This window comes from Malus domestica, chromosome 09, assembly GCF_042453785.1.
Source record: "Malus domestica chromosome 09, GDT2T_hap1".
In the NCBI taxonomy this organism is placed as follows: domain Eukaryota; kingdom Viridiplantae; phylum Streptophyta; class Magnoliopsida; order Rosales; family Rosaceae; genus Malus; species Malus domestica.
The window spans coordinates 6,699,141-6,768,661 of NC_091669.1; the positions used below are offsets into that span (position 1 = coordinate 6,699,141).

At 37.0% G+C, this 69,521-nt stretch overlaps 8 protein-coding genes and 1 long non-coding RNA gene across 16 annotated transcripts in view; 4 read left to right on the top strand and 5 right to left on the bottom strand.

The window, feature by feature from the left end:
* The first annotated feature begins 2,300 nt into the window (after nt 1–2,300).
* LOC103411255 (protein THYLAKOID FORMATION1, chloroplastic-like) lies at nt 2,301–5,157 on the top strand. The gene is made up of 5 exons (XM_008349901.4): nt 2,301–2,673; nt 3,199–3,466; nt 3,926–4,142; nt 4,316–4,431; nt 4,756–5,157. Exons 1-5 carry the CDS (start codon nt 2,475–2,477, stop codon nt 4,841–4,843), a joined length of 888 nt encoding a protein of 295 aa, XP_008348123.1. The 5' UTR covers nt 2,301–2,474; the 3' UTR covers nt 4,844–5,157.
* An 81-nt stretch (nt 5,158–5,238) lies between these two features.
* Nucleotides 5,239–10,419, bottom strand: LOC103411254 (diacylglycerol kinase 1-like). Of its 6 annotated transcripts, none has more exons than XM_008349899.4 (13): nt 10,047–10,419; nt 9,524–9,732; nt 9,281–9,403; nt 9,059–9,187; nt 8,334–8,419; nt 7,905–8,028; nt 7,567–7,615; nt 7,278–7,360; nt 6,950–7,017; nt 6,764–6,838; nt 6,071–6,155; nt 5,823–5,936; nt 5,239–5,728 (listed from the first exon to the last, which is right to left on the bottom strand). In XM_008349899.4, exons 1-13 carry the CDS (start codon nt 10,084–10,086, stop codon nt 5,405–5,407), a joined length of 1,509 nt encoding a protein of 502 aa, XP_008348121.3. In that variant the 5' UTR covers nt 10,087–10,419; the 3' UTR covers nt 5,239–5,404. The 6 variants fall into 6 exon arrangements, with proteins under 6 accessions (XP_008348121.3, XP_070660973.1, XP_070660975.1 ...); XM_070804872.1 differs by having other exon boundaries at nt 5,823–5,945; XM_070804874.1 differs by having other exon boundaries at nt 10,078–10,396.
* Nucleotides 10,420–14,860: 4,441 nt separating this feature from the next.
* Nucleotides 14,861–16,279, top strand: LOC103442893 (coumaroyl-CoA:anthocyanidin 3-O-glucoside-6''-O-coumaroyltransferase 1-like). The gene has a single exon (XM_008381680.4). It carries the CDS (start codon nt 14,861–14,863, stop codon nt 16,277–16,279), a length of 1,419 nt encoding a protein of 472 aa, XP_008379902.3.
* A 5,535-nt stretch (nt 16,280–21,814) lies between these two features.
* On the top strand, nt 21,815–23,394 carry LOC103442556 (transcription factor MYB41-like). The gene is made up of 3 exons (XM_029107952.2): nt 21,815–22,060; nt 22,191–22,320; nt 22,429–23,394. The coding sequence occupies exons 1-3, from the start codon at nt 21,928–21,930 to the stop codon at nt 23,267–23,269; spliced, it is 1,104 nt and encodes a 367-aa protein (XP_028963785.1). The 5' UTR covers nt 21,815–21,927; the 3' UTR covers nt 23,270–23,394.
* A 3,620-nt stretch (nt 23,395–27,014) lies between these two features.
* LOC103440837 (uncharacterized) lies at nt 27,015–28,135 on the bottom strand. Its single transcript, XM_070805270.1, has 4 exons — nt 28,040–28,135; nt 27,827–27,926; nt 27,662–27,741; nt 27,015–27,566 (listed from the first exon to the last, which is right to left on the bottom strand). The coding sequence occupies exons 3-4, from the start codon at nt 27,713–27,715 to the stop codon at nt 27,120–27,122; spliced, it is 501 nt and encodes a 166-aa protein (XP_070661371.1). The 5' UTR covers nt 27,716–27,741; nt 27,827–27,926; nt 28,040–28,135; the 3' UTR covers nt 27,015–27,119.
* Nucleotides 28,136–28,851: 716 nt separating this feature from the next.
* Nucleotides 28,852–29,507, bottom strand: LOC139188136 (uncharacterized). Its single transcript, XR_011571340.1, has 2 exons — nt 29,371–29,507; nt 28,852–29,131 (listed from the first exon to the last, which is right to left on the bottom strand). It is a non-coding gene; the product is annotated as an uncharacterized lncRNA (long non-coding RNA).
* Nucleotides 29,508–40,149: 10,642 nt separating this feature from the next.
* Nucleotides 40,150–42,311, top strand: LOC103442558 (uncharacterized GPI-anchored protein At4g28100-like). 2 transcript variants are annotated; one of them, XR_011571086.1, is made up of 3 exons: nt 40,150–41,462; nt 41,527–42,029; nt 42,192–42,311. XR_011571086.1 is itself a non-coding variant. In XM_008381358.4 (2 exons), exons 1-2 carry the CDS (start codon nt 40,806–40,808, stop codon nt 41,860–41,862), a joined length of 993 nt encoding a protein of 330 aa, XP_008379580.1. In that variant the 5' UTR covers nt 40,150–40,805; the 3' UTR covers nt 41,863–42,070. The 2 variants fall into 2 exon arrangements, 1 of the variants encoding a protein (XP_008379580.1); XM_008381358.4 differs by lacking the exon at nt 42,192–42,311 and having other exon boundaries at nt 41,527–42,070.
* Nucleotides 42,312–47,954: 5,643 nt separating this feature from the next.
* On the bottom strand, nt 47,955–52,269 carry LOC103421554 (equilibrative nucleotide transporter 3-like). 2 transcript variants are annotated; one of them, XM_017328492.3, is made up of 10 exons: nt 51,712–52,269; nt 50,996–51,057; nt 50,771–50,875; nt 50,441–50,596; nt 50,191–50,334; nt 49,974–50,079; nt 49,696–49,871; nt 49,445–49,608; nt 48,610–48,868; nt 47,955–48,526 (listed from the first exon to the last, which is right to left on the bottom strand). In XM_017328492.3, exons 2-10 carry the CDS (start codon nt 51,029–51,031, stop codon nt 48,419–48,421), a joined length of 1,254 nt encoding a protein of 417 aa, XP_017183981.2. In that variant the 5' UTR covers nt 51,032–51,057; nt 51,712–52,269; the 3' UTR covers nt 47,955–48,418. The 2 variants fall into 2 exon arrangements, with proteins under 2 accessions (XP_017183981.2, XP_008357821.2); XM_008359599.4 differs by having other exon boundaries at nt 49,445–49,605; nt 51,712–52,265.
* A 15,763-nt stretch (nt 52,270–68,032) lies between these two features.
* Nucleotides 68,033–69,521, bottom strand: part of LOC103442560 (cytochrome b6-f complex iron-sulfur subunit, chloroplastic-like) — a 5,065-nt gene continuing 3,576 nt past the window's right edge. The window contains exons 3-5 of the mRNA XM_008381361.4: nt 69,272–69,389; nt 68,859–69,041; nt 68,033–68,366 (exon numbers count right to left, since the gene is read on the bottom strand). Coding sequence (XP_008379583.1) covers nt 68,265–68,366; nt 68,859–69,041; nt 69,272–69,389 — 403 coding nt within the window. The 3' untranslated portion in view covers nt 68,033–68,264. The remainder of the gene's footprint in view (nt 68,367–68,858; nt 69,042–69,271; nt 69,390–69,521) is intronic.

A 69,521-nucleotide genomic window follows, 5' to 3' on the forward strand; every position in this document is an offset into this window, starting at 1 on the left:
CAAACTCTAGGAAGAAAGACTGATCCATATCTATCCTTCCCATTCGTGACTTTTCAAACAAAATAAAAATCTATCTAGGCTTATCACATCATATCAAAAGCCTAGCCCACCTAGGTTTCTTATCTCATCATCAAAACTCCATCAATGGCCTTTAACTCATCCGACAACATCCATCACCATGTAAAAAGGCCTAGCCTACCTAGGCTTCTTATCTCATCATTATCCAAGACCATCAAATCCTAGGCTATGCCACGTGATAAGAGTCCTAGGCTGAGCTGCTCTAATTCACACGGTACACTGCTAACAAATCCAAATTAAATTGGACTGTTTTGCTTGCTTCTAAGTTGGGGCTATGATTTGTATCCCATCTATTTTGTACAAGAAAATCAAGGTAATTTCTTAAAAGATAATTATTATGATTAAAAACCATAATATTATCTCTTAACAATAACAAAATTATCTTAACTTTCTTATCTGACAGTCAAGAACCATGCTCACTCAACGGCCTCGATTACTCGGGCCGATGGTGTAAAGTCGAGTCCAAACACATTTGAATATTAGGAGACTCAAAATTTGGATACCAACTCTTTTTTATCCAAAAGATAAAAAATAAAAAATAAAAACTTAAGGTTTAAAGATGTGATGATTATTATAGGAGAAGCTTTATACTTAGAACGTATTTTGGAGGGCTAAAAGCCCTTTTAGATAATCAATAACACTTTTAACGGCATATGAAAAAAAAAAATTTAATGTCTCTCTAAATTCTAAAAACATTTTCCTTAAAAAGCATTTTCAAGTGTTTTTCAACAAGCACTCAAATTTAAAATAATAATAATAATACACTTTTGGTAAAAGAGCTTTTGAGCTGAATGTTTTAGCAAAAAAAAATGTTTTCAAACATGCTTAGGTAGTGTTGTGATTTACGATTCAAAACTAGAGTGTTGGATACTAACCTGAAAGCAGTGATCGACCGGACGATCAATTGAAAGAAGCAGCATCGAAGGTTTCAGACAGTTGCGACGTTCAGCAGTGGCAACCGATCGGTCGTATGGGCAGAAAGTTCAAGGTTTCGTTGCTTGTGTTTCCTGGTTCATTTTGAAGTCCTATTTGGGCTGAGTTTTTCACTTTTTGGTTGGATTCTTTTATTTGGTGAAGAGAATTTATTAATACCTATTTGGTTGGGTTTTGTATTTACTTCCAATTAAGATTTGGATTCTTATTGTAACCTAAGTTCTATACTCCATAAATAGGACCTTAAGATTACTAGTGTGTGCCTCTCCATGAGTGTAGAGAGTTTTATCTAATTGGTTTTTGGTGGAGTTCATTGTTTTGAGTCATGAATGTGTGGAAAATTCATGGCTCATTTATTTGCCAATTTGGTAAGAGTCAATTTGTGAGTTTGAGAGTCAGAGAACAATTTGGAAGAGACTTCTCTATTTGTTTTGGGTTCTCTACTTGTGTGGTTTAAAGTTTGTAGTTTGTGAGATTTGGATTGTGAGAGTTAAACACTCTTTTGTAATATTTATTTGAGATTGTTTGTTTCTTTGCTTTCGCCTTCAACGTTGATATTTGATACTTTGTTTCAATTTACTTTTGCTTGCGCATAAAGTACAACAGGCAGGAACTAATCAAGCTACTTATTTTAAGGAAAATTAATGAAAATGACTTGAAAACTTTGAGTTTTAACGATAAGGACAAAATAAAGGGTAAAATAAATAGTACCAGAATTGACTTTTAAGTGTAAAAATATGGTTTTTCGTTAAAGTGAACAATACCGGAAGCTTTTTGTTAAAATTCTCCTTATTTTATTATCAATCTCCCACCAACTAAGTTTTAATTAGCATTGGAAGATATCTCAAAGTCAAATCTTTCTTCCCCAAACGATAAAAAAGGAGGAGATGCTACCACATTGTCCACTAAATACTAAGAATGGTTCTAATCCCTATAGTTAGAACAAAATTTCACTTCGGTTCTAGTAGTTTCAATTCTCGCAATTTCAATTTCTATAGTTTATTAATTTTTGTTGTTTAGGGACAATACTGTAATTGTGGTTTTGTTGGTTACTACTATGACATGTAAAGGTAAATTAGTTTTTTCTTTTAAACGTCGTAGTACAACACACACCTCTTAAAGAGTAAGCATAAACCTAAAATCGCACCAATTAAAAAAGTGAAACTTGGCTTAAATAAACTACAAGAATCAAACCATAGTTCGACCCATAAAATCCAACCCGGCCCATTACTATTTCTGTCCTTAGATACTTACGCCAAACACCACTTGGCACAAACTTACTGGCTCTCAAATCCTTTCAAACACTTGGATAAGCCCTTGTTTTCGTGGACCTCTTATCTCTCTCACACTTGATTTATAAATTACAATCCGAAAACCCACGAAATTTTCTCTCCCTCTCCACTATGCTCATAATTTTCCCGGAAAATTTCCAGCTTTAGATTCTCTCTCTCTCTCTTCCTCCAATGGCGGCCGTTGCTTCTCTGTCTTTCTCGGCGCTCAGTCAATGCTCTGATAGAAAATCGGTCGTCTCGTCCGCTCGGAATTTGGGCTCCAACGCCGAAGGCATTCGATTCCGTACGAGCATTTCCAGCCATTACGGTGGAATTCGAGCTTCGAGTTCGAGCTCTCGCATGGTGGTTCATTGCATGGCAGGGTCGTCAGGTGGGTTTTTCTTGGTAGCTTGTTTTGTGTCATTTAATCGTTTAAATTTGCTACATTTTCTCAGGAACTTGACTGGAGCTTCATTTAATATGTTTTGTGCCAAAGCTTCTTTTTTTTATTATTTAAATATTGTGCATTTAACAATGTCTAAAGTATAATTAAGTTTGATCTAATTAGATGTAATGCACTTACTTCATTTCTGAAGTTTGGTTTTTTTTTTTTGTTTTTTTGGCAAACGACAAAATAATTACACTAAATCATCTAAACAATGAGCAGGTGTTTATGAGCAGGTGTTCGAATTTGGGTGCCGAGAGTGGAGCATGGCTAAACCCATGTCTGCAAATTATGATCTTTTTTGTTAAAAGTAGGAATTTTGACTTACAGATATGGAAAGGGAGGATTTTTATTAATAATTTTGTGTAATCATGTGAAATAAGAATAATGGGCCCTTGTTGTATCAGAGTGTATGTTAGTCTAAGTTTTGTGCTTAACATTTATGGTCATTATTGCTTGCTTGATTTGCAGATGCTCCGACTGTGGCGGATACAAAGTTGAATTTTTTGAAGGCGTATAAGCGACCAATCCCTAGCGTTTACAACAGTGTGCTACAGGAGCTGATTGTCCAGCAACATTTGATGAAGTACAAGAGGACATACCGGTATGATCCTGTGTTTGCTCTTGGTTTTGTCACTGTATACGATCAACTCATGGATGGATACCCCAGCGATGAGGATCGGGAGGCAATCTTCCAAGCGTACATTAAAGCTTTAAATGAGGACCCAGAGCAATACAGGTTTGTCGCTTGTGTTTTATCTTCTTTAGGGATTCATTTTCTCTGTTTTGTGCCTTGCATAACATTTCGAAATGCAGCAATATGGTATGTAAATTGTGATGATCACATATTATGAGGTTTAAAAAAATATGAAAGTTGAGTAAAATTTAAGTGGCTAATTGAGATTGTGATATTGCAATTCATTCCTTTATGTGATAACTAAGGAAAATCCCGTTAAGAAGAGATTTTCTTTTCCGGTCATCGGAATCATGCAAACTTCATAGTTCTACACCAGAATTTCCTAGTTTATGGTAGAAGGTTGATTAATAAAATAATGTGCGACTCTGGAAAATTACTGGTCATTAGATGCTTTAGAAAAAAGAAAAACGAATCCTAATTTGCATATGATCAATCTCTTTCTTATATGTTTTAGAAAGGTCTCGATCTTTACTAGATAAGTTTCCATGCTAAGCACTACAGAACTGATGCACAAAAGTTGGAAGAGTGGGCTCGGGCACAAACTTCTAGTTCATTAGTAGAGTTTCCATCCAGAGAAGGAGAAGTCGAGGTAGCACTGAAGGACATTGCAGAAAGGGCAGCAGGCAAAGAAAGTTTTAGCTACAGTCGTTTCTTTGCTATTGGGCTTTTTCGTCTTCTTGAGGTGGCAAAAGCAACTGAACCAACAGTATTAGAAAAGGTTAGACTTTCCAGGCCTATGAACATTATGAATAATGATGGATATTCGGCCAAGTGATTAGGTTACTGCATTTTGAACTTTTTTGGGTTACTGACTGTTGGATTAAATTATTGAATGGCCTTCCATGATGGTAGCAATGTTGGATCATTTACACTTTGGTTTCTATCCAACAGTTATGTGCAGCCTTAAACATTGACAAAAGAAGTGTGGACCGGGACCTTGATGTGTACCGCAATCTGCTTTCCAAGCTGGTTCAGGCCAAAGAACTGCTAAGGGAATATGTGGCCAGGTAACAAATCCCTCAGGATCATGGGAGTTATTGAATTCATAGCATTACATGTGATAGCTAAGATAGACATGATGATAATCCTCAAATCAACTGATGTGAGTTCAGATGACATTCACAAGTTGAAGCTTTAACATCAAACCGGTTGATCCCCTATACGTTAAACTAAAATTCATGGCCTTAGTTCGCTTTTCTATAGCATGGGTATAATTTATGGATTTTGGGTTTCTTGTTTTATAACCGGAAGTACTGTATGGTTCAAGGATGGAGAAGCTTTTGTGCTTACTGCTTTACATCATATTTGAATGCGTTGAATTTGGCTTTCAGGGAGAAGAAGAAAAGAGAAGAAAGGGTGGAAACACAGAAGGCCAGTGAAACAGTTACGAAATGTTTGGGGGATTATGTTTGCCAGTAATCGGAGTGGTCCTTCAAAGCTGATCACTCTCTGCGAAGCTGAAGATCCCCAAATCTTTTAAGGTTTTTGAGGTAGAGTTGGGAGTTTTTACGCTTAGGCACATACCTTTCATCAGCTTGTACGCTTGCAGTTTTAGTATATTGCTTGCAGTGGTGATCCAGCAACAGCCTATGTGCCGACATGTCTTAAATATTTGTTTCTCTTCAGTTGTCTTTTGTTTTACCAAAACAAAAGTGTATTATAGCTTGTAACTACAATTCTCGATTTGGAATATTTGGGTCGAGTTCCCCTTAGTAAAGCTAATTTTCATTGTTTCTCTCTGTCTTTCTGAGGATGATAACTTCCTCTCAAATACGGCGTCAGTGCAGTAACCAATTCTCGATTTACTTCAACGCTTCTGAGTTTAAAGAATTATTTGCATTCGTCCACAAATCAATCATGTACAGGTTGATAACAATGGGGTTACTAAGTAAGAACCCTAGAAAGCAATTTGTCACAATTCCTGCTAGAAATGTTACTAAGCTAAGATGTTAACTGAGAAAGGAACAACTTAATAAGAAGTTAACTGAGATGCGAAATATCAATCTCTTCGGGGAGCTTAAATGTGTCTGCTGCACCAAACTTCCTATACAATGCTGATTCATGAGTTTCTTCATCATCCCAATCCTCTTCCTCATTTCCCTGGCTGCTAGGTGACTCGGGATTATAAACGCTTTTAGACCTGCAGCCATGTCGAGCAAGAATGTTCACCTGGCGAAGGTGAGAGATTTCAACCACGACAGTTTCATCGTCAACTGGGAGGGGTTGCTTCCAGGGTTCCCCATCGATCCTCATGTACGTATGATCAATTGCACCCTTTTGAAACTCAAAGCGAATACGGTGGGCCTATCATCGATAAGAAATAATAGACAGTATAAATACCAAATGCAGGATAGTACAAGTTATTTATGAACATAAATTCAACTTCTTGATCAAATACCTGGGCAAGACGAGTCCCGTGTCCCTTGGCAAGCAAAACAAGCCCATGCCATGCATCTCGAAAGCCAACAACTTCAATGAGACCATCGTCTACATATGCTGGAGTAAAACCTCCCTGTAAAGTCATAATCCACCAACATATGTTGTTAGATTTGAGAAAAACCAATACAAAGATCATTTCAACTATTTCTGTGAAAAAACAAAATAAAGAAAAATAATAGGAGAAAAGCGGGAGTGTTGTGAACCTACATTACGCCTCTTCCTAATCGGGACTCCCCAAGGATTAAAACCACCAGAAAAGCTAGGCAAATTGAGGATCACGATTGACTTGATACTGTTCAATGAAACAGAGAGGTTAGCAAAGCAAAAGCATAATTGGATATTATTTGCGAAAGAAATCAAACGGAAACAACATCAAGTACTGAAGAGAAGAAAAAATATACTAAATCAATATTATCCTCGTGCAATGTTTACCTTTTGAAACTAAACAAGGAAAAAATCAACTAGATCAGAAAAAGAAAACTCTAAATAAGTTTAGTTATCTCTGCAGAACCACCGGAGTTGAACTAGTGTGTACGGAAAAGAAGATTGCAACAAAGTTAAGATTTCTGAAATCTGGATTCCATGTTGGCAGAAAATCAGAGCAGATTGGCAACCTAAATAGTTGCATATCAGAACACCACAGACTCATGGGAATTATGTCTAACATTGTGACACAAGTGAAATCTGCACATGATGGGGAGGCTCGATATGGATAGTGTTTTCTAGCACAAAAATGATTACTGGGGGAAACCGTCACTAGATAGTCAACTCGTCATTTTAGGGCAGCTCACGGCCTATGAAAACCCAAGAAAACAGGAGGAAACATAGGACAAACAATGCAAAGAAATTTGCATTGAGCAAGCAAAGCTCATTTCCGTTATAATATTGACAAAAATGTACCTTGGAGGAATTTGTAGATCTTCCCATTGGCCATGGTTTTTCATGACCTTCACCTTTGCAAATTGCGCTATGTCCCTATTTCAAGAGAGATAGACAATAAACTTCACATTCACTAAACAAGGTTTTAGATACTTCAAATTCAAATAAACTTAAACCTTGTGGGACAGGGAATCTGTAGATGCTCACCGTGAAGTAGATTGAGAACAAGGAGAAGAAAACCAGCCTTGTGAATGGGTAATCTTTGCATAAGTAGTCTGTATTTAGGATCAAAGAAAAGACAGAGGAATAAGTAGAGTTTCACTCCATACATCAGAATTTAACAGCACTATCCAAGCAGTATTTTATTTTTTACAGAGTTCCACGCAAGAAATTTTTACTGTATATGACGCATAGACAAATGTATGTATTATAATTTTTAATAAATTATTATAAGTTTGTTACAAGATCAAATCATTTTCATTAGTTTACTACATTATGCTCATGAACAAAAATGGGTTTTGAAGAAACTAAATACCTGATTAGTTAACTGATTTTTGAACTTTTCGGGGTGCTGCTTTCGCTCAGTATGAAATGCATATGATACTTGAGCATCCATTCCTAAACACAAGCACAAACACGTAGAGTTCATTACACAAAACACGGTTGAGTGAAAGAAGATATCGATCAACAATTAATCGGCTTATTTTGAATGCACAACGGTAGGACTTAAACTCACAAAAGGAGATATTTTCTAGAAAGATTAAGATAGCTTTGCAAATTAATGCTCAAAATACTTTACAGGACTCCAAGGGAAGAACTCTTACCCATACTGAAGTAGTTCCAAAATCCCCCACGAAAGGTATGGCGGCCTTCCTGCAAAACACCAAAAGTTCTTGCTTATAAAACAGCACCAAAAGTTCGTATCTAACAAGAAAGAGAAGATCTTTGAGCTTAACAAAAGTAATGCAAGCATTTAAAAGTAACAATCTGACATGACACTTAATTTGCAAAGAAAAAAATTAGCCACAGCAAATTGGCTCAGCTCCTGAAAAAATAGCTTGACTTAGCAAAATAGCTGATTTTATCTTTCTGCTACTCCCTGAGACTGGTTCTTTTGTCCAATGAGCCCAATAACTCGACTATATTGAGAATATGTAATTACCATGTTCAGCTCATTTGAATCAGAGACACGGCCAAATGCATGCAACGAATGAGGTAGGTCAAGAGGCGCAATGGGATCACACGGACCTTCTTTTGGCTTCCTCATCCTCATGAGAATGTGCCAGCTATATCAGAATAAACAGGGAAAAATAAAATTAGAACTTCCAATTATAGAAAAAAAATGAGAGGCAACTGGTTAAAACTACAAAGAAAATGCACTAATGACCTAAACGAGAAAAAGAGTGAATAAATTAGTCATAATACTTCATCACTCCATCTGGAAAAAGGGAAATCTAAGATATACGAACAACAAAGAGATGATTTCAAATGATATCTGATTGTCTGAGACATCTAGAAACAGGGCTGTGTATACACAGAACTTGAATTACAAAGTTTAAGATGTAAAAAGAAATAATAATGACTGTCTAACCTGTCTATTTTCATTTCCTTGGCTCTCTTTACTTGGTCCAAAAACTGCTTCACAGATTGAGGATCTGTCCCAGGATTCTTCTTCCCCTGTGAATTAGCAAACATCATGTCATGCATGCACGATATCTAGCAGTCAATGGCTGCCCTACTTAGGGGTGGGTTGGGAGTGAGGTGCTTAAAAAAAAAGCACCCATGAAAAAAAGGTTTTAGGTGTTTGGTAAACTAAAAAAAAAGGGCTTATTTTGGAAGCTGCTGTGAGAATAAGCTGAAATCAAAGGAAAAAGCTGAAGCTGCTCTTTGCAGCTTTGGAAAACTGGCTTTTTTTCAAAGCACACGGAGCTACAGTGCTCCTAATGAAAAGACCCACTATCAGACTGTTTTTTTTTCCAAAAGCACTTTTACAAAAAAGTTTACCAAACACTCTGCTGATTTTTTTCACAGCCGCTTATTCTTACAGCAGCTTTTTTTTAAAGCACAGCAATACCAAACCAGCCCTTACTTAAACCATAATAATCACAAACTACTTAAAACAATTAATCTTGAATCAACTTTACATGGCAGAACTAGTTAGAATTTCTGGTGCATATAGTGGCTTGAATTAAGAAATGGAGAAGTTTTCTCCTGAATATGCATATCAATGAAAAAATAACTACCGATATATGCACACATCCAATATGATACATGCAATCCAAGACCATATATCCATCGACATAGGAAATTCCTTACCCATCCAAATGCAAAAGGAAGATTGTTTCCTGTTCCTAGTGGTACTGTTGCTATTGGTGGCGAATGAGATAACTTGAGATCAGAAACAACTCCAAGAAGCCAACCAGCTGTTCCATCGCCACCTGCAACCTAGAGGGGCAATTCATGTCAGAAACATGAAAAGGTAACATCACACAAGGTCATGAAAAATAGAAAAATCAAACCATTTATGTTGACACTCACAATGATTCTCAATTTCTCTTGAATTTTTGTAGCGAATTTATCCCCATTGCGCTTGAGTTTTTCAAGATTGGCATAGATTCGGCAAAGAACCTTATCCGGAGCCTCTTGCCCCAAATCATAAACCTAAAAATTAGCTAGTTCAAGGTCAGGTTCATAAAAAACTTCGAACTAAAATCCAAATGCTATATTCCACCAAATATTCAAAAAAAGAAATCTGACAACATTCAACCCTATAGAAACTACCTGACTTTCATTTAGAAGGGAACGGTATGATACAAGAAGATCCCCACCAAGCTGGCCACCACTTTTGGAGTTGATAAACACTAAAACCGGACATTGCGGTACATCAGCAACATTTTCACTCTTTGATTCAGGCACTAGTACATACTTGGGAATTCTGAAATCCTTCAAGAATTCCTCCCCATAGTTAGAATTTGCCATTTTGGGTCTAACTGCATTACAAGATCATAATCAGTAACCGTGAAAAGAGCCGTTGTCTGCAACCAATTTTAATTCGGGTCCTTCCAAAATACAAAATTTCACAAAACTAATCCAATACCATACAATTTCCGTAGTGATTAGTCCAAGAAAAAATGAATATTTTTGCATTGGTGGTGATAAACAAGTTGAAAGATTCAGTCTTTGCAAGATAAACATACATCAAATGGCACAAAAATTTACTCACAGAAAACCCATTTGGAAATACAATTAGAAAAGTGCTGGAAATTTAATTTACAAGAAAAGCAAGAAAGGATGGAAAATTTACATAGTGAGTTGAGGAGATGTGAGCCTCTAACCATGAACATGAACCAAATGGGATTGAAGAAAAAGGGTATCTGAAATACCCGAAACCGGAACTGCGGGCGGAAAATTCGATGGCTTTCACAAAGCTTTTCGGATCCAAAAGGAAGAACCCAAAAGCGCAGAGGGAAACGCGGAATGTTTGACTAGTTCGTGAACTCAGAAGACTTTTATATCGTCGGGGAAACGTGAAGCGTGATCGAAGCCATTAAAACATGATCGAAACTATTGCGGGGAGGGCGGAAAGTTCCATGGATTGGAATTTACTGCTCGCACCTTCACCACACGGCGATTTGAACGAGTGGGGATGAAGACAGCGAAACCTTTAATGTTGTCCTTATGTGTTATACCGGATCATTCGTTGTCATTATTCATTTGTACGTGTCAGATCCCCTCGGCACTTTGGTGGGGTCAGATGGACTGTCATTCCCTTTCCTCTTTTTAAATTATTAATTTTTTAACATATATACTTTACTATTTATATAACAATACGTGATGTACCATTTCGTATAATGATCACACTAACAAATCTCTCTGTTAGAGAGATGGCTGCAGAATTATGGACGCTAATAATTGGTGGCTGCTGTGGGACCCGTCAATTGTGGGTTAGGTATTCGTTGTAGAGTTGATATTCTGCTAGACATCTCCTATACTATGCAAAGCAAAATACTTCCATGTTAAGATTCCCATACTTTTTGGTCAATTTGTGGACACGTTTATAGAGTCCTACAACGAACGGAATTACATTTGCAGGACTCGTTGTATACGAACGATTTGAAACGTTGAATTCTTTTTGCGGAAAATCGTTTAATTTTTAAGTTATATTTCAAACTTCACAATTTAAAAGGTTAAATAAATACGAATACATTCGTGAGCATAATGTTACTGACAAAAAAAAAGTATTGCTTTCAATGTCACATGTTTTAACTTTTAAAGTTATTTTGACTCATATTTGACGTCTTCTGCTTTATCTCTTGAATTAAGTGACAATACCCAAGAACATTTTAGGAGGAGATTGATTAAAGATTTTCAAAATTGAAGATAAATGAATCATTATTGTCCTTGAGAGAAATTTGTGGCGGAAAAGAAATCAAGGCTCAAGAGGCAATTAAAGGAAAGACATCATGGATGGATGCTCTCAATTACTATAAATGAAACCCTCAAGCTCATTGTTAGAGGTCCTTACCAACTTGTTGCTGTCATCTTATTTTTTATTCAAAATGTAGTCTTACTTAGCCTTTTATTTCAAATCGATTTTCGATTCCCGTAAATTATTTTCTTGCACCTAGCATAATCTTATTTTCTCGCACTTAACGTAAAAAAATATTTCCTCGCATTCAGAGTAATTATTATTTTATCGCAATTTACTTTCTTACTATTTATTTTGTCGCAATTTACTTTCTTTCATTTTATTTTATCTCAATAGTAGCAACTCAATCAATTCGACAAGTTTGTTTAGGAGGGGTGTAGTCAATTTGGATTTCAGATGATTTTAATGGACTTTTTGTAGGTGGCAAATTTTAAAGGATTTTAATAGATTTTACAATTCCATATGGATTTTGACATATTTTATATGGATTCTTATTACATATTTGTATGGATTTGTATGGACTCTTTCTTGGATTTCTTAGGATTTTGTTAAAGTTGAGAATCACACTAAAAGCATTTTTAATGAAATCCAACGGCTGAGATTAACATCTCTAATTCTATGCAATTGAAACCCTAATTTTTTTAGGAAAACTAATGAAAATGGCTTGAAAACTTTGAATTTTAATGATAATGACAAAATAAGGGGTAAAGTGAATACTACCAGGTTTGACTTTTTAGTGTAAAAATGTGATTTTTCGTTAAAGTGAACAGTACATTGGATTTTTCTTTAAAACTCTCAATTTTTTTTCTTTTCCGTCATTGCTCCTCCTCTCAAAGTTGAGATGCATTGTCAACATCTTGGTTAAGCACCATTGCAAGAATAGGTATCTTGATTTTACTTTTGGGGTTCTGAAGGAAATGAAATGGTCCAAAATTGCTTACCCTAATTTGATTAGGTACTCAACTCTCTTGGGTGGTCTCCATGAAAGTGGAAGACTCACAGAAGCAATGGAGTTGTTCGAATGTATGACCTCAAAGGACCAAATTTTGCCCGATGTCCTAGCTTACAACATTTTGGTTAATGGGTTTTGCCATGGTGGCAAAGTCGACATAGCTGATACCGTGACTTCCAACGTGATACTTGGAGGTTGTGCAGAGAGGGGAGAGTTGAGGATGCTCTGGAGATGCTGGAGAATGCAACTGATAGAGGATTTTGAATTTAGGGATTTGAGGTTTTTTTTTTTCTTTAAGGGAAAAACTCAGAAAACCTACAATTCGTAGTATTTGTTTACGAATTTGAACTTGTTAAAAAAATATCCATGATGGATGAGTACGAAGAAGATGAAGTATGAGATGAGAAAGGGTTTTCTTCTGTGTGAAAAGAAATCAGAGGGGGGAGGATAGGATTCTTGATGGCATATGATATTTATACCACTCACCCTTAAATCCATCAAAATCCACCATTTATTGAAATCCTAGCAAATCTTTAAGATTCTCACTACATCTAAACTTGGGTGGACTTTGTAAAAATTTTAATTGACTACCCATAAATTTGGATGTATTCTTTAAAAACCTCTCAAATCTTAATTTGACTACACCATGATTTCTAAATCTTAGTTGAATACATCCTAATTTTAAAATCTATTAACATCCCACCAAATCCTAATTTAACTACACCCATTGTTGCGATTTGCCCCCTCATACATTCTATCTCACCATACCAATTACCAAATTCGCTTCCACCCATCCATTCACTCATCATGTCCGCAGGGACAACACCTATCTCAACGTCCATCTAACACATATCAAAAGTCCTTGCATCCAAGGCATGGAGAATTTACAACCGAGGCAGGTTCCTTTGTCACATCCCGACCCGGGTCCACCACATCCTGGGTCCCAACTACGCCCTCACGGTTTTGTTTCTGGAAACTCACGAGCAACTTCCCAGTGGGTCACCCATCATGGGAGTGCTCTCGTGCGCTACTCGCTTAACTTCGGAGTTTCGATGGAACCCGAAGCCAGTGAGCTCCCAAAAAGCCTTGTGCTAGGTAGAGATGGGAATATACACATAAGGCTTACAGGATTCACTCCCCCTAGGCGATGTAGGATGTTACAATTGTCACATACCGGTCCGGGCCCCACCACATCTCGAGCTTGACTCCACCGTAGCACGATATTGTCCGCTTTGGGCCCTGACTATGCCCTCACTGTTTTGTTTCTGGGAACTCACACGAGAACTTCACATACCGGTCCGGGCCCCACCACATCCCGGGCTTGACTCCACCGTAGCACGATATTGTCCGCTTTGGGCCCTGACTATGCCCTGACTGTTTTGTTTCTGGGAACTCACACGAAAACTTCACAGTGGGTCACCCATCCTAAGAATGCTCTCGCGCAAACTCGCTTAACTTCGAAGTTTCGATGGAACCCGAAGCCAGTGAACTCCCAAAAGGCCTCGTGCTAAGTAGAGATGAGAATTATACATATAAGGCTTTGAGGATCCACTCCCTTGGGCGAAGTGGTATGTTACAATCCACCCCCTTTAAGGGTCCGACGTCCGACGTCCTTGTCGGCACACTTCCGCCCAGGAATTGGCTCTGATACCAAATTGTCACATCCCGGTCCGGGCCCCACCACATCCTGGGCTTAACTCCACCGTAGCAAGATATTGTCCGCTTTAGGCCTCGATCATGCCCTCACGGTTTTGTTTCTGGGAACTCACACGAGAACTTCCTAGTGGGTCACCCATCCTGAGAATGCTCTCGCGCAAACTCGCTTAACTTCGGAGTTCCGATGGAACCTGAAGCCAGTGAGCTCCCAAAAGGCCTCGTGCTAGGTAGAGATAAGAATATATATATAAGGCTTAGAGGATCCACTCCCCTGGACGATGTAGGATGTTACATCCTTGTTCAGTCCGCAATCGCATTTGAAAGAAGTTAGGTCAAAGTGCTACTAAAATCACCAACTTCTTTTTATTCGTTTGGGCTTAGGCCATGAGTTGGCACGCCCACAACACGAACTTAAAGGACTAAGAGATTCCGAAATCCTTGACTGTGCGACCGCAACACATTTTGAGATCAACTGAAGCTTTCCTCAAGTTTACTTGGTCTCGAGATCTTTTTGACAGAAACCTTTATTCCTTGTTTTACATGTTTTAGGAAATCTTTGGGATTTAATTATTTCCCATTTTATTTTCCTTTTGAACTTATGGATTGCTAAGACATATAAATAACTTATAGGGTTGTATTTTTACAATCTTTCAAATCATGCCTTATAAACTTTGAGGTTTCTCATGCTTCATGGATTCCGAATTTCATATTCTCTTTATTCTTTCTTTGTCATGCTGCATCAGAGTTGATCCCACTTATAGAGTGAAATCAGGCACGATTAGAAGGCAATAACAACCTTAACCCCATTTAATATCTGCAATCCAAGCCCTCCACCCTCGGAACTTTTGAACACACTCTTTACGCAAATGAATTTGAAAGACATTAAACATACATGACCTTAAATACAGTTATATATTGGTACCAACCTATCCACTTCCATAATTTGAGTGTCATTTGATTCCCATGACACAAATATAAAATCAAGAATTTATGCAATTGGCGAGTTGAAACTAGCTAGTGTCTACAAAAACTTCAACTCTTTGTTACTTAGATTTGCAGCATAATTAACTAAGCTAGTCAAATGGCTTCCACACTTAAGGTCCTAGAGCAATGTCAGGTCTCTCCACCAAAAGATTCAGTTCCCACAACCTCTCTTCCCCTCACATTTTTGGACATACCTTGGCTTGTCTTGCTACAACCTGTCCAACGCCTCTACTTCTATGAATTCCCTCACCCATCTCACCATTTCACACAAACCCTCCTTCCATCAATCAAACACACTCTCTCCCTCACTCTCCAGAACTTCTTCCCGCTCTCTGGAAACCTCACTTGTCCCCCTCCTCCCTCCATGCCTTACATCCACTACGTCGCAAACATGTCTTCTGTCAAATTCACCATTACTGAGTCCGCTGCCAACTTCATCCATCTTATAGGCAACCACCCAAGACATGTCCAAGAGTTTGATCACCTTGTTCCCCATTTGCCGGATTTTAATAATTTGGACTCCAATTCAAGTGACACAACCACATTTCTACTTCCTATTCTTGCATTACAAGCAACAATTTTCCCAAACTCTGGCTTATGCATTTCCATAGCATATCGCCACGTTGTGGATGGACGAACTGCTAATCATTTCATGAAATGTTGGGCTTCTGTTTACAAGTCTGGAGGAGACTTATCTTGTATACATGAATCACCTCCTATCTATGACAGAGATTTGATCAAAACCCCAAAAGATTATGAGCCCATTTTATTCAATCAATACATCGGGTTGAGATCGACATGGAAAAATCTTGACATGGCCAAGTCTTCTTCCATTTTCATAGACAACTTTCGCACAACATTTGTACTAGGAAGAGAAAATATTCAAAGCCTGAAACAACTTATCATGACCCAATGCAAGAATTGTAATGAGCCAACCCCAAAGCACTTGTCGAAATTTGTGGTCACATGTGGTTTTGTGTGGGTATGCTTGATGAAGGCCCTACATGCTAGTGAAACTGGGGTGACTTCAATGAAGGATGATGACCTCTTACGGTTAGGGTTTGCAGCCGATATACGAAGCCTCTTTCAGAATCCAGTGCCCATCACCTATTTCGGAAACTGCTTGTCAGCATGTTATGTGGCAGATAAAAAGAGAGAGATCATGGCGGAGTGTGGGATTGCTAAGGCGGTGAAGGCCTTGGAGGCTGCAATTTTTGAGCTGAAAAATCGAGATCTTGAAGGGTTAAAGAGGATGGTTCCATTTCGAGGGGAGTTGGTTGTAGCAGAAAGTAGTGTAGCAATTGCTGGATCGCCAAAGTTGGGAGTTTATGGGACTGATTTTGGATGGGGAAGAGCAAAGAAAGTGGAGGTCGTTCACTTTGTTGATTCAACCGTTTTTTCTCTTGCTGAGAGTAGAGATGAGGAGGATGGCATTGAGGTTGGTTTAGCTCTACCGAGGACTACAATGGATGCATTTACTTCTTTGTTTGAACAAGGTCTGAAAAATTTCTGCTAAAATATGGATGTTTTAAGTTCATTTACATTTTAGAAATACTTTAGTGTGTGATAGGCACAAAAAATAAAAATAAAAGTAATCAGGTCATGCAATATTTTATGGGGGCATTTGAGCATGATCCTTTTGGATCGTCTCCTTGAGTGGAGTGAGGTTCTTGGGTTTTGCTTTCTTAGGATTTTATATATGGTGGCTTTGGCTGTTATGGTGCTGTCGTCAGTGCTTCTCACGGTGGTTGGTGCGACGATTTTCATAGCGGCGACTGTTAGGTCTAGGGTTTTTATTCCTCTTTTGTTGGGCTTCATGTTTAGGCTAATTGCCTTATGTTTCTAATCTGGTTTGTTATTTGATAGGCCTATTTGTTGGGTTTGTTACTTGATAGGCCTATCTGTGGGCTCTATGGCTATTTTAGCACCTCTGGGTTCCTATATTGTGGACCTTACTATACTTGTATTGAGGCTTGCCTCTAATATGCCTCGTGTGCATGTTCTTAATAAAATATTTTGGAAAATTGATCAAAATGATTATAATTTAATTTTTCAATTTATCATTATCGACGATATAACGATAAGCATTAATTATATGTAATGATTTATTATTGATATGATAAAAATGAATAATTTAATTAACTTGTAAAATAATCATTTTGACCAATTTTCGAAAAATTTCCGGTAAAAAGTGCTTCAAATTCTATATACATGATAAAATACTAAATCTTTGCTCTCTAATATTTGAGTTTAGGATAACCAATTATTAAGACAGAGCCTCTTGGATGAAAACAAAAAGAGGTTGGACCGTCACCCACCCCAGCTTAAGTTCAGCATGCCAGTATGGAAAATAAAAAACCAAAAAATAACATCAACAGAAATATATAAAGTACGAACATATTGAAGCAAATAAAAAAATAGAAGGAATGATGTGAAGGACAATAATAAGAGATTAAAAAACAATCTCATGTATCTCATACTTTTTCTTTATTAATCAAATCAATAATTTGCAAACCCCCGTATCTCACACATGTTATTGTATTGATGCTCACATTTTCCCAGCATGCGCACCACTAACCCCATGGATTAATATAATCAATATGTACGATGTCACTGTCCATATCATCACCATATATTTGAAGGAACAGCACAGTGGCCAACAAAAAACAAAATTAGAAAGGTTGATGAACACCAGAACAACCCCTAACGTCGATCATTTACGTGTAATTTTGCCATGCATTGCATACAATTTTTGTACCATAATTCTAATCCACGTGTTTACAAGTGACAACAGCTGAGGCCTCATGAGGGGAGTCAACGCTCATGCAGATTCTCTGTATTAATCTCTGTATATACAATCCTCAAATTTGTAGTATACAACTGGAGATTTCATACTGTCATACACATCAACTACGTATAAACAACGTGCATGGATGTATAGAAAATTAAGGGATCATCAATATGTGATTCTATTACTATTACGTCCACAAAACTTGGATCACATTTCTCATTTAAAAACCCTAAACCGATCGTGCCCTCATAAGATACACGATAAGGAGAACCATTTGATATATATTCAAAGTTTGTTGGGAGTTTTGGAGGCCACGCATCAACAAAAGATAGCTACCAACGATCATACGATATAATTAATTAACTACCAAAATTTATATTGTATAATACCAACCCTAGATTTGTGACAAGTAATTACCTAAACTGGTATAGTGTGTACGTCTAGCATAAGGCATGCATCAAGCTCATGATGGTAAACCCTTGAATAAGCAATTATAGTGACGAAGGACGACTCGGAAACTTTCCACGACCACAGAAATGGATTTTTGATACATAGGCATGCATGATCTAGCATGTGATTTCATCACTTTTGGGCACGTGTCCGCAGCCATAAACGTGTTATTTAAATTCAATCGACCTCTAATCCGAAGAAAAATTTAATTAAGTGAGATGATTAACATGCATGTCTAATAGCCACCAAAAATTAAATTAAGTCATGACTAACATGTGGGTCTAATAGACACCAAACAGGGGACAAAGTAAAATTATGGTTTGCTTAAAAATTAATTTATTTTGAGACATGCACTATAGTATTGTAACGTATGATTTGAACTAAACTAGCTTCTTCTTTTTTGAAATTCAAAAGCTGATATCATATATTTGAAAATAAATGGTCCTTATATAGTTACATACGAATATTTTAAAGGGTAGAAAAACAGCAGGGCGAAGTTCATATTCTTCTAGATTTCTCTTTTTGGAAGCAAAGAAGAAAGATTTTGAAAATTGCAAAGAAAAGCAAGACGAGCAAGAAAGCCACAGCAGCATTTTGACCTCTCACGGCAAAATCTTAGTAGATTAGTATTATATAAAATAATATTTGACCAATTCGGGTAATGTTAGATAGAGGTAGATGGACTGTAGCACCTGATTTTCAATGACTCAGAATTTTTATTTTGCAGATGGATAGAGAGTACTTTGCCCAACAAAGTTACTGCGCGCTGATGAAAGAATGTGTACTTCTTTCTTGCGCCCAGAGGACATTTGTCAGTTTTGAGATGGCTTGATATGGGTTGACTCTGTTGTTGGAAAGTAGGAAGTACACCTGTCTCTGTTTGCTACGTGGCTTGATTTTAATGGTGTGTCGTAGAATGTATTCCAGCTTGGAAAGTTACCAACGAATTCGGATTCTTGCCGAATCCTCTTTGTGAGGATTTTATGGATTTGTGAATTGTATCCATTCATCATACATTATGCGATTAGAAATTATTTTAAATATTTTTATTTAAAATTAAAAACAAATAATACTTGACAAAAAACTGACCGCATGATATACGATGAACGGACACGATTCATTGATTCACAAGATCCTCACCAAAAAGATATGGAGAGTATCCTGTTGGGTTACCAACAAGGTGAAACACGTGAGAACAAGATTGTACAAGCATTCTTGTAATGAATCGTCAATTTTTTTAATTTATATGGATAATTAAATAGTTTTTAAATTGAATGAAATTTTTAAAGCTGATTATTAGATAATAATGAAGAGTGATTTTGATTATAATTTACACGGTAAAACAATGTCACGTAGAGAATGAGGATTTTCTTCTTTACTATGAACGAAGAAACTATTATCCTATTATTTACTATCAATCTTTAATTTTTTTAGCTTCGGGCCTCTAGTGTTTCCATTCCTAGAGGACACTTATATATCAATCTAATTAATTCATTTAACAATCAACTACGAATTAGTTTGTTGGTACTCATACCACATTAAATGAGGTCTTAAATTTGAGTTATTGTATCACCGTTTGATAAATATACTAAAACAAAATAAATTTTCATAGAAGTATTATGTCGGATATTTCTTAGGATAAAAATGGCATGCATATAGACTCTATAGACCTTATTAAATACAGATGAAGGGATACAAATGTATGTTTGTTTCCTCCCATAGTGATGGTAGTATGGACACAAATCTCTTATATATAAAGCCAGAGCTCCAATTTGGGGTCAGGGCTTCGACAAAAATCATTAGGATCAGAATGCCCCTCAGCAAAAAAAAAAATGAAAAGCAGCAAAGAAAAATGCATAAAATAATGCAAAGGTAATTTTGTAAATTTATTTTTAATAATTTCATTCTTTCCTTTCGTTAGTGAAACACACAAAAAGGTTAGGTTCCAATCAATCCATCCCAAAAAATGACAACTTTACTAAATTTGTCAACATAAAACTGAAATATTGTCAATTGCTTGTAGGACCAAGCAGAGAAGTTATTTTCAATTATTCATAGTAGATTTCAACCAATCAAGAAATTAATTGCACTTTTAGAAATAAAGGACAATATTTTAAAAGATGGTCAAAATATTAAATATTATCATGAAAAGAAAAACGCGGCATCGATATCAAACTTCCACTTCTATCCTTTCATATACATACTGTACCATTAATATATTTAACATAACAACTATCGAAAGATTAGTGTATTTTAATTGGAGAAATTAGATTTTCATTCTCTATTTTGCTACTCCATTGATTAAAATCATATTTATTTTTAATTTTTGATCAAGGTCTTTGGATATTAATAACATCATTAATTATTACAATAATAAAATATTTTTTTATTTCTAAATATATTCATTTAATGTTAAAATGTTACAATTAGTATATTTATATTTATGACTAAATTTTTTATCATATATTTTTAGTTTTAGTTTGTACCCATTTTTAATTTGTAATTTTTTTAACTTGTACCAATTTTCTTTTCAGTTTTAATTTGTACCCATATTTTTTAAAGTTCATTTGTATTTGTACCCATATATTTTTTTTACTTGTACTTTTTATTTTGCTAAATATATACCCATGCTAATTATATGTACCCATTCATGTAAAACTTTTTAATCTTGAAATGTACTCATTCTTAAATATACCAATTTGTTATATGTAAAATGTACCTTTTTTATATATAAAATCTATTCAATTTTTTTCTAATCCATTTTTAAACTTATATGGGTACATTCTTTTTTATTTGATTTTAAAATGTATCTATGTCAAGTTTAATCGAAGAAATTTACTAATGTTATTAAGCCTAATATCTTTTTTTTTTGTTGTGATTTTTGAAGAATGTACCCATGTTTTGATACAATAAATTTTTTGGTTAATTTTGATGAATGAACCCATGTATACACACACACACACATACACACAATAGTATATTTATATTTTTAATATTTTTAATCCCACAAATTATGTTTTTTTTAAATTTAAAATCTCATTTATATAAACAACTAAAATTTCTAATTTATAATTTAAAAAATATAGTAATGTACAAAGAAATAAATTAAAAACCAACAAGGTTTCAATCAAAGAATATTCATAACTAAGGACCGCATCCAAAGTCTCACATTTTAATTAAACATATAATTGTGGAGCTAGCAGGCAGCATTGACAACGGTGATGATAGCCCTACGCAAATAAAGTTAAAAGCTTCGGCTTCCTAGCATTGAGTCATCGATGAGCAAGTAACCTTAGAATTAAACAGAAAGTTGATAGGAAAATGATCAAACAGTTAATGAATACACGAAATTGCAAAACCAGAAGATCAAGCTTTTCTTCTTGTTGATAGCAGATCTAACAACCTTACCGTCCAATCCTTTTCATTAGCACTACTTTAACAAACTACAAAATTACGGTTTAATCATGGAGAAAAGCAAAAAGGTCAACCCTTAAAGGCTAAAACCCAAAAGCATAGTTTGTATTATTATCACTGTTGTTACTTCTCCGGTGGCACAACTGTATCCAAGTATGATGCTATTAATTTTACATGTGCTCATTCTTTTTTTTCTTTTAATTTTTTTTAACTTAGGCTTATGACATAACTAAATATTATACACATTGTATTCATATTCCATGTATTGCAGATAAATGGACGTGTCCTGAGGCCGGCGCCAAATCCCTTTGACTTCAAAAATGCTTCTCAAACTTCTTCCCTTCCACTATATAAATGCCTCATCTCTTCCCTTTTGATCAGCGACTTGAGCTACAATCTAATTCCAAAGTCACAAAGTACCTTTTTCTCTCCTAGTAAATACCTTTACAAACTCATCTCTCCACCTCCACATCAAGTTAGATAACAGCACCAGCTGCGCCACTAACAATATGGGTAGAGCACCTTGCTGTGATAAAAATGGACTCAAGAAAGGTCCATGGACAACCGAAGAAGATGCCATGCTCGTCAATTATATTCAGAAGCATGGACCTGGAAATTGGCGAAACCTTCCAAAGAATGCAGGTATATATACACATAGTGCTCATCAAACAGTTTTTTTTTTTTTTTTTGTTCCTTTTGTTAATCAACGACTGTAATCTGTGAGATTTGAACTATCAGTTTAATTGATGATTTGTTGTGATAAATTGTATAGGACTGCAGAGATGCGGGAAGAGTTGCCGCCTTAGATGGACTAACTACCTGAGACCAGATATAAAGAGAGGAAGGTTCTCCTTTGAGGAAGAAGAGACTATAATCCAACTACACAGCATTCTTGGAAACAAGTAAGCTTATGTTTAATTGGAATTTAATTTACCATACAAATTGATACATAAACAAGTTATTGAAGTAATTTACATCTGCTGATCAATTTTCTTTTTTCAAAATGTTAGATGGTCAGGTATTGCAGCTCGCTTGCCAGGAAGGACGGACAATGAAATCAAGAACTACTGGAACACTCACATCCGAAAAAGGCTCCTCCGAATGGGAATCGATCCAGTGACTCATGCTCCACGCATCGATCTTCTTGATCTGTCCTCAATTCTCAGCTCATATGTGTGCAACAATCCAGTTGCTGCACTTCTCAATTTATCGAACTTGTTGAATAGTACACAGCAGCAGCAACCACTTGTTAATCCAGAACTGTTGAGGCTAGCAACAAGTCTGCTATCGATCAAACAAGAAAACCCGGAATTGTGTCCCCAAAATTATTCTCCCCTTCAAAACCAGATTTGCAGTTCTCAGGAACAAAATAATCAAGTTCTCCCACCTTTACAATCCAATGATCAGTTCCAAAATCTCATCCAAGGAGGAGACTTTTCTGCTGACATGGCAAAACATCTGATGCAACAGATAAATGTGGAAGGCTATTCGCCAAACATGAACAACTTGAGCTGCTCCCTTTCCCAAGAAAATATAGTCCCTTCGAATTTAAGCAACGATCATCATCAAACAGCTGTTTCCCAACCAAACTATGTGCCTTGCAGTACTACTTCTAGTAGCCCCAATCCTGATTTTCCGGAAAATTCATATTTCCAATCATTAAACTACAACAAGAACCATGATTTCAGCTTCGATTCTGTTATGTCAACGCCTTATTCAAGCCCGACTCTTTTGAATTCATCAGGCACATACATAAACAGCAGCACAGAGGATGAGAAGGAAAGCTACTGCAGCAGCTGGTTAAAGTTTGAAATCCCAGAGAGTACTTTGGACATTAGTGATATCATGTAGAATCTCTTGGTCTCGTATGCTCAATAATCTTGTACTTTGTGCTTGTAGTTTTTTATGCTCTTGTAGTTGATGTTGATACTGAGATTCTTTTTCATTGTTTTAATTTACAGTTTTCCATTTTTGTACGTACTAAAATAGCACTATCCTATACATCTTAGATATCGATCAAAAGGTAGGGCTTGCATGCGTGTTAATTACTAATTAGGGTTCTTCCATGCACGACGATGAATATTCATGTACATCAAAAGCATATATATAATGTTATCATTTTCTGTGCCAAACCCTTTTTTCAAATTAATCTTATATATAAATATTTGTACTATTTTGATAGTTCATCTATTATATATATTGAGTAATCTTATCTTGTTGGTATGTGTAGGCAGTAGGACCATCAATTACAAAGTTAAATGTATTACAGAGAAGCAAATTACACAGCACTTTTGATTTTTTTTTCTTTGTGCTAAAGTATTTGAGAATTTTCTGTATTGTATTCTTCTTCGTATGAGGCCAATTTATATGTGTTAATTATAAGAGAGTATGAAACTATATGATTGTAGCCAAGGTTCTAAACGACGCTAGGCCCTAGTCGGACAGCGGGCAGGAGCCTAGCATCTAGGCTTCTAGGCAAACTAGGCAGATTTAAGTAAATTTATTATACATCATATAAATAAGTTCCTATATATCCATAATTAAAAAAATACATAATTGTATTGAGATACAATAATTGTTAAGTACACTACTACAAAGGGCCTTATAGTGTCAGTAGGTGGCATCAATTTAATATAATATAGTGGCGAATAAGACAATTGTAACACTAACTGAACATGACGTCGGATTTACTGTCGCTTATAAGCGTTATAAAATGTCTGCGTCGCTTTTAAACCGACGTAAACATTTAATGTCGCTTATAACCGACATATATTTTTATAATTTTTAAATACTAGCGTCGCTTTAAACAAAACAATGTCGCTTTTAAGCGACATAAAGTATGGGTGTCGCTTTTAAGCGACATTGTTTTGTTTAAAGCGACGCTAGTATTTAAAAATTATAAAAATATATGTCGGTTATAAGCGACATTACTGTCGCTTATAAGCGTTATAAAATGTCTGCGTCGCTTTTAAACCGACATAAACATTTAATGTCGCTTATAACCGACATATATTTTTATAATTTTTAAATATTAGCGTCGCTTTAAACAAAACAATGTCGCTTTTAAGCGACATAAAGTATGGGTGTCGCTTTTAAGCGACACAAAGTATTGTTTATAAATATTTTAAAGCTTGTGTCAGTTCTGAGCGACATAGATTTTAGTTTTTTTAAATTTTTTGAAACCTGGTGTCGGTTGTAAGCAACGGATTGATGGTCTTTATATACTCTCCCCCGTATTTTCTTCTTCCTGATCTCTTGCATTTTTCTTATTTGTTCTTCCTCTCTTACAAACCCTCCTCATGTTCTCTCTCCTGGACCTTTCTTATTTGTTCTTCCAACTTCATTTGTTCCTTCTTCACAACAGTAAGTTTTTCTTACTTCTAATATTTTTATTTTCTCCTCTTATGTTTAATTTTTATTTACAATTCATTTTTGTAGGGAATTTATTTGAGCTGCTTGAGTACATATAGAATTGATCGACGACGGAATTCTTCCATAATTCAGGTTTCTATCACTAAATTCTTTCATTTTTAAATCGTATAATACACAAGTTTATTTATTTAAAAATTATAATTTAAGTACTTAGATAAATTTCTACTATTTTTGTTAAATTAATTTATATTTAGTCGAATTATTTAATTTTATCACTTGAATTGTTATGAGAAAATGGAAATAAATAATATTTATTAGCATTTATGTTAAATTAACAATATTAAATATAACATAAACTTATAATATTTAGTAATATAAGAATATATTATGTTAAATTAATTTGTTTTGCACTGTAATTGTTATTTTAATTTGTTTTTGTTGTTATTTTGATAACTTTTGTTGTTAATTGAAATAGAAAAGAACGAAGTTACCCGAAAAAATGTAAAAGCCTTGAGTGGTGAATGATTATTGGGATGAGTCGCCGACTAAGTCGCTCTCTTTAAAACGTTTCGCGGCTCTGCCCAAAGTGTGCAAGCAATTCACAAACACTACATCGTCCCCAGGATAAAACAGCCTAGAACCTTCTTCTTATAAGGTTCTTTCTTGCACAGTGAAAGAACCTTCGAACTCACACCCTCTCAATATGTTGCTTGCCAAACTATATATCAGAAAAAATATATATATTTTTTTTTCCACATTTTCAATGATTCCAGGGACTGCTATATATACTAGAGAGAAAGACGTTGAGAATTTGAGAGATTAATGAGGGCTCGCACGGTCAAATTCTTTACGTTAAAAAATTCAAAATCAAAGGACCTGGTGAGTTATTAGACAGACAAAAACATAGAAAGCTAAAGTGAAACATGACTGGATAGATGAAACGGAAAGATCAAAACTTAAAGTAACCACCTTGAAAAGAGCAAAACGGTTTGAATATATATAAAGTACATCTGATATTTTTTCTATGTATATGGGGTGTTTTACATGTTATTAACATATATATTAGTCAAAACGTTTGAATATTTATTAGCATAAATATTAGTAAAAAACGTAAAGCAAATTCAGAATGGAAAAGACAAAACGGATTGAATATGTTTAATAACCTGATCTTCTTCTTTATATAGAAAAGGAACCCCACGTTTCATATTTAAGAGGAGATAACTCCTTATCTAATTGATAAGACCAAAATAAATTGGCTGTTATGTATATAATGTTGGTAATAAAATAAAACATAAATATATTTAAATATTTAAATAAAAACATAATTGCTCCAACAACTTTGATAACTTTTAGTTGGTATTTATTAGAATGGATTAGATGAGCATAATTTTGATTACTTTTTATTGTTATTTTAATTTTTTTTTACTATAATAGGTGTTGAAAGTTAAAAGATTGCAATCGTGATAGAGTTCGAGGGTTGAAAGATAGAAATTGAAAATTCTAATAGTTATGCATACATGATAGGGATTGAAAGATTGTAGGCATCTTAGTGTGAACGTAATATTTTGCCCTCGTAAAGTGGTAAAGCATGGACAAGAGTTGGTTGACGATACCTCGAAATTTTGAAGCTTATACAGCTGGAATTAATTTGTTTTTGAATCAAGCAGTTGCAAATGCTGTTGGTCCTGATAAGTTTAGATGTCCTTACAAAAGATGTTGTAATCGATTTACTTTTGTTAGGAACACTATTCACTAGTAAAAAAACACTTTGTGCGATGTACTTATATTCGTCGCGTAAAGTCAAAAATCGTTGCGTAAGGGTTTGCGCGACGTACACTTCGTCGCGCCAAGGCCGTGACACTAGGGTTTGCGCGACGAAAAATAACGTGCGTCGCGCAAAGTGGCTTTGCGCGACGCACAACCTACGTCACGCAAAGTTACTTGCGCGACGCACAACCTATGTCGTGTAAAATACTTTGCACGACGTACAACGTGACTTCACGTGACTCATGTTGTACGTCGTGCAAAGTATGTTTGCGTGACGCACGTTGTACGTCGTCCAAGTACTTTTGCGCGACGCGTGGCCTGCATCGTGCAAAGATACTTTGCGCGACGCACATCCTACAGCGTACGTCACGCAAACCCTTTTTTTTTAATTAGTGAAAAATAATTTTTTTAAATTTGTTTTGATAAATATTGTAATTAAATTATAAAGAATAATTAATTAACCAAGCAAAAGTATTTAATTATAAAATATTTGAAAATGTACATACAAGATGTCCGAACAAAAAAGAAAAAACTACAAGTGAACTAGGTTTAATATATCAAGCTACTCGGTATTGGCAGGGCAATGTGGCTCTGAGGTTGAAGGTGGAGCATGATGAGGTACTGGTAACGAGATTTGGAGGCCGGACGTCTGTATGTCTTGTACAAGTTCTTGCACCCTCCCGACATAGGTATTCAGCTCCTTGGCCTGGGCCCTCAGCTGAACCTTCATCTGGGCGTCCTCAGTCCTCAGCTGCATCACTTCCACCTTCAATGCATCGACCTCTGTTGTGTTCGATCTAGAAGAAGAAGTACCTGTCTCACGAATCCGCGCTTTCCCCATACCCCGAACAACATTGCCACCACTACGACCATAGTTCTGATTCAGGACATCAGTCATGATCTGAAAACCTGCATCCTCAGGTACCATGACGTCCTCGATCGGGGTTTTCGGGGGAAGCTGCGATGCTGCTTCATGGAGAACAGCAGTGCTCTTTTCCTCCATAGTAACCTGTAATAATAAAGAAAAAACATATAATGTTTAATAACAAAATATAAATAATATTTGAACGATTCATACATATAAGAATAATAACATATACTTACATGAAGCTGCTTAGTGGTCTTATTACCAGGTCGAACGTAAACATCCTTGAACATGTCGATCTCTGGGAACTTAGAACCCTCCGAAAGAAAAAAAACATTAAGAAAATTTAATTAATCAATAATAAAAATTAAATTGTATAAAATTTCAAAGTTAATATACTTTTACCTCACGTCGTGCCTCAAGCCTATACGAAAAGGGCTGCGAACCAGAATGGTGGAGAAGTGTCTTTGACTCCCGAGCTTTCTGGCTAGCAGTAGATTTCTTCTGTTAAACACACAATATACATGTTAGTGCGACTATTTGAAATAAATTAATAAAAATGCTTAAAAAAATAACATTTACAATAAAAAATTATTATTAAAATATTATATACATACCACAAATTTTGGGTCCGTAAAATGTTTGCAGAGCCACTCCCAATCCTTTGGTCGGTCCTTCAACTCGTCTGGAACATGTAGGCGAGCAATCTCCGGATCATCTCATTGCTTAAAATGCTTGTGAAAATTGTTCTTCCATTGTTTGTACCGGGTTGCTAAGGTCTCCTCTAAGTAGACCATGACCTCAGGGGATATGTCCTCAAGATCATAAACGCACTACGAATATGAAAAAGAATAAAATAATAGTAACAAATGTAATAATATTAAGATAATATATTTTGGTTTTTAATATTTGTAAACGAAATTTAAAAAAAATGATAAAAGGCTATAAATTAATATACTAACCGACAACTTGTCTCGCACCAATATCTTCGTCTCCTCAGGAATTTTTGCCCAAGACTCCCGCTGAAAAGGACAATTATCTCGAATAACAACACCACAGCTACTAGCAACGCCGCTATGCTGCTGTGAGGTAGCCATTCCACAATGTTATGGGTCATACACAATCTTGATCTTGGAGTTGTTCTGACGTACGCCCTGTAACTCCTTCAGCATTCAACTAGGCCCCCTGGTGTTTTTTTTAGCTAGCCAAAAATACTCAAATGGTGAAAACCCTAAGCTTAAATTTGTACAAAAAATTCGACACAACCTCCCTTAGTAGTATAGCATTTCCCAAAACCTTAAAACAGTAAAATAATAGTAATTCACAACCCGCAACACATTTTCACAATCCAGCAAATTTTCATCATCATAAAAGTAATAGTTTTAAAATGAAAAAAAAATACAACGTAGTGAGAATTAGAAAAAAAAACTACCTGGTGGCTGGGAGGCCTCACTCTCAACTCTGGATGCCAAGGAAGTCTGATCAAAAGGCTCTGGGTCGCGGCAGCGTCGGTGAGGCCGCCGTGCACTGAGCGACTCAACGGACACTGATGACGTCAATGAGACGGGCACTTGGGACGCCGTAGAAGTAGCCTCAACATTGGGTGTAGGCTCCCTAATCAATGGAGCACTCATGGCTGGAGCAGTAGATGCTGATAATGTAGGAGGCGCATTGGTCACACTCCGACGACGAGTAATCAACTTCGACATCTATAAGTAGGAATGAAATGAATCTTCTCGTTCCGCATTATAATTGGAGAGTGTTAAGTAGGAAAGGTAAACCCTTTCAATGCAATACTTGAAAAAGAAATAACATGAAAATAAAAATAATAATAAAATAAAACTGAAAGAGAAAACAACATTTAGAATTTAGTGCCTGGGGAAAGTAAACAGCTATAGTTCTTCAACATTTATGGTTAGATGGAATGCTTTGATTGCACACATTTTACCTGTAGTAGGCCGGCTAGATATATGAAAGACTTATCCTGTAAATAAAATATGATGTTTTAGTAAACCACGCCTAGCGATATTTCGTATCATTTTTCAAATTGAAAGCACAAAGATGGAGTCAAAACATTAAACAAACTACAGCGATCGAAAAGGAAGTTCAACCATACACCAAGGGAAAAAAGGAACTCTTTGCGTATATATATTATCGGTCTTTATCTTAAATTACTTGCAGTGGGAATCACAATAAAGATACATATTAGTTATATTTGGTCTTCAAATACGCATACAAAACGACCTCTATCCGCATGCAAACTTAAAGCCTCGGATTTTCCTAAATTGTTTCACAAACTTTTGCAACACTCGTACTACTAAAGATCACAGGACATATTGTCTGTTTTCAACTAGTGTATCCTTTCTCGGTCATATTGTCTGCTTAAGGAAAATCAAATAGATACGAGTTGCCTGCCTATTATTGGTGTGATTTCAACTGTTTGACATAATTTACATACAAAAATATGGGACCGAGGAGCATGACTGAAAATCAATTGGTCAGCTATAAGAGAAAACGATTATAAATACCCCAAACTATAGAACATAGACCACACAAACTTTAGAACATAGTTGTAACATCTCAACCTTATAACTTCCTCTCTGGACAGACAGGGTGCTTTGACTCATACTCAGAGCAAAAAATAGTTCGGAACAAAACACGACACAAGTGTAGACATAGAAACAAAGAGATGAACTCCAAACAGGAAACAAGGACAAGAATATATCACAGCTTCACTCGTTGCAACGTACGGGAACCACATCTATCCCTATTAAAGGTGGCCCAACGTGGCTCAATACTTAATGCCATCAAATTAAATACATGGAATACAAAGGTGTTAAAGAAACAAAATTTATCTTGTAAACTATACCTAAATATGTAGGACTATAAGCTATTAATTAACATAGATGTGGTAATCAAGTTAATAAGCTAGAGAGAATACCACTAAACAAAAGAACAGAAAAACACAAAACCACCTTTCTCCAATAAGTAGTTTTAATAGACATAATCAAGCCATCTTATTCACATCGGATTAAAGAACTTGCAATGATCATAATCACCATGAAGCCAATGCCAGCAATCTCCATAAAAATTTGTAGAAAACTGAAATGGTATTATGTGTTTATGTAAAGGATACTAATCATACTCACCCTGGGGTTTAAAGTTAAATACAGGAGGAAGAAATGCAGCAATTTGGTAACGATAAATTTGTGACAAAAACCCTAAATAACAAAAACCCATCGAAAATCAGAAACCCTTACCTTGATTTTAGGACTTGATTCGCGTGGCTTCGAGATTCCCGTGACGGCCTGTTGTTTGGGTTCAAGGTTTGGGTTCGACAACCCAAGAGGAAAGACAAGATTTGGGGTCAACGGGGAAAGAAATAGGGAAAGAAAGAGAGAGGGATTTGGGGTCTAAAGGGAAAAAAAAGGGAGGGTTCAAGATCTGGGGTCTACGAGGAACATTGAAAAAAGAGCTTGAAGGTTCAGCTTTTTTTAATAACTCCAAAACTGGGAAGGACAAGTTCATGGGAGGGATGGTTCAATTATTTTGTCAAAAGTTGGAAAATTGAAAAAAAAACGCCCATTTTTCACTATTGGACCGCCAAATTTATCATAACTCGCGCGACGCACGTAAACGTACGTCGTGCCAAACGGCTTTGCGCGACGCATGTATTCATCGCGCAAAGTCGACGAAAAAGGGGGAAACTTTCTTTATTTGGCGCCAAGATCTTGCGAGACGCACCAAACGTCGCGCAAAGGTTGTTTGCGCGACAGACAAAGTTATGCGCCGCTCAAAACATCTTTACGCAATTCGTCGCGCAAACGTCCTTTGCGCGACGTTTGGTGTTTAGGATCGCGCAAACATACTTTGCGCTACGAAATTTGTTGCGTCGTGCAAGATTCCGTCACGCAAACATGTTTTTCTACTAGTGATTGTTGAACATCTCATATTGTATGATATGGATAAAGATTACAAAAACGCTTGGTGGCGACATCATGGCGAGCAAAACATTGGAGAGCAAAATATGGCAATTGGAGAAGAAGAAACAGGAGATGAGGTGATTGGCATGCATGATTTTCTTAATGATGTATTTGTCCAACCATTAACAGAAGAATGTGTTGGGCCGTCTATTGAACCCTCTATTAGGGAAGGGTGTCCAGAAGAGGTGGAGACTTTTTTTAGGTTGCTTGAAGAGGCAGATCAAGATTTGTGGCTAGGTTGTAAGGAGTTTAAGAAATTGGAAGCAGTTGTAAGACTGTATCAGATTAAGTGTTTAGCGGGAATGCCAGACGAGATCTTCACCATTTTACTGGAGTTAATTAAAAGAATGTTGCCTGAATGGGATTGTTTGCCTGAAACCTGTTACAAGGCAAAAAAACTTATAAATGACTTAGGTCTATCATATGTCAAAATTAATGCATGTCCCAGTGATTGCATGATCTATTGGAAAGATACTTCGGATTTGACCATGTGCTCGGTTTGTGGTAAATCAAGATATAAAATTACCAACGCAGAGGATAGCTCGAGAAAAAAGATCGCAGCTAAGGTTATGTGGTATTTTCCTTTAAAACCATGATTGCAACGATTTTTTTATGTCGAAGCATATGGCTGAACATATGAGGTGGCATGCAACTGAATGTCCTAAGGATGAGTTTATGAGACATCCTTCAGATTCTCCAGCATGGAAGCATTTGGATAATTTATATCCAGATTTTGCGTCAGAAATTCGAAATGTCCTATTGGGGTTGGCCAGTGATGGATTTAATCCTTTTGGGAAAATGAGGAATGACCATAGCACATGGCATATGGTGCTTTTTGTTTACAATTTGCCGCCTTGGATATGCATGAAGCAACCAAATTTGTTGTTGTCTCTGTTAATACCACGACCACTCAATCCTGGTAAAGAGATTGATGTATACATGCGTCCATTGATTGACGAGCTGAATGAGTTGTGGGAGGTCGGCACTCCCACTTATGATGCGTATTCCAACCAAAGTTTTATGATGAAGGCTGCTGTCTTATGGACTATAAGTGATTTTCCGGCTTATGGAATGTTGTCAAGATGGAGTACACATGGTTATAAAGCTTGTCCACATTGCATGCATGATAAAGAATCTATTTACTTGCTAGAGAGTCGTAAGATTTGTTATATGGGGCACCAACGCTTTCTTGAAGATAATCATATGTTTCAAAGGCAAACCATAGCTTTTAATGGTCGCCGAGAGCATCGTAGTGCACCAAGGTAGTAGACTGGTTTACAATGTCTCGAAGAACTTTCTACATTGAGATTTACTTTTAGAAAACCAAACAAAGATGCTTCAGTTGGGCAACACAGAAGAAAAACTTCGAACAGTACAAGTAGTAACAGTCAGTGGAAGAAGAAATCTATTTTTTATGAACTACCTTATTGGAGGCATCTGTTGATTAAACACAATCTTGATGTTATGCATATCGAGAAGAATATATGTGATAGTGTGGTGGGAACATTGCTAGATATAGAAAAGTCTAAAGATGGATTAGCTGCACATGTAGATCTTGAATTCTTGAACATAAGACGTAGTCAATACCTACGTACAGAAGGAAATAGAACATTTCGACCTCCAGCATTGTTCACGTTGAACAGAGAAGAAAAAACTACGTTTTGCAAAGTGTTGTCTACTATTCGGGTCCTCATTGGATATTCATCAAATTTGTCGCGATATGTACACGTGAATGAACGAAAAATACATGGGTTGAAAAGTCATGATTGCCATGTTTTCATGCAGCAGTTACTCCAACTTGCAATACGCCTGGTTTTGCCAAAAGCTGTTAATATGGTATTATTAGAGTTGAGTGCAATTTTCAGACAATTGTGTAGTAAGAAGGAGTCCAATGAAGGATTCAAGCAACTGAATTCAATAATTGCCTTAACATTATGTCAACTTGAAAAAATATTCCCTCCTGCATTTTTTGATATAATGGTGCACCTCCCAGTTCACTTGGCAGATGAAGTAGCTCTTGCAGGGCATGTTCAATATAGATGGATGTATCCAATTGAACGGTAATGAATAATTTTTTTATAAATTTTTTACAATTGTAGTAACTTTAATTAATAATTATAATGATTTGTATTTTGTTTTATAATTGTAGGTATTTGCAAACACTAAAGCGCTATGTTCATAATAAGGGTCGTCCTTAAGGTTCTATTGCTGAAGCATATTTGGTGGATGAGTGCTTGTCCTTCTGTTCCATGCATCTTAGAAACGTTGGGTCTCGTCGTACCCGTAGAGGCCGAAATGAAGATGGTATTGGACGTGGAGTATCTGGTGGGTTAGAACCGACAGTAGGGTGGATATATATTGAATTTTATCTGACGTCGGTTTAGGTATATTTTATTTATTGAATTTTATCACAATGTCGGTTAGGACCGACAGTAGGGTGGATATATATTATAATTAAATTGCTAAGTTTGAATATTTTATTTATTTAATTGTTATCTAACGTCGGTTTAGGTATATTTTATTTATTTAATTTTATGACAATGTCGGTTAGAATCGACAGTAGGATGGATATATTATAATTAATGTTCAAGTATACGTCGCTTTAAACCGACATCAATGTCAGTGTCGCTTTTAAACGACGTTGCATAGTGGCGGATTAAGCGAGCAAACCGACACTGAAGGCCTTTCGTGACGCTAGCATTAGTGTCACTATTCCAATTCGACATTACATTGTTTTATGTCGGATTTTTGCCAAATTTCCGACAGAAATTGGGTTTCTTGTCGGTTTTTGCTTCGCCGGTGATAGCCTATATTGTAGTAGTGGTAGAATGACATAGATTATAAAGTATTAAAACATATTGAAAGCATGGGGAACAAGCATAAAATGAGTGTTCATCCAAATATTCAACAAGTCTCTTATAATTTAGTGAAAAAAAATAAAATACAAAATGAAAGTTATCTATGTTCTGTCTAAGTGAGAGTTGTGATCTAGGCGGGTCTAGGCGGGCATAGGCAAGCTGTTAAAATATTCAACATTTCTTACAGGTCTGAATTACGATAGTCCTAAGAATTAGTAGTAATGGGTCCTTTTCTTCCTTTTTTTCCTTCGTTTATGTTGATTGCCAAATAACTAGAGGCCTAGAACTGAGCCTCAGCCTTAACCTTATAATACCATATACAACACCTTGAAATGGCAGCATTGTCACGGTGTTTTTGTTACATTGTAAGGGAATGAAACATGTTAGCAAATAAAAGCAAGAAAAAAGAAAAAACTAATTGCGCAAACTTTTGAAGTTTATATTATTCGCCAAAAGAAAGAAGAAAACTATGTATTACTAAGAGGATGATATAACAAAAAGACTACATCTTAATTACCAATATACTTAAATTTTAATGATTTACAAAATGAGTATTTATAAAGGAAGCGATGTTAACAATTCAAATCCTACATAATCAAACAAATATATAGGGAAATTCTAGCTTAACAAACCAAATTTATTAGTCCACATGACATCTAGTGAATAAATCAATTAACTTCCAAAAAAGCCCTTATTCTAACCTAATCATAACTCATTTTTCTACCCACGTCACTTGGGTAGTACTAAGTGGCTTTGAAATGGTACATTTTTTATTACTTAAATGTTAATTAACGTACTTATTTCTTATTAGTGACACATAACATGATTTATATATTTGATCTGAAAAATTGATCTACCTAGCATTACCCTTTAGTAATACAACTCAAATCAACAAAGAAGCAAAAAGCTCAATGATACAATACACATGGAAGATGTTCATTGCCGAAACACAAGTATATTTCCTTTTTTTTTTTTTAACAAAGTATATTTTCCCTTTTTATCTGTTCTTCATTTATTCGTCTAATATCTACGCGTTTGCATATTAGCAGCATACAAACGTAACTTTGGTAGAACTCTGATGACGATTGTTTGTTATTGAGCTCTTGCCACCTGCCTAGTGCGATGACCATGAATGATTGATCTTGGCCGAATGGAAGACAATGAAGCTTGTTCCTTTCATTTTGGTCAAGAGAGCAGCTATGCACATGTCTTCGTGCTTCAAGTTCAATCTACTTTCAGTCTGTTTCACTTTGGATTTTTCTCGACCGCCCAATATCCACCTAGCCATTTACTTGTTCAAGCCAAAATATAATTTCGATTTCAAAGTTCAAAAAAACAACTCAAAAAGTGTTTTATTGTCTTCACATGCCAATGCCTCCCAACCTTTTATATCTTCATGATCATCATATCCTTGTCAAAAGAAAACATAATTCGAGTGTTTAATAATTGCCGATGACAGCATATAAATATATGGCAAGTTTAATTATTTGGAGTCGGATAAATCATGACATCGGTAGGAGAATAGGATGACAAACAAAAATAGTGTTACCATTTATTTGTACTATCATTTTTATCATCTCTCTAATAGAAATGAGATTCACATATGTTGGTGGGTCTTACCTCTATTAGAGAGATGGTACAAATAATGGTACCAATAGATAGTAAATCTACCAACTCGATCGCTTACTTTTTTATTCCTTAGTTGTTAGTAAACACATGATGACGTGATGAAACTCATTCTTTACAAATTCGTATGTACAAATAAGCATGCCCCAAAATGATTACATTGTTTTAGGGTCTGAGAAGTAGGCTATGGGATTAGTTAGTGTAACCTCATATCACCTTGCATTTATTATCTTCTTATTTCACAAAGACAAAGGGGAACTGTTGACTTTAAAACGTTGGCGGTCATCTTTTTATTTTCTTCACGACAATAGAAAAGATACATTTACTTTGTTCCAATCATGCAATGCTACCGGTCGCTATACTTCTTGTGATATATTTCAAACATAGAGTTTTCTTCCACTTGAAGTGGGGTAAAAAATAATGGACATATCCGACACATTTAATATCTTTTATATTGGGTATGAACTCAAACTTCTTAGTTCAAAATTTTCATCACATGATTTAATCAAGAATCAAGCAAAGCATGACATATTTATTACCCCATAAAGCAAAAAAGAGTATTGGCGGTTTGATTGATCGATTCTTAATTTTATTTTTCACATGTTTCACTTTTGTATAGAAGGAATGCACATTTAGGTCAAGAAAACTTTTTCTTGGTGGCTAGAAAAGAAAAAACAGAAGTTATAATGTATTTGATGACATTGACAGAGTCGTGAATGGGCCTCCTTCCCAAATTTGTAGTTGATTGAGTGGACGCCGTGTCAAACATGATCAAGGCCTTCTGTTTATAATTGTGTGTTGAGGTGTTCATTACACCGCAATCTTAGGTTGTAGAGCCCCATTCTGAACTTGCTTAATGTTAATCAGTTCATATTCCTTTATTCCTTTTGTTTGACACATCATTATTTAACAGAATTATTTACGATCAATCTAACGACAAAGTTCACTTGTTAAATTTCACAACGGATACTAAAATTTTAAATTAAAAATTGCAAGTATTAACATGTCCTATTGAATGAAATTCAGATACTAAACTGAAATTAATCCTTAAATCAATTATAAAAGAAATGCTTTTTTCTTGTCATGTGTAATATGAAATGTTATCATACAATTCCTCATGCAACCGTATAATTTCGATTGATGATTTAGTACAATCAGCTATCTCGTATTCAATACAATGAGTAATTATATTTACATATCATTTTTTTTTTCTTTCTGCACACTCTTATTCATTTTTGTTCTTTAATTATTATTTTTTATTCAATTCAAAAGTATGAGGGCATGCCTTGACACAACGAAAATGTTGCTCCTTTCCAAATGTCGCAAGTTCGAGTTGTGGAGACAATCTTTTTGCAAAGCAAGACTGCTTACGATAAACGTTCTTTTCTCGAACCTTGCAAAACGGAGCCTTGTTGGTGAGGTTGCTTTCATTCAATTCAAAAGTTTGAAGTACGCAAGAGTGTGCATGAAGAAGAAGAAAATGTGTTAAAATCACTTCATTATACACACTTTAGTCGTCAACGGTCTAATTCTTAACCTTGCAATCAACAAGGGCCAGCACTGCCTCTCCAGAAAATACAAGACACCATGCCTTTCATTTTCGTACAGCATGCCAATACCGGACAACAACCGTGCTATTACTGGGAGTATACTATACAAATATTTGACCCCATTGTCTAGATTTGCAACACCATGATTAAACCTTTTACGCTTTTCCTTTCCTACTTTTCAATCTCCATTACCAAGAAGTTAACTTTGCAAGAATCTTCTTTTTGCTTTTAAACCTAATCTCGTTGTATAATAATCTTGACTCAAAGAAAAAGCTAAGTCCATGCATTAGCTTTTTTATTTTTTAAGACGAAGTCGTTTGTTACTCAAACCCTACGCTGTGCGGTTGCAGTAATCTCTAGACAATAATTTTCAAATGGGAGGACCCAAAGACGCATCCCAACACCCAAAGGAGAAAAAAAGCTTAAAGCTTTAACAAATCAAAGTTTTAAAATGCAGGTAAAGAAAGTATGTGGGGGCAAACGAGAGAGGATTAGCTTTTCCCAAAGGAACTTTTGGTTGGAATAATTTTTGCTTGATTCGTCCTTTATGTTTGTCTTGTCTTAATAACAAGTTATATTTTTCATTTGTGCTTTGGACTGTTGTTTACCTTTGCGTATATATATGATCTCCACACTCTTTATCTTTTCTGTGAGTAGGAACCTACTTGGGTTTGTGCTAATTTGTCCTTTTGTAGAAATGGAATTTCACTATTAACCCAAGCAAGGCTTTTTTTAGGTTAATTAACCCTAGTAAGGCTGAATGAACACTATCATATACAACTCACGGTCTGATATATATAACTTTTATACACATATATTAAATTAGCAACGATAACTACATACATACGAAGGAAGCCAAGTATTATATGTAAATCTAATGGACATCATTTTAAGACATTACAACTTTGCTTTCTGCTTATACAAAAATTATTTATCTTGAGTACAAGCACTCAACTTCAATTCATATTTGACCGTTAATCCACCAACTGAAACTAAGTGACTACTGATCATTGGACTTTATGAAATGATATAATGTATTTCAATTCAAGTGCATGTAGGAACTCATTGAAATTTGATACAGACGCTCTTTGGAAATTTGGAGAGTGGGCATTCCATTTCCATGTGAACTGCAATGTAATGTCTTCTCTTACTCTCTGAGCAACCATATTACTTTATGTTATCTTTAGAAAAATAATGTATGTGGAAAAAGTTGTGTGCTTTTGGCCGACCCGCAGGCACACAGCTGTTACCCAGTCAATTAACCAGTTTCTATCACACGCTCAAGGTCACTCATACGCTGCTTGGTTGAAAGAGTTCATCACAGAAACGGTCAAATCCCTAGAACGATGCCCTCCCATTCCAAAACTGAAACTGCTCAATTTGCTTTCCTTTTTCATGCACAAGATTCAATATACAAAACTCTCTTTCCCTCTTTTCTCTCTCTTATTTCACTTTTATCCCTTTTTAGCCACATATTATTAACTATGGCGATCTTAATTTTACATTTGGGTAATATTAGAAAAACTAAATTTATAAATAAAATTTACAAACTAAATAATGTGTCACTAATAAAAATAAAAATAAATTGTAGAAAAAATTTTGTAAACTAAATGGTATGAAAGTTGATGATTGAGTTATTATTTAACGTTGATATACATGCTCATTTCTATTGATGACAAATCAGTTTGCAAATTTTGTCTACAAATTTGATCTCCGGCCCTAGCATTACCCATATGAATAGAAAGAATGACTAAATTGGCTCAGTCCTTCGTTGCTTGGTTTATATTTTATAACACTAAATAAGATCTCATTAGCTCAAAATGTGATTCACTTGGCTCAGTCCTTCGTTGCTTTGTTGATATACGTCCTCATGACCTTTGGTAGCAACAAAGGAAATCTTTGCTTCAGGAGTTATGCTACTATACATCTATATAGTGGCTCAAATTAATTCACTCATTAAATTTCTCAAAATTCTTTAATGCATAACCAGTCATTAATTTCATCAATATACATATACATTTACGTGCTATATAATTTTCTCTACTTGAGTTAAGGTGAGAGTACCAATTTTAAGATGGAAGAGTGCTAACCTTCTCATTTGAAAATCCTCATATTACCTACTTGAATTTTCTCATCTTGCAGCATTATGATTCAACCCATTTGTTTTCTATACATGACATCCTTTAAAGAACAGCTCTACTTAAAATTAACCAAATTTGAAAAAAAGCACTATCTCATTAAAAGGTTCTATACATCCATCATTTCTCAAGGCATTTCTTTAGACAAAGACTTTGTTTTTTTCCTCTTTTAGGATGGTAAATATTTTTCATACTTGGAGTGTGAATAAAACTCATGTTTAATCGTTTAGTTATCTAACGATTATTCAATTAATAAATTAATTATGTTATTTAGTTAAAAACTAAAATTTAAATAACGTTAATGTAACGGTTAGACAATTTTTAATTTGATTAGTTTTTTGAAGAGTTAATCATTAAATAGTGAACTAAAAGTTAACGATTTTCATCATTACACAACATTAGAAGATGAGAATGAAGATCGAAAACTGAAGAGTAATATTAAAAAAAAAAAAAAACTATATAGCCAATTAGCCATTTCGTCAATCACTCAATATTATGAAAAAGGAGTGAGAGCACTTGTCAGTTGTTTGAGGAGGATAGAGAATGAAAAGGAAAAACACACCACATCCTTCCAAATCTTTATACAGCCTTTTCTATCATGCAAAAACCCAGTGCTACTACCATCTCTCTCTCTCTCTCTCTAGGGTTCCACCAAACGAATATCTTCTATTTTTCTTGGACCCCCCTTGTTCTCTAATCTTATAAAATTATTGAACCCAAAGGGAGTACTCTTTTATAATATTGTATAATCCAAATTTTTGAGAGCCCACTTTGCTGCGTGAACTCCACACTCACAGTACAGTACACAGAGTGTCTCTCTGCATAAATCGAGAGCTCACGGTTCCCATCAGTATCACACCACACCATTTCTAGATAGAGAAACTCCCTCTTCTAGAGAGAGATAAAGAAACCGAAGAAGAAGAAAACTAGTCTTTTCATCTGGGTTTCTACTAATTCCACTTCTCACTCTAATCTCTGTTCAAAGTTTGTGGCTTTACTTCTGTTTAGGTTCGAGGAGGAGAGAGAAAGTGCAGCCTTTCTTCGCCTACGAAGATTTTCAGGATCTCTTCCTTTCCTTGTTTTTTTGTTCTTTTTCCAACTTTTCCCATTTCATAATTTCGAAAAACAAACCATAAAGTTGTGACTTTTCTCAAACAAAAAACAAAACCAGATTTCAAAGTCCTTACCTTTAATCATTTTTCTCCAAAACAAACAACTTTACTCCGAAATGTCATCATTTCTTCCCACCTCCTCTCTCACATTCTTCCTCCTCCTCTTATTAACATCCAGCTTCCACATTTCCTTCGCCGGTCTACTCGCCGAACCTGTGACCGGTAACCCCCAGCCGCTCAAACCAGGGGAAAACTCCACTCCCAACACTGTCCCGGCCCTCCCAACCCAGAACCCGACCCAGAACCCTATCCAGACCTGCCACCTTGACCTCTCCGCTGAGCTCTTCGGCGGCGTCAGCCAAGCATGCGGCCGAAACCTCGACCGGAGCCGATGCTGCCCTGTTCTAGCCGCCTGGCTCTTCGCCGCCCACGCCAGATCAGCCCTTGAGCTCCCCTCCTCGGCTCCGGCTCCGTCGGCGGTGCTCGACCAGCCGATGATGCCGGACGACTCGCAGAAGTGCGTCAACTCGCTGCAATCCTCGCTCGTCAACCGGAACATCCGGATTCCTCAACCCAACGCCAGCTGCGACGCCGTTCTGTGCTTCTGCGGAATCCGGCTCCACCAGATCGGATCCCTCAGCTGCCCCGCCGCCTTCAACGTGTCGCAAGGGTTCCACAACGCCACCCCCACCGCCGCCCTCAGGAATCTCGAGAAGAACTGCCGCAACTCTTCGTACTCCGGCTGCACCAAGTGCCTTGGCGCTGTCCAGAAGGTATAAAAAATGGTTATTTTTTTTAAACTATCAGAATGCCCTCTGACTTGCCATTTAATTACAGCTCAAGGGAGGGAGCAAGAACGGAACGGCGGGGGACAGGAGCACGAGCGAGAGAGCGAACAAGATGTTCAACCGTGACTGCCAGCTCATGGGGCTGACGTGGCTCCTCGCCCGGAACAAAACGGCGTACATTCCGACCGTTTCCGCCGTTCTGCGAGCCATAATGTACAGTGCGCACCCGCCGCACGAGAACATGTGTAGCCCGGACCAGGAGAACATGCCGCTTGCCGTCGATTCGCTGCAGATCGAGAAGGGGCAAGGGTTCGCCACATCATCGCCGTCCATTTTGTTATTTCCGATCCTGCCCCTGATCATTTGGGCGTCTCTGTTTGTCTAAGGGAATCCGGGGGTGTGGTTTTGCCCAATTTTTTGGTTGTGTCCCTGTCGCGTCGGGTCACGTGATGCTAGTGGACAATACGGGGCTGTTGGGTTGTTTTTGTCATTTTGCCCACTGTAAAAATTTCAGCTCGGTTTCCAAAAAATTGTAGTGGTACAGCAGGAAAGGTCTTATTTTATTAGAAAAACTAATGAAAAATGTTTGAAAATTTTGAGTTTTAATGATAAGGACAAAATAAAGGGTCAAGTGAATAGTACCAGAATTGACTTTTTAGTGTAAAAATGTGGTTTTTCGTTAAAATGAACAGTACCGGGTGCTTTTCGTTAAAGTTCCTTATTTTATTTACCCACATTTCTTTATTTACCTCTGCGATTTGTAACCTCTTCTTTCTGCCAAAATCCAGAATTTAACTAATAAGGGGTTGGTTGAAGTGAAATTTTTTTGAATAACATATGAGTGCTATGTGGTATATAGGTTAGGAAAGGACACTTTTAGAGAGAAAATTTGATAACTGTTTTGGAGATGCTTAAATTAGTTACTCACGTGGGGAAGAATGTTACTTATTACACGAGATGCTAGTGCGGTTTTGTTGATATTTTAAGTTAATCACGGAAGACGAACTTATGTGAAATTGGGACCCTAAAGTAACATTGTCTTATGCTAATCATACGACGTCACATGAGAAGTTCCAAAAGCGGAGGTCCTGTCAACAGAGTTCCAAAATTCCGCCAAGATCGTCTTTGAATTGCCCTCTAAATCTAGAATCGTACAGTAGAACTACAAGAAGTGGAGCTCCCACTCCTTCAATCGAGCGAAGTGTATGATTGTTTTAAAATACCGTCACGTAGACATTCTGAAGTTTCTCAAGGGAATTTGTGAATGGAGGGAATGTATGGTAAACATTGTTTGGGACTTGGGGTTTTTACGTGAAAGATGTTGAGTGAATGGGAGCAAGAGTAATGGCTATAATGCTAAATCATTTGCATTAAATATTATTTTGATTGATTTTGTTCATGGTACTGGGAATTTCTGGAGTTGCATTAATGGTAAATCATTTGGGATTTAAGAACCCAAAGGGAAGGGAGCAAGAGAAATAAAGAAAGAGGGGGTGCCCAATGCTCATTTATAACATAGAAACTCCCCAAAACTGAGTATGTTGGTCGTATAGTAAATGCAAAATTTTGGACCCAAAAATTTTGGATTATAAAACCCAGGACATTGTAAATTGAGGAGAACTAGAAATGGATTAATTTATACATTGTTTTTGGAATCTGGAGGATGAAAATGCAGTTTCACATGTTATAGGGAGCGAATTGCGGATGAATGATTGTCTTTGTCCTCCATTGGATAAATGTTTTTGTGTTTACATTGAGTATCGTGTTCGGGGTTCAATTTTGGTTTGGTTTATTGGACAAATACTATAAACTATTTCATCTTTGTGCAATCTCCACTTTCGTTAAACATTTCTTAATTAACCACACAAACTTCATATTGTGTGACAATGGCAAATCCATCCACTCTCCTATGGAAATGGAAAATTGATTTTGAAAGGGTTTAGTCGTGTGGAATGGTAGTGTAGATGATAAATATTAAGTCGAATGCTACATAATTAAATTTGAATGTAAAAGGAGCTCTAACGGATATACCAACTTTACGTGGATTGACATAAAAATTCTTTGCTGCCAAATTTTAAGATATGAGAAAAGATGCTGTTAATTAAATTTTTTTTAAAATGTTTTGTTGTGTGAAACTCATTAATGCATCAACAATAAATCAAGAAATTTTATTTTAATTGATTTTATTTTAAAAATGAATCCTACAAATATTATTATAACAAAAAACATTATAGTTGGATGAACAAAAAAACTGACGTTGTGAAATCCTGTTCCTGGATTTCATTGTTATAATCTACGTATTTGTATTATTGAGAATTTATTTTAATTTGTTTGAATTAAGATTTTAATTAAATTAGTTACGAAGTTTGAAGTTTGGAGATTAATTATTTAAAATCCGTAGACCTTTCGAGGTCACAATTTATATCGTTGAATAGATTTCGAGATCCCGAACGTATAAGCGAAAGCCGCTTGCAAGTCCGAGTTTTAACGATATAGTTACAGATATTTGAAGTTGTATTACTAAATTATATATTTTAATTTATTTTAAAACTCCCACATAATGGGAGAGGGACCAGGGAGAAATGGAAAATAAAAGGGAACGGACAGGAAAAAAAAAAAAGAGGAAGGAGGGTCTGGTTTTGACCCGTTTTTGGGCATTTACGACCCTTTTGACCCACAAACTTGACCCGCTTGTATCTCCTTCATTCGAGCTCCGTTTTGGGTGATCTTGGTGTTCATGGAAAGCTCTTGGCGAGCCCTACATCTCTGTATTTTTAGATTTCCCATTTTCTTATCCATTTTTCCAGTTCGAGGCAGCAAAGTTCTGTGGGTTTTTAGCAGTTTTATCATTTTTCCGGTGAATCCGGCAATCATTTCCTTCGAGTGAGGTATGAAACTTTACTCTTCATAATCTTCAAGTTGGTATGCTTGTTTTGTGTTTTTGTAGTCGTTTTAGTGTTGGGTGTTTAGAACCCTAGAAATCCGGTTTTTCCTGGTGAAATTGGATGGCATACGACTTGAATTTGTCTTTGGGCTAGTTGTGAAAAGTGTTTCCCTTATTAAGCTCTAGCTACCACGTAAATTTGAACTCATTTAATTAATATTGAAAATTTGGGTTTTCTAAACCCTCCACCTTGGCTACCACCACGTGTGGCGGTGCGTGGGACAGTCCTCGAGTGTTGTTTAAGTACCAAATACCTTCTAGTGACCCTGTGAACCTATGTCTAGCTTGGTTTCCCGAAATTCAATTGTTTGGTGTGGTGATCAAATTGGACCGCCACTTGTTTGTATGATTGATGACAATCTGATCGTTGGATCGCCGTACAATTTTGTGAACACCCTAGTTATCAGTTGTTGGACCTTTGAGAACTTACAGATCGGAAATTCGATGTATGGATCTTTCAGATTGAATAACCTTAGGTTGTTGACCTTAATGGACCTACCTTATCGACAGTTGATGTTCTAATCATCGTGCTCTACTCTAAAGTGTCACTTATCTCTAGAGTTGTTAAGGCTTAATGGAGCTTAGTTGGCTCATCACGATGACGTGTCATTCCCAGTTGACGTGTGTCTCGATATATGTATTAGTGGCACCATAATGAGTTATACTTGTTTATTAAATGTGTTGTCTATTGAATTGTTATTTTTATTTTTAGCATCAATCTATGTTTAGTAATTGTGAATCGACTATAGCTTGGAAACGTTTATGAAATGTGGTTAGATATGTATGAGGTGTATGGTTATTTTCATGACAATGTGATCCTAGAATCCTATTAGAGGTATGTTGTAGCACTTATATGCTTGGGTGACATATTAGTGGTGACCTCGAGAAGTTGATGGTGTAGGTGACTACGTTGTAACTCATAGGGGTTGAGATGTGGATAAGTTGAGTTTACTACACCATGTAGTAGTTGTACATTGATGGTCCTGCTTGGTATATCCGCATTAGGGGACCATACGCATTCTAGGAGTGATCATGCTTGGTATATCCGCATTGGGTGATCACTACCTACCTGATTATTTTGACCCTGCTTGGTTAATCCGCATTGGGGGGTTATTAGTGGTCCTGCTTGGTTAATCCGCATTGGAGGACCCTACTATATATGGATCGCGTTTGGTTAACCCCCGTTGGGTAATCCTTATAGCCATGTATGCTTAGAAGTGATCATGCTTGGTTAATCTGCATTGGGTGATCACTTCCTAATAGTTGTAGGGGTGACTCTGCTTGGTTAATCCACATTGAGGGGTCACTGCCTACTTGGTTATTTTCTCAATGGTGGCTCTGCTTGGTTAATCTGCTTTGGGGGGGGGCACTTCCTGTTTGGTTACTTATGTGGGCTTCAGTTGAACTGCTTCCCTCTAGCCCTGTTTTAATGTACATATGAATGATGGTTTTGAGAATCTTAATGGTTTGAATGGGATAAGTTGTTAGATGTCTGGGTGACTCCTTCGGAGTTGTTAGAGACTTGATTATGTTTTCATATTTACGAACTTATATTTGAGGTTATAAACTATGATTAATGGTCTTTCTTTTTATTGATTATCTCATACTTGTAATTTGGTTCCATTGAGTGGTCCGGAACCCAGTGTTGTTGGATTCCGTTGAGTGGTCCGGAATCCTTGCTTTTGCTCATTTCCATAAGGTTATCTTAGAATCCTAGATTCGAGTGAATGAGAATTACGCACAATGGATCTTGTGCATACAAATTAGAATTACCATGTTATTATTCATAACCCAAGTAGGGAATTATGTAGAGTTCTTTAATTAAACTCGTGAAATGATGTGCTATCTCACTAATTGATTAACGTAATTAAATATTAATATTGTGCTTCATGATTCCCTAATACGTTACAAGCTATGGATAGAGATATAATGTTGGAAGCATAGTGATTGGTATAATGTAGTGAAATGTGATTTGACTTGTGTATTGGAAATGGTTGTGTCATGTGATTGAAATGCTTATTGAATTGCTTGGGAGATGTGAGATCTAGTAATGGACCGATAACCCATTGTGATGGGGATTTGTTGCTCGATATTAGTTCGTTTTGTTGAGTCTTCATGAATTGAGTAACTTGAATCCTGTTTTGTTCCTTCGAGCCGTAGTTATGCTTCTTGGACTTCCATTCGGTTCTGTTGAGTGGTTCGGAACTAAGTTCTGTTTGGATTCCATTGAGTGATAGTCCGGAATCGTATCATTGACTTGTTAGTTCCTTGGATTGATATCAACTTCAGAGATGTAGGCTTCGGCCAAACTATGTCGCTCTAACCCTGCATTTTGGTATATGATGTGTTGTTGATTGATGTGATTGTGGAATAATGTTGGTTGTGATTTTTGTCATTATAATTAGACTCGTTGACTATTTTGGCTAGAGAATAACATGGTGATTCGTTGATTGTTCTTTGAGATGTTGCATATTATGAAATGGAGAATCATGTGAAATGTAGTGATTTATATGAAGGATGAAGTGGAAAATATATGTGTGGGTAGAGCATACTTGCATGCATGACAAGATGATAATTGTGTATGGCTTATGGTTGATGCGTAGTGTGGTACCCTATGTTTTTTTCACTATAAGTATTTTACGAAAAGATTAAAGTTTGACGAACGTTGAACTACGAATGGCTTAATCCCTATTGAGGGTACGTAGGCCGTCTAACGAAGAGGTTAGATGCAGCCATAAATTGTACGAAAAATGCTATGAAATTTGAATCTTGATTTATGCTTTGTACATATCCCGGAGGCGGGGTATGTTAGATGTACGGGTATTGGTGACGTCACGTGTCGATTCTGACGTATGTTGGGATCAGGGCGTGACAGACGTTGCAACTTCATTCATCAAATAGTATTTGACTTTTATCTTTTGACATCTCCATGGAGATGCTCCACATGACTAAAAGTGAATGCGTTGGCACTGGATAATATGGTCGGTTTGATCGGTTTTGACTTGGTCGAATCATTTTTCTTCAACTTGGAAATGAGGGGAAGAGAGAGAGTCGGAGAGGAAATATAAAGGAAGAAGGGGAAAGAGGGAGAGAACTCAGAGAAGAGATTGAGAGCCGGACACGGAAGAGAAAAAGTGGCGAATGGAGAGAGAGAGGAGAAAAGAGCAGAAAACGGATACATTTTATGTGCAATTGCTTTTATTTTATTTTTAATTTTTTGCAAACAAAAAGTTTAGACGAAGGGAAGGTTGACCTATCTAGAGATAGAGCATACTGCAAATCTCTTCGATGATTTATAAAGGGAGTTTTAGCCATTTTTTGGTTTTCATCGCTTACCAAGAGGAATTGCCAGTAACCGAACTCAAACCTAAACCTTGGTCTAGCAAAGAAAACAATTCTTACCAACTTAGCCAACCCTTAGTGGCGCAATTGCATTTATCATTTGTGTAGAACGACTAATAATAGACATGCAGAAACATACCAAAAGATTATTATATAACCGATCGAGTTCAATTTTATGTCACAAAATTGGGAAGTGTGAAGTGGGAACCAATCCCTTTTATTCCCAATTTCCTCAAAAAACATTGTTACTGTACATGTATTGCAGTTCACTAGTCCCAGAATACAACACAAAGGCAATGACTTACTTCCCTCCTTCCTAAAAATGTCTTGTGAGAAAAATAAAAAAAATAAAAAACTCCATCGTTTTCTTTCTATCACCAATAAAAAAAGAATCATAAATCCAGCATATTTTCTCCTGGAAATCATGACCATTGAAAAATCACAATCTTCAAAGTGAGCTAATACCATATCCATCCTTTACTAGGAGAAATTTTTAGTTGTAACGGGAATACAGATGGTACACCGTATGTTTTTATGCAAGTGGTGAAAAATTTTAATTTTTAAGTTATTAACTTTTAACACACATAACCCACCATTTTTATAGAGACACGTGGTGTACCACTTCGAGTGACGGTCACACTGAAAAATCTATCCTTTACCAGCCCTTGCCTATAAGCCACAACCAGTCAAGTAACACCCCTGCTAGTATACCTCCAAGCAAGAACAACACCAGAAGATTTCCCAAAGCATTTTGCTCCGGCCCCTGCAAACCCGAAAAAATCCGACAAGTCATTACTTTCAACTCGAAAAAAACTGTTAGGTTTTAGAAAAATGAAGTTCACAAACCCTGTAGCCCTTAGGTGCTGAAGTAAGGACGCAGACGGTGAGGTAACCATTGGTTAAACCTAAGAAGGATGTGAGCATGATCATCCAGCCTTGTTCACCATACTTGGCTGTGAAGTAGAAACACGGGACAAGTAAGAAGCGCGAAAGAATCACGGTCATGAGCCCTCTCCGCGATTCCAACTTCAGGAATTTCACTAGCGGAATGTATCTTCCGATGAGATCACACACATTGTACAGTGCAATCAAAACAAGTGCATACCTGACGAAGAAAAAGCATGTGCATTCATATAAGCATAGAACTGAATGGAACATAAGGGAAAGGTAAAATTTTGACAATGCCTCTTAAGATTAGTTCCCTATTCCGATTTGCCTCTTAAACTTTCAACTTCATCTGGAGGATCCCTAATTAATCATTTACTAGGATCGGATATGCCCCCATACCTTCAAATCTGTCAATTTTTCTGTAAATTGAGTGTTACTTTCGTCCATTCAAGGAGGGGAAAACTAACGAAAATTGCGATAAATTTGATGGTGAGTGAAATTATTAGCACATCTTAAAAGATAAGGAAAACTAACGAAAAGTTTAAAAAAACTTCCCTTTTAATGAAAAGCTCTTTTTAAAGGTATAGTGAATAGTAATAGGGAAAAATATAAATGTGGTTTTTTGTTAAAAGTGAACAGTACCAAGAGTGTTTTGTTAAAACTCCCTAAAAGATATGGGGATCAGAAGGCCAAATTGAAAGTCGAGATGGAATACCGAAAGCAAGACATAAGTTCAAGGGGCACTGGTAAGATCTGAGACGCAAACATTTGATAGATTATGTTCACTACGTACCATGTTCCCAAACTGTGAGATCCAGTGTCTTCTGATAAGAATCCGGGGGAAATTGACAAAGTGAGCGTATAGATTAGAAATATGTCAAGTGCATAATCAATGTTTTGAAGCAACAACTGTTTGTTTCCAAGTCGATTAGGTTCTCTAGGATTCTCCTCATCCTGCTTCAAATTGCGGTGTTTTTTTTGCAGAACATTAGAACATGAATTCTTGGAAAACTTTGTAAGCAAATATTGGACAAAATTACATACTGTTGCTTCAGCCAATGTTTGGATGCCACCAGCGGCAAGGTCAGCTGAAACAGTTTTAGATCCTTCGGAAGCAGCCTTAGAACGATAGTACTTAACAATTGGCAGTTTCGGAAAAGAAAAAGCGTAGAGGAGAATGCAGAGAAGCTCGAAGAATGAAGTGATGGCAAAGAACAAAACTGCAGTGGACAGTGAAAAATAAACAGTCTTTAGTTAGAGGTCCAAAAGAAAACAGTAAAATGTTCAACAAAATATGAAAAACTGAGAACTAAAAAACCTACTGGCTCCCTTTCTAAGACCATTTTGGGAATTCTCAAATGCCGCCTTTGTAATCAACCTCAAAGCAGAGGTTAGAGCTCCTGAGGCAGCCAAACCAGCAAGGAAAGACTGAAAAGTTTGAAATAAGAGAAACTAATAAATTTTTAACGACTTCGTAAACACGAAGGAAAACAAATATTAAGCACCGAACGTGAAATTGTGGAAAGAAACAATATTGACTTGGATGAGCTCTCCTGGCATGAAAGAGAGGTCTCCAACCATTCCTCCTAGCACATGAGCATCTGCAATTCCAAAGGCAGCGCTAATTGCACAAATTCCGATAAAAGTTCCAAGACCTCCTTTCCCGGATGTGGCTAAATCCAACTGTGCCAGAATCAAGAAAATTTTAAAGGCTTAACCAATGCTAACATTTTGTGAACTTAAAAAGTAAACTGAAAATATAGTCTTTGGAGATTTGAAGGGAACTTACAACTAGCACCAACAGAGAACTTAGGAAAAACAGAATGTATCCTAACAGGTTTCGCTTCCTCGTATTGATCTTCGCCTCATGGTATGACAGTACGATGATCGTTAAAACTGCGAATGGCTGGTATACCACTGTAAGTACCCTCGATGGATGGTACCACTGCACCCGGGAAAAAAGGAAACAAAACTCAAGTGATGAGGCATTTAATCTAACTTCAAATGTAACAAACTGTCCAAACACACTGCCTGCTTTCACATGATTCAAAAGCAAATACAGGAGATTATGAACTAACAGAAATAGTGAGAACAAAAATTGATTAATTCGGGCAGTTACCGGGAACAAGTAAACATAGTAATCTACAATTGTGATCATGCTGTTCCACGAAAAGAGGCATCCATTTCCAAGAAACCAACACACTACCATTGCAGCATACTTCCCCTAAAATTAGAGAACAAATCCTTATAAGGAATTGATTCTACGCTAATCGGGAGGCGGATTCGAACTTGGGTGCAACAAATTCGTTGTAGCGTAAAGGAAACAAAAGAAAGGGCAGCAAACCTCAAGCTTTGGTGGGGGTGCATCAGGGCTTGCCATTACTGCTTCCTTTCAACCAGCTTTCCCTACATAGCGAATGCCCATGGCAAATTAGCACAGCAATATATCACAGCCCACATAATTAGAAGTCGTTTTTTTGGAAATTATTCATCAATGGCTAGTTTACAATGATTATCTCCAGCTATTCATCTTAAATTTGCTGCTCTGGCAACAAAGTTTCTGCTCAATCTTGTCGAGAAGGCATTAGACATTTAACTAAGTATTGTTCCATCTTTATCTATAAATTATTTCGAACGTCAAAATTGAATTTGTAGACTTTTCGCTACAAGTTTCATTATAAGATAGAACAACAATGTACACATATGCGAGGTAGGTCAATTAAATATGACAATGTGTCATCATTCTTAAACACTCATGTTTGGATTCCCCTCCACCGTGAACTAGACTAATTTAGGATATCTCTTGGTGAAAACAAACAATATATGATATTCCCAACATCTTAAATTTTAATTCTATGATGCAAGAAGCAACAAAAGTTGTAATCTAAACAAACCCGTTACAGGTTAGTGGATGCAACAAAAAACCAAGCACTCACCTTTGACTTTCTTTCACCATTATCTTTCATAAACATGCAAAACCATAGCTTTATCCACAAAAGGAGAGAGAGAGAGAGAGAGAGAGAGAGAGAGAGAGAGAGAGAGAGAGAGATAGAAACTTACTCTTGGAAGAAGGTGGGTGGGATTTGATATGTATGGAATGGACTGTGACTCTGTGGATTGTTTTATCAGAATCTGAAATTTACGTGCAATTTGATTCTGTAGTATCTTACATATCCAATGAGGAAAAAAGGCCCATTTCTATCAAGACTGGAATCCTATGAGCCGTCAGCTGTGCAAACTCAGAAATAAGAACTCGCGGGTGTTTGGTTGGTTGCACGTGTAAAACTCAAATCCTAGGTTTGCGTTTAACTTTTTCTGGCGTTGTGGCATCCGGCTTTGCATGCATGCATTCATTCATTCATCAAAGTCGTTAGGATTCAGGAATCGCAATGAGATAATAATCCAATCCAATACAACTCAATAACCAAAATCAAATGTCAACCGCTTTTAGTTTCCCTGGAAAACATCTCAATAATCGCAACAGAAAATTAAAAAAAAAAATTGAAAAATTAAAGAAGAATAATTTAAAAGCTCGAATTTGAAGAGGAGTGGACGTTTATGGCCAGTTATTTGGGTTTCCATAAAAAGACAGAAAGGAGTGAAAGTCCATGAAAAGGGATGTTTCTGCGTTCACAATTTAGACGGCGTTGACTTTGCGGTCACGGCGCCTGTTTCTCTCTCATCCACTTCCACATTCACATTGGTAATACCCCATTTAATACTTCATGGGATTCTTAAAACGGTCGAGTTATATAGTATCTATAGCATTTTTCATGATGCAAACATGTCATTGGTTGTGAACAAAAAGAAAAACATGTCACACACAAGGTTTTAAGTATTTGATCTTCACAAAAATATCGATGATCGAATTTATAGATATATTAATAGATATTTCGATACCGAGTAACGTAGGATCTTTAGAGTGAGCTTTGTTGTAACTACAAGGCTTATTTATATATGACTGTTGTAAACTAGTTTTAGAGGCAAATTAAGTTTGAAAGATAATGCTCCTATCAAGTAATAATTTTCCTTTTTAAGTATACGGATGTAAGTTGTAACAGCTCCTCGGTGAAGCATTAGTTGAATAAGAATGAGATCGCCAGAAAATATTGGTATGCCTCTATGAATCTCAAAGACATGTGAAGTGTATCTAATATATGCATTAGTTGCATCCGGGAGATAACTACATATTTAAAGAGAGATGCATAAGCTAGAAAGCCAATGACAGGTAACGGTCATCAAAATACACACGGGTAGTCTTAAGTTATATACTGTCTATCATCTTCTAGTTGTTGATCATAAGAAAAAAAAATCATAGTTTTTTATCATACATAATTCTCACAAAAATTCGTTTATTTTTTAGAGCTTGATGTTGATAAATTCACAGATCTAAAAAATTCATTTTGGACAATTGATTTTTCTCAAACTGTTTTTTTTTTAAGAACTAAAAAGATTTGTGCCAAAATAACAAATGCAAAGAAGAAAAAAAGACCTAAACAAGAAGTTCCAGTTCTTGAGGGATAATATCAGCCATTTGACGTCTATACGATGCATCCGTTATGATTACTTCGTAACAACACCCCCCCGCTTTTTCCCTTTTCGTATTATTTTGCTTAATATATCTGCTGCTATAGCATTATAATTTTTTTCTCCCGTCGAGATAAATCTGATCCATTCTCCTATTCTTGGGTACATACATGGGATATTTTAAGAAGTGCACATATTTTTTAGTAGCAAGGTCTGAGAAAAGAATAGAAAATGTAATTTCACTATATTTTTTACCAATAATTGGACCTATCACAATAATATGTTTTCTGGTGGGACGTGTTGGATTTGTGACCAAGTGGACACCAAGCCAAAATACCTTTCGGCTAATAAAATAGAATAAGGAAAAGGGGGACATCATTATGATGTCTAGCCCTTGATTTGTGGCTTTTACAAAGGCAAAGAATATGTGGCCTTTTGTTTATATTAAGGCATTTGGTTATGCCTTTATAAAAGAGAGAGTTGAGAACGGCAGATTAGAGAGAAGAAAGAGAAGGGTTGCTGTTATCTATCCTTCCCATTTGTTTGTAATCCTCTTTTGTTAGTAATCACTCAATCAAAGATATTTGTGCTACATTTTGTGGCTTTTGGGAGAGAAGGAATTTGGTATATGTTTCCATCTTCTCTATTTGTTCTTTGTGAGAGTGAGAGCTATTGGGTGTATGTGGGATTTGGGTTTGAGAGTTAAAACTCTATTTGTAATCTCCATTTGAAATAGTGAAATTTTCTCGCCGTCTCGGAACTGGACGTAGGCTTACGCCAAACCAGTATAAATCCTTGTGTCATTTGGATTATTTGTCTTATCATATTTTACCGTTGTTGCTTATTGGTTTCATATTTGACGCTTCCGCACAACAAGTGGTATCAGAGCTCTGGGTTTCGACTTGGGGCTTTGTACTAATATGTCTATGAAACCTTCGAATATGTCGGTGAAATATGATATTGAAAAATTCAATGGGAGGAATGATTTTAGCCTGTGGCGGGTTAAGATGCGAGCTGTGCTAGTTTAACAAGGGTTGCTTAAGGCGCTACAGGGTGTGGAGGCCTTGCCACAAGATTGGTCTGCTGAAGAAAAAGAAGACACTTTGAATCGAGCACATAGTGCAATTATGTTATCACTATCTGATGAAGTTCTTCGTGAGATGGAAAATGAAATTACTGCAGCTGGTTTGTGGCTTAAGTTGGAGAGTATATACATGACCAAATCCCTCACCAATCTTTTGTATTTGAAGCAACGTTTGTACACTCTCCGTATGACTGAAGGTACACCTATTCAAAACCATCTTGATGAGTTTAATAAGGTTATTATGGATTTGAAAAGTATGGATAATAAAATTGATGATGAGGATCAATCTTTGATTTTGTTGTGTTCTTTACCTCCTTCGTATGCGAATTTTGTTGAAACTTTGTTATATGGGAGAGATTCTATTTGTATGGAGAATGTGAAAGCCGCTTTGAATTCAAGAGAGTTAAAGAACAAAGTATTTGGAAATTTGAATGATTCTCATTCTGAGGCTTTTATAGCAAGAGGCAGAGATAGGGAATATGGTTCAGGTAGTAATAAAGGAAATTTGAGATCGAAGTCTAAGACCAGAAACAACACATGCAACTATTGTCGCAAGGAAGGGCATTGGAAAGTTGATTGCCCAAAATTGAAAGATAATGCTGGTGCGAGTGCGAATGTCGTCGATGACGACTTCGACTTTGTTCTATGATGACAGTTGGCTACACCAGATTTGAAATTAAAAAAAAAAAAAGAAAAAAAAAAAGGGAATCTGGTGTTGTGGGTACTCTTAAATCTCTTTGCTACATATGGAAATTTAAGAGTTTGTAAGGATTCTTTGTTATGATTTGAGAAAGTTGCTTAGTAGCCTCTATGTATGTTTGTGTTATGTCAGTTGCTCTTCATCGGTGTTTTTATTGTTTTGGATATTGGTATGGTTTTCCTTTTTTTTGGTAAAGTTGAATTCAGTGAGGGCCAATTTGTTAAGTTCTACAAGTTTGGATAGTGAGACACCACATTATTTTGGAGACACCTAATGCGGAACATTTGTGTGGAACCCTCTTGTAGAAGGCAAGTTATATGCTTTCTAACTTTGGTCTATGGACATTTGGTTGGATTTGTTTGCCACTGCTATTTGGTCTGTTGGTCTCCATCATCTGCAATTAGTTTTCTTGAAGACTCTAGTTGAGGTTTGGTTTTGGATCTCCTGCTGATTATTTGAATTTGAAATTTTGGTTGTCCTGTTGGTGCTTATGTGATGATGGTAAACTTGAGTGAAGGGCATATTTTTGTATGTGGTTTGTGAGACCTTGTTGCCAAATTTGTAATCAGTTTTGACTTGGAGAATGTGTCATGCTATGTGAATGAGTCTATTGGTGCAGTTTAAGACCATGGTGTTTGTGAGCAGGTGGAGTTCGTTGTGTGTCCAACTTTGGTATGGTGTGCTTGATCTTTTGTTGGCGATATTGAAGAATTTCAGTTCTTCGTTTGAATCACCTTTTGTTTTGATCAAGGCACTTATGGTTTGCAAATTTGGAGAAGACGGTAAAGAAATGGTCTACTTTTGTTGGCTTTGGTACAATTTGAGTCGAGGTGGAAATTGTTATGAGCACTGGTAAGTTTGGGGAATTTGATTTAGTTTCCGTTGTCTTTAGTTTGTACTTTGGGTGCTTATGGTGATTGTTGATTCGATTCTCTGTGATGCTTTCGGAACTTGGTCAAGGTGGAGATTGTTGGATTTGTGACCAAGTGGACAACAAGCCAAAATACATTTCGGCTAATAAAATAGAATAAGGAAAAGGGGGACATCATTATGATGTCTAGCCCTTGATTTGTGGCTTTTACAAAGGCAAAGAATATGTGGCCTTTTGTTTATATTAAGGCATTTGGTTATGCCTTTATAAAAGAGAGAGTTGAGAACGGCAGATTAGAGAGAAGAAAGAGAAGGGTTGCTGTTATCTATCCTTCCCATTTGTTTGTAATCCTCTTTTGTTAGTAATCACTCAACTAAAGATATTTGTGCTACATTTTGTGGCTTTTGGGAGAGAAGGAATTTGGTATATGTTTCCATCTTCTCCATTTGTTCTTTGTGAGAGTGAGAGCTATTGGGTGTATGTGGGATTTGGGTTTGAGAGTTAAAACTCTATTTGTAATCTCCATTTGAAATAGTGAAATTTTCTCGCCGTCTCGGAACTGGACGTAGGCTTACGCCAAACCAGTATAAATCCTTGTGTCATTTGGATTATTTGTCTTATCATATTTTACCGTTGTTGCTTATTGGTTTCATATTTGACGCTTCCGCATAACAGGACGATAGCTCTGAAAAGACAGATTTCCTATCTTTTCTTTAATTTTGGGCGAAATATGATCAGGAATGGTTAATTCAAAGCTCTCCCATTCAAAGCTCATTTTTTACCATTAGTAAGAACTTGTTTTAGTATCAAAAGGAATGCTTCTCGTGGATATTTACAAAATCCTGCTGCTTCATTTTTTTTTTTTTTTTTTTTTTGGTACGAGGGAATTTTATTGATAAGAAAAAAGAAGGTACACCTAGACAGGGGGGGACATAAACCTAACCCCTCATAGAACAAGAGAAAAGAAATACAAAAAAGGGGGGGACATGCACCTTACCCCTTTTGAGAAAGGAAATACAAAAGAGGGGGGGACATAGACCGTACCCCTCTTGGAAAAGAAAATACAAGGAAAAGACTAGGCGGACATAAGCCCAAACCCTTCTATAAACCTAAAAGGTAATAACCTGCAAGACAAGCTGCAAAACAAAAGGGAATCCAAAAAGGTTAGGAAAAGAAAGGAGAACACACATCAAGAAGAGGAGACAAACCTGTAGGTTGGCATGCCCAAGAAATCTGAGTGCAGAGGAGGAAGGATCTCTATAGGGGGAGTGGAATGCCAAACAAGGGAAGATGATAGAAGCCCTAAATTGGCTAATTTGTCAGCAACAACATTCTCTTCTCGAAAAATATGAGAGCAACAAAAAACCATGTTCTGCAAATGGAGAGTACAATTGTTCCAGCGTGTCTGGAGTGACCAAGGGGGAGAGAAAGATCCAGAAGCAAAACATGATATTACACTAGAAGAGTCGCTTTCAGGCTATAAATTTTGCCAGCCCCGCGCATGGGCCAATTCGACAGCAAGGATGACAGCATGGAGCTCCGCATAGAAAGAAGTACGATGGCCCAAGCTTAGGGAGAAACCACCAAGAAAATAACCTGCAGAGTCACGAAAAACCCCGCCACATGCCGCAAGACCCAGATTACCTTTAGCAAGGCCATTAGTATTCACTTTAACCCAAGAAAAAGGAGGGGGTGCCAAAGAACAGGGACAATAGAAGGAGCTTTACAGGAGTTAGGCGATATTCCAAGAGAAACTAAAAGTTGCCTATCCAAAATGCCTCGTACATGGCCAGGGGTGAGAGCTCCAACCTGCCTAATCCAGGCCGAGGTGGAGCGGCAGAGACGTGAGAAGGAGGGAGGTTTGCCTTCAAACTTCACTTTATTACGCATCTTCCAAATAACCATTAGTAAGAAAAACCCTGAAGCTAGCCAGATATTGCGAAGATGTGGAGAAAACCGCTTTGACAGAAAATCAAGCCATAGATCAGAGAGGGAGCCCGTAGGTGGAATAATAGTGCCAAATTGGGTAGCTAGCCAACGCCAAGCACATTGTGCAAAATCACAGCTAGAAAATAAGTGGTCAATAGATTCAGAATTCTTGTGACATAGTTGGCATATTGGAGCCAGCGGGATGCCTCGGCGCTGAAGTTGATCCTCCGTTGGGAGCTTGTTGAATAGAATCTTCCAAACTAAAATAGAGTAACGAGGTGGGATGAAAGGACGCCAGATAATGGAAGCCCAACTCTTAACAGGAAACCGATGACGAACAATTTCATAGCCATCGGAAAACGAAAAAACACCAGATGTAGAAACTTCCCAAATTAAAACGTCCTTATCCTCATCAATTGGAAGAGGCATTTCTAAAATCTCTTTAGTTAGGTCTGGGAAAGTAGAAGAAAAAATAGAAGGAATAACCCATTTTCCCATACGAATAATATTTGAGACCTTAGTACGAGATAAAGAAGGAGCAATCTCTGTTGCACCAACGACGTCCGCAATAGGCTTATCCAGCCATTTATCAACCCAAAGGGAAGTAGTAGAACCATTTCCAATCACCCAACGACAATTCTGAAACAAGATATGAAGAATGGATTTAATACCAGGCCATATAGAAGATCACTTATAACTACAAGAATATAGGCGACCATGAAGCTTGAAACGTTCCCGAAGATAAATACTCCAAGGGGAATCAATAGTAATAATAAGCCATCCAAGCTTTAAGAGAGCAGTAGTGTTAAGAGAGCCAAGATCACGCAAACCCAAACCACCTTCATTCTTCGGAGCACATATCTGACGCCAAGAAACGGTAACAGACTTCTTGGAGGTTACGTCACCAGACCATATAAAATTGCGAGCACATCTTGAAAGAAGCCTTAGCAAGGAAGAAGGCCACTTATAAACAGAAAAGCTATGCAAGAGCATACTTTGAAAAACTGATTGAGTGAGTTGAACTCTTCCTGCCATAGATAAAAGTTTCCCATTCCAACCAGTTAACTTAGCTTTAGCTTTATCTGCCAAGGCTTGAAGATGACTCCTTTTAGGCTTGCCACAGAAGATTGGAACTCCTAAGTAGACAAAAGGTGTTTTGCCTTCTTTGAAACCCAAGTAACTCTCAACCACAGCTTTGCGATGCCTTGAGGTAGAGCCCAAGTAGAAAGTACTTTTTGCCTTATTGATAAATTGACCAGAGGCTCTACTATATCTATTGAAGAAACCTTGCAAATTACGCAGGGTGACACCATCACTTCTACAGAAAATGAATAAGTCATCTGCATAGAGAACGTGAGAAGGAGAGATACAACCTCTTGGAGCAAAAGTTGGCTTAGTAAGCCCATCAAGTTGAAGACGACTCAGGCCCCTTGATAAAGCCTCCTCAGCTAGACAGAAAAGTAACGGAGAGAGAGGATCCCCTTGGCGCACTCCTCGGGAACAAGAGAAAAAACCATGTGGGGAACCATTAATTAGGATGGACAATTTTGCAGATCTTAAGATGGTAGAAACCCAGTCTATAAAACAAGTGGAGAACCCAAAGTTAGTAAGCACCCGCAATAAAAATGACCAATCTAAAGTATCAAAAGCCTTAGCTATATCAACTTTGACTCCCATATTGCCACCACGAGTTTTTTTGTCAAGCACATTGAAACATTCTGAAACAAGGCCAATACAATCTGTAATACGTCGGTCAGGTATAAAAGCAGCTTGATGCGGAGAAATAATGCGTTGAACAACATGAGAAAGACGAACTGCCAAAATTTTGGGAATAATCTTAAAGAGAAAGTTTGCCAAAGCAATAGGTCTAAAATGAGTCATGGAAATAGCGTCTTCCACATTCGGTATCAAAACTAAGAAATTACTATTGGCATTGGGGTATAACCAATTTGATTGAAAGAATTGCTTCACAAATTGAATAACATCAAAGCTGACAATATCCCAACAGTGATGATAGAAAAAACCTGGAAAACCATCTGGCCCTGGCGCACTGGAAGCACTTAATGAGAAAACTGCCTCCTTAATTTCCTCATCAGTAGGTAATGCAGATAAGAGATCATTTTCAGAGTCTGTGACCATCGGCTGGATGACCTCACAAACCTCATCAATACCTGAAGGGGTGAAAGAAGAGCCGAACAAAGTCTGATAGAAATTAACAATATGGTTCTCAATTGCCAGCGGGTCAGTAAGAAGATTGTTTCCATCAAGAATACAACTGATATGAGAGCTGGATGATTTAATACGAGCATAGGCATGAAAGAAAGAAGAATTTCTATCCCCTTTAGTTAACCACTTAACACGAGCTCTATCTTTCCAAAATGCCTCCTGCATTTGAAGAGACTCCATTACTGTAGTCTTGGCGACAATCTCCTCCTCGAAAAGATCATTATTTATACCCTCAGTTGAAATTCTTTCTTGAATCATAGAAAGATTATGCCGAGCATTAGCCACTCTATTATGGACATCACCAAAGACCGAAAAATTCCATTGGCGCAAGCAGGTTTTTAGAGCTTTCAATTTTTGCAGAATGATAAACATAGGACAACCATAGAGAACTGTATTTCTCCAGCAATGAGTTATAGTTTCTCGAAAAGATGGATGTTGAACCCACATTGATTGAAAACGGAATGGACGATGACCACTGCTCAAAACTCTGGAACCAGAGAAGATAAGGGGGTTGTGATCTGAGACTACCTTTGGCAATGCTATGCAGTTAGAGTGGAGCCAAGAATCAAACCAGCTTATATCACACAAGGAGCGATCTAACATTCTTTCAGTGCGACCACGAGACCTCCAGCCATTAGACCATGTAAAGGCTGCCCCAGATGTGTTCAAGTGGGTAAAGTTACAAGTGTCAGACATATTACTAAACTGAGCGCATGAAGCTTGGGACGGTCTGCCTCCTCCCATCTGCTCGTGGGCACCCATGATAGCCTTGAAATCGCCAATAGCCATCCATGGAACTTGTGTTTGTGGGTGCAGAGAGATAAAATCAGCCCACAAGTCTCTTCTTTTGATAGGTGAAGTGCTTGCATAAACAAATGTGAACTGGCTTGGGATATGGTCAAAAGTACAGCGAACCGTAACCTGTTGATCAGAGATAGAAATAACTAAAGGGTCTGCACAAGCCGAAGATGTTAGTAACCAAAGGTTGGGAGCAAGAGTTCCTCTAGAATTAAAAGTAAGAGCAGATAGATTTAAAGAATCCCAATAAGCAGCTGAAATAGAATTAAAAGTCACCATGGGCTCCGCAATGCAAACCAAATCCGGGTGATGCAACCGACAGATGTTAGAGAGCTCTGTCCGAGAGTCATCGTTACCAATGCCACGGATATTCCAGAAGAGAACCTTTATTTATAACGAGCTGGTATTCCTCGGACCCTACTCGGATATGGTTTATCAGAGGGTTGATTAAGATTGGCAAGCTGCTTTTGTTTTTTCCGTTGACTATTAGATAACACAGGAGTAAAACCATCCATATCACAGCCTTCTATGTGATTGACAATATCGATGACATCCTTAGCTAATGTTGCAACATGTTCAAAACCAGGGGGAATGCTATGGTTGTCATGAGGATCCTGCATGCCAAAATTATTTGGGACATCGGTGTTGCCCAACTGCTGACTATTCTGAGCTACCGTCTCGACCTGTTCAAAGCCAGGAGGAGTGCTAGAGTCGTCACAAAGATCATGTGGGCCAAGATTATTTGGGACATTGGTGTTGCCCAAATGCTGACCATAAGAAAGACCATTCTGAGGATGTGATCCATCTGGAGACAGCGATCCGGTCATAGAATTGCTAATATGCGAAATCCCAGGGGATTGAATACCATGTTCTTCAAATTCGGAGTTATTCACAGCTTGGGCAATGGTCCCAAATATTAAAGGTAAAAATGTAATACAGTTAGTAATATAGTTAGGAAGTTAGTTTTTGGTTAAAGTAGTTAGGATTTCTATATAAACAATAGTGTGTAATATTCATTAGTCAGTTAATACAAAACCTATTTCTCTCTCTAAACTCTCTCTCTCTCTCATCTCTCTGTTCATCTCTGTTCATCCTTTCTCCTTGTTTTTCCTTCAATTCACAACCATTACAATGTAATTAACATGGTATCAGAGCCACCAGGCTCACGCCATGGATTCTGGTGGTTCCATTTCTTAGTTGTTTTCGTTATTTTTTTTCCAGCTTAGTTTCTCTTCAAATTTTCATTAGATATTTCGATTGGATTTTTAGTGCTTCCGCAATTGTTAGGATCGTGATTGTTGCAGTTGTTGTGTTGATTGGTTTGGTTTGGAGATTTCTCCACCGACGCCTCCGCCACCTCCAAGAACTGTTCTTTTGTCTGCTCAGTTCCTCCTGCTCTCCATCAATGTAACGGTCCAAGACTTTGGCTGAGACATTACTAGAGCAAGTGGAAGAGCTCCCTGACGAATCATGGCGCATTCTAGAAGAACCAGCAGAACCAGGCCTCTCCAATCCATGTGCGTTTTGGACAGACGGAACTTCAAAATGTTTAGTCCTAAGCCTCTCAGGAGTAAGAGTTCGACAACAAGATGGTTGGTCACATTGCTGATGAGGAAAGCTCCTTGCACTACTACTACAAGGAGATCTGCTTTGATATTTCGAAGAAGAAAAAATCTGTTTGCGTTGGCTCACCTCCAAGAACTGAAGCTCTCCGTTGCCGTCCATCTTCTGGGTTGATTTGTTTCTGGGTTTGATTTTCTGTGAGTCATGGAATTTTGGGTTTGATTTTCTGATTTGGGTTTTTGAGCCAAAATGTGTCTCAGGTTCTCAATGTATTTTAGTGCGGTTAGGATTTGAGATATGGAGACTGGTGGAAAGTTGAAGAATGGTTCCAAAGGAATATGTCGATTGGCGCTCGGGAGAGTTGAAAGTTCTGGGAATCTTGAAGTGCGAATGATGCATATAGAGAATCAGGTGATTTCATCTCTGTGAATTTGTGATTCGATATGTTCATGTAATTTTGAAGCTGTGGTCTTTGGTATTGATTCGATATGTTAAAGATGTTTTCGTACAAGTTGAAGATTTGGGAATGTCTGATAAGAAATTGGATTAAGAAAGTGTTATTCTTTCTGGGTTTTTATCTTGGAGTATCATTCTCTAGGATTTGTGATTTTCTTAAAGGTTAAACACTGTTAATTGGTAGAGAAAGTGTCAATTAGAGTATCATTCTCTGAGTTTCATTGGGTCAAGTTTGCTGTTTCACTAGAATCTTGTGATTCTTGTTTGCTGGAATATGGAATTTGTGTCTTCTTTCTTCCTAATGGGTTCTTGCCTATCACATGTTCGACCTTATGCGTCAATAAAATTTCAGCAAAGTGATATATTTGACCAGTTTATGGTATGCACACGAGTTGGTTGTTTGGCAGGACATGATGGTATCTTGGGTGGTCTACTTTTAGTGGATAATCTTGAAGAAGAGTGCATCAATCTTTTCTTGCTCATTGGAGCAAGCTTTTCCTCACGGGCAGATTCCTGAAGGATCTTATTTGGCCTCTTCTCTATATCTTTCACCACCATCTTCATGTATTTTTAGCTTCCAGACCGACAGAGACTTCTGGTTTTCTCTCTCAACATTTATCTCTTTTAAATTCTTGAAGGATTTGATGACTGAATGTGTATGTGCAACTTAATTAGTTTGTCGCATGAAGTCGTCTTTCTTGTGAGTTTTTCTGGCTTCTTCAAGTTGTGTCTGATATTTGGGTTCAAGATTGGTGCTCTAGATTGCTACTAAAATTCTGCTCAGTCTCTTGATATGTTTGGAGAAATGAATATGGATTCTTGGGTATGAGAAGTGTGATGTCCGTGTAGATTGTTCAATATTTTCCCTTATTGCAGCCTATAAAGTCGAGTCTAACCAACTCAGTTGTTAGTATGAATCTACAGTAAGTCCGGTTATACGATACAGTTTGAAGAAGTTGTAAACGGTAAATCCCACGAAGGGTAATTCCGTGATGTGAATAGATAAATCCCACGAAGGGTAGAAGAAGTTGTTAACGGTAAATCCCACGAAGGGTAATCCCGTGTTTTGAGTAGGTAAGTCCCACAAAGGGTAATCCTACATGGATGTTGATGTTCAATTGTTGAAATTGTGAAGGCCGATGCCATTGTTCAAAGAAGTTGTTTTTTGGTAAAATCCACAAAGGGCGATCCCGTGGTGCTGTAGTTAAGGCCGATGCCACCCTATAGTTTGTTAATTTTCTATTTTTGTAAATATTAAAGGCCAAAGCCAAGTTGAATGAGATTGTTGACGGTGAATCCCACGAAGAGTAATCCCGTAAGAAACTATTATAACCGGCATGAGGGTGTGCTACGACTCCTTTATAGAAGGTTGTTCTTTGTGAAGATACTGTTAGAGGCAGGGGAAGGATGTCATGATTTCGGTCCACTGGTTGGAGTCAGAAGCTGGAAATAGCAAGATGAACAACTTCATTATTACACACTACTCCAAACTGTAAGTGACAGCAATGGAAAATTATTTGCCCAGATCAAGTTGAATGAGTTGAAATTGGACACGGGTTGATAACATTTGAAGTAGAGAAGATACTCATTTTTGCCATTTTACACACCCATGATGGAAAAGTTGTTTTCTTGTTCTTTTTACAAGAAGAAGTTGCTGATGTCTGATTAAAGTACTATGAAAATTGCTTTCAGCTTTTTGAAGATTGGTGCACCCAAACCTGGGGAATTGGGTTACTCTTACTTAGCGCCATTGATCGGTCTGCTCCAATCTCAAACTGAGTTACCCCAGTTGAGATTGAGGGGGAGTATTAAAGGTAAAAATGTAATACAGTTAGTAATATAGTTAGGAAGTTAGTTTTTGGTTAAAGTAGTTAGGATTTCTATATAAACAATAGTGTGTAATATTCATTAGTCAGTTAATACAAAACCTATTTCTCTCTCTAAACTCTCTGTTCATCTCTGTTCATCCTTTCTCCTTGTTTTTCCTTCAATTCACAACCATTACAATGTAATTAACACCAAAGGCCTCATCAACCACCGGTTCAAGAGCTTTGTTTATGTGCGTATCAGCGGTGTCAGTCTCTGGTATGACATTACCAGAAACAGTTGGCGTTATTCCAAGAGGAGACTGAAGAATGGGCTCATCATTACCATCATCCGCTGCCTCAATACCTGCAGGCAACAATTGATCAACCTGTTGAAGAGGTTCAGAAGCATGTGACCCACAAAAGACATTAACCGGTATTGTTGTATCTTTTTGGGGACGATATTCCATGTGCAGTTGACTGCGAGAGTGATCTCCGGTTTTGTTGTCCCCCATGTTACCACCCTTTCGCGTCCGGCTACGAGAACGACCTCTCGACATCTGTTTAACTTGTCTGCAACTATTAGCCAAGTGCCCTATCAAACCACAGTGACTACATTTGGGCGGTAAATTTTCATAAACCACCTCAACCGAGAAGCCATGACTTTCTCTTTCAACCATAAGAGATGTAGGTAAATCATCTGCAAGATTGACATCAACTAATATACGTGCATAATAACCATATTGCCTTTCCCTTGTAGCTGAATCTAGTTGCAAGGGAGTGCCGACCCCTCTCGCAATTTCCATCAAGTGTCTAGGATGCCAATATTCCTGACTCAAACCAAAAATTTTGATCCATACCTGAGCATGAGTGTGAGGGAGAACATCACCTGGTTTAAAATCTGGCGTCCATTTTGATAACCTGAATAAACCAGTAGCAAGAGTACACGTACCGCCACCCCATGCCCGTCGCATATCATCTTCCTTATTGAAATGGATATCAAAATAACCTTTACCTATAGGAACCAGGTTCCATGGTGCAGTAGGGCGCCATGCATCTTCTAAGCAAGATTTTAGAGCACCGGTCTTCATTGGCGTAGAACCCTTTTTTAGGAGCAAACGCCCAAAGAGATTATTTTGAAACAACTTCAACTGTTCTTGGTATAGATCCTCGCTAATTTTGACATATGTTTTGTCCCCACGCACAACCGGAGTTGGAAGTTGGCTGAGATGGACGTCTTCAATTGGGATGGAAACCACAGAAGCAAAAGTCCTTGCCTTCAGAATTGGTTGAGCGGGGGGCATATTAGTTGTCGGCATAACCGTCTCTGCAAGAAAACCCCATGGACAAACGATATTTGTGCCCATGATAATTCAGTTTAGAGTTGTCAACACCATAAAGCAAGGTTGAACGTAGAATAACCTTGGGCACCCTGAAAAAAAAAAAAAAAAAGGCAGATTCTCTGGAGCAATTCGTCGAGCAGGTACAAGGCACCTCAACCAAGCAACCAGAGCCAGATCAAGCTTCCGGCAGGAGGAAGTACTAGTACCGAAGAGAGCTTTCAGATTGACTGGGGCAATTCGTCGAACAGGTACAAGGCACCTTACTGAGTTCCAAGACTGAGTAGTGAGAGTGAGGCGGAGGTACCCCTCATGTTCCTACTGCTCCTTGCTTCGTAAATTCCAGACCCTCCCTCGTATCGATCTCCACTATTGATTAAATCTCTTCAAATTCCTCTTCGGATCGGTTCGTCGATTGAAAATGCAGCTCCCGAGCTGATAAGGCAGTAAGAAAGAAACTGTGCGACAGAGATAACGAGCGCAACCAAAACTGCAACTTGGCTCCTGATTTGGAATTGAGAACCTGCGATCAAAGAAACAATATCGGCGCAAACCAACAAGAATCCCTTCTCTAGCGACCTTGCTATAGTCAGCATAAAGGTCCCTCTGCTTCCTGGTATCCTTCACATCGGCAAATTTCACCACTAAAATGCTGTCGTGAGCTGATGGCTTCCTCCTGCTGCTTCATTTAATTGGTATAAATTCTAAATTTTGTAAATGGAGAAATTAGGTTCTCATTCTTATTTTTTCTACTCCATTGATTAAAACCTTATTCCTTTTCAAATTTTGATCAAAATCCTTCGGTTTTAATAAACGCCATTAATTATTAAAAAACAAAATATTTACATGTCAAGATAATTATGTTTTATTTTTAAATATATTTATTTAGTTATAGAAATGTTACATTTGATATTTATGGCTAAATTTTTTATCATATATTTCTATTTCTAGTTTGTACCCATTTTTAATTTGCAACCATTTTTTAAATTATACCAATTTTCTTTTAAATTTTAATTTGTACCCAAATATTAATTTCTTTTTGTCCTTATTTTTTAAACTTTTATTTGTACTCATAATTTTTGTAACCTTTTATTTGTACCCATATTGTCACACCCGGCCTGGGCCCCCACCACATTCTGGCCTCGACTCCGTTGTAGCACGATATTGTCCATTTTGGGCCTCGGCCACACCCTCACGGTTTTGTTTCTAAGAACTCAAACGAGAACTTCCCAATGGATCACCTATTCTAGGAATGCTCTGGCCCTGGCTCGACTCCGAAGCCAGTGAGCTCTCAAAATGCCTTGTGCTAGGTAAAGATGAGAATATACATATAAGGCTTACAGGATCCACTCCCCTGGACGATGTGGGATGTTACAATCCACTCTCCTTAGGGGCCCGACGTCCTCGTCGACACACTTCAAGCCAGGGATTGGCTTTGATACCAAATAGATGGGAATATACATATAAGGCTTACAGGATCCATCCCATTGGGCGATGTGGGATGTTACACATAATTTATTTATAATGTACCCATTTTTTTTACAAATTTACCACTTTGTTATATGTAAAATGCATCCCTATTTTTTGTAAGTACCATTTTTTTATGTCGAAGGTACCCATTTTTTAATGTAAAATCTTTTTTTTTAATATAAAATGTACCCACGTTTTTATGTAAATGTACCAATTTTTTATATATAAAATGTAGCCAAATTTTATTATATAAATGTACTCATTTTATAAAAATTAAAAATAAAATCGCCTTTTTTTTATTTATTATAATCTAGAATGCACCCATGAAAAATTATTATTATTATTTTTTTATCAAAACCCATAAGCAATTTTGAATAATTAAATTGGTAGTTTAAATGAAAGCAAAAAACAAAAAAAAAACAAAAAACAAAAAACGGTTTTGTCTTTTTTGGTATTATTGCATCTATTTTATTATTATATCAATTAGATAGCAGGAAAGGGATTTCAATCAAAAATCTAAAATACATAAAGTTTGAGTCTATAACCGTTAGGGACCAGGGACGCAACTAAACTATCCCATCCCAATGGAACAGCGCAGAGGAACCCTTCAACTACAAGACAGTACAATCCAATAGACTTGGCAAAAGCCAGTATTATACATAAAGAGAAGATCAGAAGATGGCAAATAATTAGGTCCTCCTTGCACACACACAAACACATATATGTACATATATGCTTCAAATTCAACCAACATGAACCTTATGATACAAGTTGTTTATGAACGAAGCAACGATATAGCGAAACATTTCAAATTACATATTTTCATAGGATTTTCTTTATGAATTTAAGCCCACCATGGATCTTCGCCGGTTCTGAAATCGGTTTCAACCCATGGAACAAACACGACCTTCCCATCATCAATATCACAATGAGCCAACGCCAGAGACTGTTCCAACGGAAAGAAGGTAAAGAAACAAACTTTTATCATATGCAGCATATATATATATATATATATATATATATATAGGAATTGCTTAAGGGGAGGGATCCCCATTTTTTCAAAAAAATGGGGACACGCTCCCCACCGTTGGATTTGAATTAAATGAAATCTTGTGGTTGAGATTCTATGGCCTGTGTTTTAATCTCAACCACACAATTTCATTAAAGTCAATCTAACGGTGGGGAGCGTGTCCCCATTTTTTTCTAAAAAATGGGGATCCCTCCCCTTAAGCTTCCTGTATATATATATGCAAATTGCAGTATGAAAACTGTTGTGGACATGGCAATTTTGTATGATCGGTTAGCCTTCATCATAAAACCAATCAGTTTAGCACCTTAGTTACAACCTTATGCTACCAAACTTGGCACATACTTGGTTAATATATCATCAAGAAGAATTTGAACTAGCAAGAGTCGATAAAAGTGTAAATAAACTCACCAAAGGAGCAGGTCCTCTGACAACCCTTCCTTGGTCATTGTACTGGGATCCATGGCAGGGGCATATGAACTTGTTCTCCGCCCTGTTAAATGGCACGACACAGCCAAGGTGAGTGCAGACGGCATTGATTGCATATGTGGCAAGAGTTTTATCTTTCTCCACAACAAGGTATGTAGGATCACCCTGACAAGCAGAGCAAACAATCAAAATTAATTTACCTTCCAAAGATATACATCCCAAATTTCTCAATCTGATTTTGGGAATGGTTGATCACAAAATAAAAGTATCATTAATTCATGGTCCCATAATTCTGCTACTTGAATTGGAAGTCAGACTTGAACTTTTCATACAAATTACAATAAGGATATGATAGTCTTAAGATATTGAGCTTCATCTGTAACATGTATCAGTACCTTCAATCCTTGTGTGAGAGTCCTGTCACCAGGGCCATGAGTCTTAAGCCATTCAGCTGCAAGCACGTCGTTTCCAAGAGCATCCTTGGCAACTTGACCACCAGAGCCGGCACCGGAGCTATAATGTTTTTCCAATCAATCAAAATAACCATGTCAAAGAGTTATGGATAAATTATAGATGCCAAAATATCATTGTGAGTATGATGGCAGTTGGGATACAACATGACTGTTCACTCACATCCCGACAAAC

Coding starts and splice junctions, on each gene's coding strand:
- LOC103411255 (XM_008349901.4), top strand. CDS start 2,475: ATGGCGGCCGTTGCTTCTCTGTCTTTCTCGGCGCTCAGTCAATGCTCT. Junction 3,467..3,925: donor GAGGACCCAGAGCAATACAG/GTTTGTCGCTTG, acceptor TAAGCACTACAG/AACTGATGCACAAAAGTTGG. Junction 4,143..4,315: donor AACCAACAGTATTAGAAAAG/GTTAGACTTTCC, acceptor TCTATCCAACAG/TTATGTGCAGCCTTAAACAT.
- LOC103411254 (XM_070804870.1), bottom strand. CDS start 10,086: ATGTTCATGGTTAGAGGCTCACATCTCCTCAACTCACTATGTAAATTT. Junction 9,188..9,280: donor AAGAGAAATTGAGAATCATT/GTGAGTGTCAAC, acceptor TTGCCCCTCTAG/GTTGCAGGTGGCGATGGAAC. Junction 7,616..7,904: donor ATTCAAATGAGCTGAACATG/GTAATTACATAT, acceptor GGTGTTTTGCAG/GAAGGCCGCCATACCTTTCG.
- LOC103442893 (XM_008381680.4), top strand. CDS start 14,861: ATGGCTTCCACACTTAAGGTCCTAGAGCAATGTCAGGTCTCTCCACCA.
- LOC103442556 (XM_029107952.2), top strand. CDS start 21,928: ATGGGTAGAGCACCTTGCTGTGATAAAAATGGACTCAAGAAAGGTCCA. Junction 22,061..22,190: donor AAACCTTCCAAAGAATGCAG/GTATATATACAC, acceptor TAAATTGTATAG/GACTGCAGAGATGCGGGAAG. Junction 22,321..22,428: donor CACAGCATTCTTGGAAACAA/GTAAGCTTATGT, acceptor TCAAAATGTTAG/ATGGTCAGGTATTGCAGCTC.
- LOC103440837 (XM_070805270.1), bottom strand. CDS start 27,715: ATGTTCAAGGATGTTTACGTTCGACCTGGTAATAAGACCACTAAGCAG. Junction 27,567..27,661: donor AGACCACTAAGCAGCTTCAT/GTAAGTATATGT, acceptor TTATTATTACAG/GTTACTATGGAGGAAAAGAG.
- LOC103442558 (XM_008381358.4), top strand. CDS start 40,806: ATGTCATCATTTCTTCCCACCTCCTCTCTCACATTCTTCCTCCTCCTC. Junction 41,463..41,526: donor GCCTTGGCGCTGTCCAGAAG/GTATAAAAAATG, acceptor ATTTAATTACAG/CTCAAGGGAGGGAGCAAGAA.
- LOC103421554 (XM_017328492.3), bottom strand. CDS start 51,031: ATGGCAAGCCCTGATGCACCCCCACCAAAGCTTGAG. Junction 49,609..49,695: donor AAACATTGGCTGAAGCAACA/GTATGTAATTTT, acceptor CGCAATTTGAAG/CAGGATGAGGAGAATCCTAG. Junction 48,527..48,609: donor CAGCACCTAAGGGCTACAGG/GTTTGTGAACTT, acceptor TCGGGTTTGCAG/GGGCCGGAGCAAAATGCTTT.